Raw genomic sequence first — 65,887 nt, forward strand, 5'->3', positions numbered from 1 at the left:
CTCAACACACACACACACAGCGAGCAGCCCTACAAACGGGCGGCAGGGCCGACCCCACATCCCACACTCCCTCTGTGGACGAGGCCTCATTTCACACCGCTCCCACCCGCCCCTGCCCTCCCGACCACCCCAACCCCCCCCCCCAGCTCCCGGCTGGGCACCGCACGGAGGAGGAGCCCGCCCATATCCGCACACAGCCCGGCTCCTCCCCTCCCTCCCGTCCCGTCCCTGCCCTTAGCAACACGCCGCCGGGCTCCTGCCGCGGCCGGGTGCGGGGTGGGCCCTTCCGGTTCATGTCGGAGCTGGGCTCGGCGCGGAGGAAGCCGGGCGGCCATCTTGGCTCGTCAGGGAGCGGCGGAGGGGCGGGGGGCGGCTGGCAGCGAGTGCGGGAGGGAGGACGGCGAGGAGAAGCGGGCGGACGGGCGGGCAGACACCGATCCCAGCCCGTCGTTGGCCCGAGGGGTGTCGGCCTTTCCGGGATGCGAGGAGCGGCGTTGGCCCGGTGAAGCGGGGGCAAGGAGCGGGGAGCTCTCTCCCCCCCTCCCGGTGGGCGGCCCACGCTCGGCAGCCTTGGGGCCGGCGAGACGGGCCGAGCCGCTTCCCTTCCCTTCCCGGGCAGCCGCTCCGCCGTCCCCTTCCCCCGCCGTCCCCGCCCGATGAGGCGCCGCCGCTGAGCCCCCCGCCCGGTCCGGCTGAGCGTAGGATGAGCCCGCGGCGGGCGGAGGGCGAGAGGCCGCCCCGCTCCCTCGGGGGGATCTAACGCGGCCGCGGAGGCGGGGGGACACGGAGCGACGCCGCCCCCCGGCCCCTCGTCCTTCATGGTGGCTCCCTGCGACCGACGCCTCCCAGCAGAAGCGCGGCCCGGCCCGGCCCGGGGGTGGTGTGACAGTGCGTGTGCGAGCAGCGGGCAGCGCTGGTGCCCGAGAGAGGGAAAATGTCCACTCGGACTCCATTGCCCACGGTGAACGAGCGCGACACCGAGAACGTGAGTACCGAGGGCGGGGGGACGGCGCCCTGAGCTCTGCCGCCTCCTAACCGGGCTGCCTTATCCTCGTTCTCCTTTCCAGCCCGCTGAGCGCTCGGTGCCTCCCGGCGGACACAGCGGCCTGCTCGGCTGTGCTGCCGTATCGAGGGTTGCTCGGGTCCTTAACGCGGCGGGGAGGAGGAATCCCAGCCCGGAGCGAGCAGATGGCAAACACTGGGCGTCGGGAGGGGTGGGCGAGGTGACCTACATAATGGGCCTCGGCCCTGCTGGGTGTGCGGGGCTCTGCACGGCGCTCTTGGGCTCTGTCACCTGTGCCGATGGCATTAAACGGTCCGTTTTATTGCAGTCCCGATCCAGAGAGCCTGTTCCTTTGTAATTATTTTTTTCCTTAGGTATTATTGACATGATCGAGTTGAGCCACCGTATTAACGATTACACAGGCTAAAGGGGGGGGAAAAAAATACAGAAGTGGTACCGCATGAGCAGGCAGCCAAAAATGAAGCTGGATGGGAGCCTCCCTTTCTGCAAATAAGAGCTGTGTTTCTTCTGTGTGTGAAAACTTACTTGATCCCGGGGTAATCCTGGCTGAGCATTTTTTATTGCTGGGGGAAAACGCAGAGGCTGTGCAGATGGGAGTTGTCAGTCACTGTAGACTGAAATGAGTCGATGGGTGAACTTGGTATTGAGCTTTCTGTAAAGGCTCTCAGGGGCTCTATAGAGATGAGATGCTTCACTTGACAGAGGAGGGTTTTTGTGAGGGCTTGTGTATGTGTCCGACATAAAAGGTGGAAACTTTGGTTACGGATCAGGAAAAACTGTTGGATTGTTCAGCCCATAAATAGTCCAAGGAAGGTGATGGTTGCCCCATTGTTTCAAACAAGACCAGACAAAGCACTGGAAAACACGCTGCGTGGAACAATTACTGCATTACGAGGGATTTGGGTTTTATTGACATAATAGGCACTTCTAACTTGTGTGATCTTTATTTGTTTTAGCACCAGATGCAACCTGCAGGCTAAGGGCTGCGCTGAAACAAAAAGCCAACCAAGCAGATTTGGTTGTAAAATCTCACTGCGCTTCCTGCCTCGTGGAAGAAAATAATTAAAGTGCTATGTGGCTCTTCCTATGCCGTGGGGAGAGGTGATGCAGAAAAGACAAAAAGACAAAGTTTATTCAGATAATTGTTTTGTCTATAGGTAAACCTGACTGAGGCTTTTGAGATCCAGTGTATGCATGAAGGCCTTCCAGTAAATCCTTTTAGGTGCTGCTTAGATAAGGTCCTCCAGTGTGGTTAACTCCAACCCGGCTATGGATAGCTTAATAGTGGGAAGACTTAGCATGTGCTTGATGAAATGCATTATTCACAAGCTGAGTGTTTTAGCACTTGAAGTTGGGCTTTACATATCTTCCACTTAAGGCACCTTGTTCTCACTTCAGAATGTTGGTCTGACACTTCTCTTCAGTAATCTCCATAATTTAACATACAGGGGTTGTCTGGCTTGCAGATGGATCGCCTTAGGTTTTGATTAAGGTGTATCTTTCAGCTGCCATGCTTTGGCTGGTGACCACAGAAACACCTGTAGGTAGTGATGCTGGCAGGAAGCAATCAACCTGAGTAATCTCCAGATCCATTGCACTCATCCCACAGTACAGTGCTGCAGTAGAGAAGCCATCTCTGATGTTCTGACTGCTGGTGGTCTACAGCTTCACCAAAATGCCTTTTTGTTTTGCCTTTTTAACATGTCAGTCCAGGTTTAGTCTGGGTGAGTTACCCATTGGGCTGGAAATGGATACAAAATGCACTGTTTTATTTTTAAATGCAAAATGTAGCATTTTTGATGTGTCAACTAATAGTTCTTCCAGCCTGAAGCTGAATGCTGTTTTCACAGGTGAATGGAACCCTCGATTTTCTTCCACTGAAGAGAAGTTAGTTCAGATTCATGGGACTCTTTGAAGTTCAGATGGCTTAAGAAGTGCCAATGTGTTCAGCCAGCCTTTGGGGCATGGCGTGGACCCTCTGAATGCTGTTTGGAAGATTACCACTGCTGAGAATGCCTTGGCTGGTGTTGAATGTGGTTTAAGTGAGCCGATCATCCTTGATCCTTGCCTATACTTGCAGTTTTGAACATGGAGTTAGCCTCCAGAATGATGGTGCACGTAAATTATCGTTGTCTATACTTGCAGTTAACCACGTTCAGCACTTGGCAGTTCCTGTGAAATAGACAAGGTTTAATTGTCAGCACTTGATGTTTTTCTTTGAAGGCGGTGGATACCACTTCTTACCCAGGTGCTTTGTGTGTACTGCTCAAGTGGAAATGTTGTCACAGTGACTTTCCCCTCAAAGCCACTGGCAGCCATCAAGCTGTAACCGCCTCTGAGATTAAAGAATTTGGCCAGGAGTCACCTGGTGTTGAGAGGAAAGGCATTCCAGATGATCTGTGATCATAGGAACTTCACACTTGGGCAGTTGGGAGCTGGCTGCTTGCCTGCAAACGAGCCTGCTGCTCACCACAAAGGTGGAACGGCTCCTCGCTGGTGGTGGCAGTGACTGCTAGCTGCTTAGGGGGCACGAGTGAAGGAGGGGATCTCAGAATTGACTCCCCTTCTGCCATCTGCAGAACTGTGTCCTGAGTGTAAGAGAAGCAGCAGAAACCTTCATCCAAATCTGGGAGTAAAGGTCAGTACAGAATAAGGACCTTTAGGGACAGATGGATGAGCAAACATGTTTTATTAGTGATGAGGGGAGATGCGCGGAGGGGCAAAGAGAGTGGAAACAGTGAAAAAGGATGGAATAGAGAAGACACAGAGGGTTGTGCATATGGCAGGATGGAGGACAACCAGGGACAAAGAAATTAGAGCAGGAGGAGAGAGATCATGGAGAATAGGACAAATACTCATAAAAATCCCCAGGGAATGGCAAGATGTGAAGGAGGGAACTGTAGATAGAAAGAAGGAAATGCAGGTGGTATGGAAGGTTGGCTTAATTTTTTTTTAAGAGCATGAAATTGCAAAGTTTTAGACTAGCGAATTTAATTTGAAGCTCTGTGTTAGTTACACGGCTGTGTTTCTGAGGGGGAGAGATGGTAATGTCAGCGCTGCAGACCGTTCTGAATTCCAAATGTAAGTAATTTGAGTAAAAGCGAGACTAAAATATACTCTTATCTCCATGACTGTGCCTAATGTGAAAAATTTGCTATTGAAGAATGCCAGTGTGATGGCAACTGTGCTTGGACGAGCCTATACAAAAGGATTCTGTGCAGCAAAAGTGGCCCATTGAATTTTTCATTTAAAAAAGAGTTGGTGAAAGTTGAGAATAGATTCAAAACTTGAAGATGCTTTGGAGCTTAGTGCTACCTCTTGATTTATTATTACCAGTTAGCTATGAAATGCATTAAAGCATTTGCAGACAATAGACAGGCTGGCATTATTCTATATATATTATTTATCAGACTTCTCCTATGACGAATAGATCCATAATCAGAATGCTTTCCTCCGTGGTGTGTTGTTTTAAGGAGGGGATGAGGAGTGCAGCATGCCCATGGCCCACAGTTGTGGATTGTTATCTACAGGGATAGCTACGTTCTCTCCCTATTTTTCACCAGTATAAAAGTTCTGTTTTGAGTTAAATCAGGTGAAGAGTACCTGCCAATGAAGTATGTTTTATCAGTTCATCTGGGTTGTGTTTTTATTCTGTTTCTGCTTTATTTTTGTTATTTACAGCATGGTTTCTGTCCATTTCTTAGTGCCTGGAATACCTGATAGCCTGATACCGTGGTGGTTGTACTCAAAAAGATAATAATACCCAATTAGGCTGTGTAGTATTGCAGTCAAAAGGGGACAGTTGATGCTTCAGCCCTGCTAAACAACCTGTGCTGTATCATCTCATCGCTGTCAGTTCCACTGGTGTAATGCTGCTGCAGGAATCGGCCTTGGCTGCCTCTTCCTACCCATGGTTTGTGTTGGCGCTGATAATTACGGAGCTGTACAACAAGTCTGGTCGGCTCTGTGATCTGACTGAAATGAATCCTTTAAAACAGTGGGTTTATTCCCATTCTGTGTGGCTGCGAATACTGACAAAGGAGCAAAGGGAGCCATCCAGTTCAGATGGGAAAGGCTAGAAACACATCTTAGGATTTGGGTTCTGTTTGATTTAAGCCAGCCTAAAGGCTAAGAAGAAATAAGGTTGCTTTTTCTTTTTAACAAGTGGCTGCAGTGGTGCACCATTCAGATTGTTCTTGTTCTGCAAGCTCACGTTTTATTTGTCTTCTACCTCATTTTAGTAGCTCAGAAAAACAGAACATGGGACCTTATGGCAGAATTAGTTAGAAAATGAGACTTGCTGTGCCTGTGTTTTATTTATTAGTACATCTCAGTGTGGCTTATTAGATGAAGCAGTCTGTAGAACGGAACACGGCTATGGAAATTACTGAAAGAAAACTGAAAGAAAGAGCAGCTCTGGTTTTTAACATCCAGAACTTGGTAGGTTTCCTCTTATGATTTCTTACCAATTCACTCACCTGCCAGATGCCGTGTTTTAATTCTAGTTGAGGAACGTTCTGTTGATGTGAGCAGACGATCCCCAGTGACCACACATCACAGGTGACTTAAAGCCTAAGGAATTCTGAGAGTGGAGGCATTTGTCTCTCTAATCTCCATTTCATGTGATATTTAAATAGCATGCGTCTGCAACTTCCTCCTCCGCCAAGTATTGCTGCCTTGTTGATGGCAGCCAGATCAGAAATGGAGGTGGCTTTGGTTTTGGCTTGTGTCATATTGAGGTTGGCTCTGCTTAATGTGAAGATCAACCTCTGAAAATCATGGAGTGTGTATGGGAAGTAAAAGCCTGCTGTTATTAAGGCATAGGCCTGAAAGGTGCTGAGTACACCTGTGATAATGCAGCCTCCCCAGTGAAACCCTCAGGTTAGTAAGAATTCTTGGCCTGTAAAGCAGCAGCTCATTGAGCTCTGTGTGTACGTGTACGTATAAACAGAAATTAACTTTCAAATAAAACTCGTTCCTGCAGGGTTAAAGCCTCAACACAATCCTCTATCTGCAAGCTCAGTGTGGTCTTTGAAAACAGACTGCGAGGGTTTTTTTTTGTTTAGCGTGTAATTACTGACAATGATGATTCTGGAAACGACTTAGTTGGCAGTATTGTTGATGAAGGTTAGAATATGGTTGGCTCTTCAGCTTCTGTTCCCCAGGCTGATGTCAATAAATATATCCGTTTTAATCAGCAGTAAAGAAACTTTGGCTTGAAAGATATGGTAAATGTCAGATCTTGATAATGTGAAGCAACAAAAGAGCTTTTAAAAAGCTTTTCTGACCGGCCCCAGACTTATCGTTTTGATTGTATAAGCAGGATTTCTTCACCGCTGTTGTTCAGCGCTAATCATGGAATTACAAATTCTCTCTTTCATACATTGTATGGAGTATGACCCAAACAGTATCAAATGCATCAACACAGACTGTACTGGTGAGAGGTGAAGGACTCTAGGCTGGAACCTGCGTGTCTGAAGGGCAGCCTCTGTCCCTTGCCAAAGGCTGGAGTGTGGGCTGCCAGCTCTGTCCCACCCTCCTCTCTAGGGTGGTGGTGTCCAGCTCTGTCACATTCCTTTAGCACAGGCTGGCTATGGCCAAAATCTGCTACTGTCTGATAACTGAGTGTGAGCCCCTCATTAGCGATATTTGTGAAGTGTTGGGGGGTTCCCTCGTGCATCTGTGCCACCTGCCTGCGTGCTCCCCATGCTGGGAGGTGGTTGCTGTGCTGGGCTGTTTGCAGCCGCCTTGGTCTCTCTCTCTGCTGTTTTTTGCCCTCCTTTCTTCCTGTTCACTCACACACGTAGGAAGAAGTGACAATATGTGTCAAGAGGTAGACAAAGATTGTGTTTACCCTTAAGGTTCTCTTTAAACCTGTTGTTTGTCAGATGTGACCTAATTGAACTGGCCATTCATTTACCCCAAGTGTCATACCAGATAAATAAATGAGTACCACAGCAGGCCGAGAACTGTGTGGTGAGTCCTCCACCTTTTGACAGTAGAAGCATCCAAATTAGCATTTCCACTCCTTTACCAGCTACTCCGTATTTACAGAAGGTCTCTTTATTTCTCGCTGAGTCCTGACCCTCTCAGTTGTTCCACTCCATCCCAGCAGCTGCAATGGCTATGGCTCAGTGAATAAATCTGCTGTCATGGGTTGCTAACTGTAGTGCCACATTGGAAAGCTTTTGCCTTTGTAAGACAGCATTTAAAATTTCATGAGATGGAAGCCATGGCCGTTGTTCCTTAAGATTGATTATGTTGCAAGCTAATTTAAAAACTGCCTTTTAAAGATATGTGATGAGTTATGCTTACATACACACAGCACGGGGGGCCTGACAAAGTCCATTCCACTCCATGTCCTGCTTTGTGTGCTGGCCAGTGGTGCAAGGGAATTAAATACTTCGCTGCTATTATATAATACGGGAAAATAATGTGATATTTTATAATAATCAATGATTTGAAGATTGAGGACTGATTTATATGTAGATAATTGCGGCCAAGTGTTTGCCACGAAACCTCTTAGTCGTTACTAGAAACTGAGGTCTTTGTTTTGACTTGCCGGCAGAATTCCTTTGTAAGCAGTCACAGGATACCTTACTCTGCTTTTTCATGGGTATATCTGCACAATAAGACACTCCCTCTGTGAATATTTTTAGGGCCAACCTCTTTTCTCTTACACTGAGTAGTACTCAGCAGTCTGTGCGTTTCAATATGTATTAATGATAAATGTGAAGTGAAGTACAACATATCGGTAGGAAAAGTTGCAGGGGAGTTAGGCTTCAGATATATAACTTAAACTATTAGGGTGTTTTGAAAGCCTGTGATGTAAGTCCTGATATGTTTTCCTGTAAGTTACTGCTGTGAAAGATGTGGAGGGTGACAAATTCCCCCGTGTTAATATATTGTGTGACCAAGATGAAGAGATTTACTCTTAGTGTCTCAAATGTTTATTGTGTGCCGGAATGTTTAGGTTATTAACGATGCAAAGATTAGGTTTTAAATGTAACTTGTAGCTATAATTACAAACTCTGAATCTGCTGAGACTGTCACAGTTCTTGACAGAGTCTGACAGCTCTCCAAGAAGCTCTGTAACATCTCTGCATAGCATTTCATGCAATCATGATAACAGCTAAGGTAATAAACGTCCCCTTCCTTCAGGTCTCCACTTGCAGGACAGCAGGCTTCCCCGCACCATTATTTCTTCAGGGGGAGATAGGGACTGGTAGACTGCAGTGATGCTTTTTGCTGTATCAGAGTAGCTGCTGAGGAAGCTGCCTTGGGAATCAGCTTAGTCAAATGCTTTACAATCCAATGCCTGACGTGAACTGTTCCTGGACCATCTATGTTTGTTCTTTTTGCCTACACCATTTTGCTTTTCTTCCCATCTACTTACTGTGGGTTCTTGAAAATGATTTGAGTGGGAGCATCAGTTTTATCACTTCCTGACTTTGCACCTTTTAGTACTGTGTGCTCCCAAGTTCTCTTCCTCCTTCATTTCCATAATTAAATAGAAAGAATCCATGTTGAAACTGCAAACCTGTTTTCTGCAGTTTTTAGAAAGCTTGTCTTCTGTTCAGTATAATTCTGTATTTGACAGAAGAAGGAGTTGCTGATAGATTTACTGATGTGAGATGAAGTAAAGGTTGAAATTAGGTATTCCTGTAAATGGACAGATTTCTATGGAGCTGAACACGAGCTCTGTGCAAGTCAGTTGGGGAGAACTGAACTGCTTAGGAACACACAGCTTGATATTCCAAAAACACAACTGAAAAAGGTCATATTTGTGAAAAGAAATCATCAGAGTTAGGGTGGAAATGCGAACCTCCATACAAGGAGATTATGTTCAAGTTATCAACACTCCTCCAAATAAGTTCACAGCTGTTAATTTCCCCCTTTAAGTGCAAAGCTGGAAAGCATGAAGAAAATGATAGGACACAAGAAGTTGTTCCTCAACACAGGAAGCTCTTAAAATTATTAACTGAAGTGTTTTACTGAATTACATAGAACATGTATGTATCTGTCTTTTACCTAATACTGCTTATACAGAGTGGGAGAATGTGAGTAAATCAGGTATGAATAGTCTGTACACAAGTTCTCTGGTTTGAGGATACGTTGTACCTGATGCCCATGTCTGAACTGCACCTCAGGTAGGTCAGGTAGCTCAGGCAGTGTGTGTGTGCCTGTACCGTGTGCCCAGATGTGGAAATGCTGTCACTTCATTAGTTCTGCTTTACTTCCCTTTCTGAGGTACATCGGCTCAGTGTAGTGCCACATAAGTAGGGCAGCTGTATTCCTGGAGTGCTGTATGGGAAGTAGAAGCAAACCTTCTTCTAATGCATCCAAGAAATAGCCTCATGGGCTTGTACAGGACATCCCAGTCCCTGGTTGCAAGGGATGGCAGTTTAGGATGGTGTTAACATCTAGCATCAGCACTTGCTGCTTTTTTTTTTTTCTAACACTTGTGAGGAACCAGGAGTGAAAGTTGTGTGTGTTAAGGGACTGGGAAGCAGTAATTCATAGAGCTGGGGTTACTTTTGGCTGTTGCAATCTCTGTGTTTAGTTCAGCTACAGCAGCTGTTGGTGTGGTGTGGGTCAGCATGAACACCACCAAAGGTGTTGGAAAAATTGGAGTGCTCTGAAAAGAGCTACAAGAAACATTTCCTTGTCTTTAATGATTCCTACAGCAGCCCTCTAAGGGAGGCTGTATGTATCTTACTAAAGTAAATGGATTATGTGACCAGAGTAATTAAGTGCTGCACTGGAAGTAGAAATCTGGTAACAATGGCCAGGCCATAAAGAGAAGCCAAAGCCAGTTTGACACTAAACATTATATGCACCGCTATTATTGTTTTTCTTTTTTAATAGTACCTATTGCAATAAATCTCTGAGGGCTGATACGGCCTCCCTATCACTAGTACTTCTTAAATGAAACAAATGACTTTTTAAAAATAGTTTGATCACAGCTGTTGCACTCAGATTAACAAACCAAGGAACGTAAGGTGCCAGAGTATGTGGTCACAAGGTTACAGCAGGTTATTAAATAGTGCCTGAACTTGCCAAGTGCCCTGCAAGCATGGGTGTTTTATTTTTCATTTGTGCTTGTACTGTGGTTGTTAGCTCTTCAGTTATGTTCCCTCATCCCTTTGCTGCAGTGATTTCAGACTGAGTGTTGCTGTCTGCCAGGTTTTCGGCTGTCCCTGTTGGGTTTCAGCAAGAGTAGAAGAGCTACAACTAATGCAGGGAGGAGCTGGAGGGATGGGTAACTAGATGGGGCCGTTTGGGGCTGAAATAAACAGCATGGCAAGTGTTGGAAAGAGCAGAAGGGAATGCGGGATAAATAGAGGTAACTTTTTACTGTTGTACGTGATACAGACTTCAAGGATGGAGAAAGCTACTGCATTATTTGGGAAATAAACACCATGATGTTACAGAAAATGTACTTCAGTTATACAGAAAATGTCATTTTCCTTTAAGAAGCAGGACAGCATGCTTAGACCGCTTGAGAAGAAAATGTACTTCTAAATGCTTTATTGAACGTTCTTTCCTTGGAGGCTTTTGTATGTGCTGCTTTCTGTATTTATAATATGGTGAGCCTAATCCTTATTGTCGAGCTCCCAAAGGAGTATAAAATATATGAAACAAAGCTTATTCCATTCTGCCAATGGATGACAAGATAGATGTCTCCAATAGAAGCAGAGTAGATTTACCCATGGGGTATGTGTTTGAAGATCCCTTTTCTAAAGGTGGTGCTATGTAGAAAAGGCCACAAACAACGTGTTAAACTGATACCTGAGCACATTGCTGCAAGTCCTCATTGCCTGTTGGTGTAACAGATGTCTGATAGTTATGTTATTGTAAGTAAAGGTGTATTTGATACTGAGATGCTGAAACAGAGAGAATGACAGCATACTCTGCATACTCACTTGTGTGGGTTGGAACTGGATGGTCTTGAAGGTCCCTTCCAACCTGAACCATTCTATGGTTGTGTTCTGAAGGAACCTCGAAGTTCTGTTCTCTAAGTTGACCTGTATGCTTGAGTTTTTTTATTGCTCTTTGAAGAGAAGATTGAGCTTCTTTGTATTTGGGTTATAGCAAAGATTTCATTGAGGCTAATGCTTTAAATTCTTGATGAATGCCATTGCTTCAGCCAGAAGAATGAGCAAAGAGAGCAGAAAAACATAACTTTTCGAGAGGGGAGAATTAAGAATACCTTCTGCTTTTTGCCCTAAACCTCCTCTGGATGTCTCTAGACAGTGAGCACAATGTGGGAGTTCTGGGATGGCAGTAAATTTAGCCTGTTCTCTTCGGTGGAGCCGAGCCTTTGCTCCACATCTGCAGCCTACTGAGTGTATCTGAGTAATACTTTAATTGGTGGGCATGGTGTATAGACTGCAGGCATGAGCTGGGGACTAAGGGACATGAGGGGGATCTTCTCTTTTAGAAACAAGCTCTTTGCCAGGAGATGAAAAAGTACTATTAATTATTATTAATTATACCTATTAATATTTGAGGTTTCTATATATTAAGATTACTTCCACGGTTCTCCAGACTGTTTTGTAGGAACAGGCATCTCAGCACAAGAAGGAAAAAACCCTTTTGGAGAAGCATTTTTATTTTATCAGTAGTATTGAACCGTCTGAACATCGATGTTCTTTTTTCCTCATTTCTCATTTTTATGTGTGTGTGTTTTCATTGCAGCACACGTCCCATGGAGATGGACGGCAGGAAGTTTCCTCTCGAACTGGGCGCTCAGGAGCTCGTTGCAGGAATTCTATAGCTTCCTGTGCAGATGAGCAACCACACATTGGAAATTACAGACTCCTCAAAACGATTGGAAAGGGGAATTTTGCAAAAGTAAAGCTGGCAAGACACATCCTCACAGGCAGAGAGGTAAAGTGGCATGGGTGTGAGCAACAGTGAATTGCTGTCATTTGAATTATCTCTTAAAATAATATTATCCAAGTCTGTGAACTTTTTACTAGAGATATTGACACTGATGTAGGGGGAAAAACCTAAAAATAAAATATGTGCTTTTATTTCTATTGATCTTCAAATACCTTCTTAAATTTGTCTTTTCTACAAATCTGTGTGTGTGTGAATTAATGTTCGGGCTTGGTACCAGAATTCTTGTCTAAAGTCTCCATTCCTGGAAAACAGGCTAGATGTACAGTCATCAAATAAGCTTGCCGGGAAGAACTGCTTCTTGGTGTTGCTAACCAGAACAGCTCAGGGCAGTATTGGAAGTGGAGTCAGGGAAGGCGGTGAATCCACGTCATTGATTATGGCTATCTGCTCGGTCTGGGTAGCCAACACAGCATTTTCTGGTTAAAGCGATGTGTTTCTGAGTAGCTCTGCTGGTGTCTGCAGTTCTGGGCTGCCCTAGGAAGATGTTCCAGTTTGTTCTGTGGGTCTGCTGCGTGGTGCAGACAGACTTAACTCTCGTATCTCATCGTAGTGTCTAACTCAGCCTCGTAATTAGTTTCTGCATGCCGCTGTAACATAATTAATGACTTAAACATAATGATGGTTCTGGTTTGGAAAGTTATGTTGCTGTTTGCTCACTACAGCAAGGTGTATCTTGGTGCTGATCTTATTAATAGCAATGCTACATACTAAAAGAGAGTGAAACTCCTTGTTGTCTTATTCTTTCCAAACCTATGTAATTAATTAAATATTGATTAAAGCAAGAATTCTTAAAGAAATCTAAGTAGTTGACTGTAACACTCCAGGGGAATTTATTTTTCTGAGTTAATATGGAATCCAATCCAGTATTGCTGGGAAGAGCTGAGGAGGCATCATTTTGCAAGAGCTGCTGAGAGGGATTATTTGTTTTGGTTTGGTTTTCAAAGCTGTCAGTTCTGGTGGTCAGCAGTTGCCTTCTGGTGCTAAAGTTAGTATTCTTTTCTAGAAAAAGTCTTCAGTTAATTGCTTTCCCCTTAAATTTCCTTCTCTCTGTACTGGTTCTTAACACAGGAAATACGTGTACTTGGTTAGTATTTCTTTGCTATTATTGTAGATATGAGTGTTGGAGATAAGTATCATAGAGCCTATTTGGAGCCTTTGTGACACGCTGCTTTGCAAAAATGCACCTATGGTTTCTTTTAGTTGCACGCAGCTGTGTGCTGTTATTGTTTGAGATTTCAACAAATCATGGGATGCCATAAAATCTTTGGCCAAACTTGGAAAGATTTAGGTACTAAGTTTCTGCAGCTCTCATGAAATAGATGCCGTTCAGTCAATTCAAAGCTTAAATACTTCCAAGGCTGTGGCCATTGGTCCAGGTTACCTAAAGGAGTGCATTCCTTTGAAGGAAACAAGCTACTTTCACAAGAAGATCTTGAAGGTATTTTAAACAGTTTTTTCTTTTTGTAGGAGTGATGTGCAAAACTTTCTCTTCCTTACAGATAAACTGTAGTGCATTGGTAGTGGTTTCAGATTTTAGATGTACGTGGCCAGAATTGTTCCCAACATACTGGATAACAGTTTCCCCACTGCCATTAATTTTCCCTTGCCCTTACAGATGTTATGGGATCTGTCTTTAGATTACAGTTACCTTGTTCATAGCAGTTACATTAATGTTTGGTTTGGTCGTGATCTTCATTAGCACCTTGTACTTTGAATTTTGTTTTCATTGCTAATTCTCATCTCCAAGCTTTTTTTACATCTCTTCTCCATCATCTTTGACGCTGACTCTTAATTCCTTCAGCAAACTTAACACAGGAAGTCAAGCCATAATGATAAAGGCCACTGATGCAGGTATTAAACAGGATGGGTCACAGGTCTAATCCTTATAAAACTCTTATTTACTTCCAACCTAGAATGTCTTCACTGAGTTGTTTATCTAATTAATAGACCTGCACACATTCCAGTTTGTTTAGTACAGTAATTTGTTTGTCCTCCTAAGTGAGGCTTTGCAGTAACCAAGGTAGGCATACATGGTGTATTTCCATCAGGCTCAATTAGAGGTGGGGAGGTGTGTTGCATTTAACCCTTCTCTCCATTTCCGTGCTTTTTCCTTGCAAGTTTTGAGCTCAAGAACTTTTCCCTTAAAAAAACCTTCTCAATTTCTAAATCTGTGTTGCCATATTGCATTTGTGCTATAAGTCTCTGCTGCTACATCAGAAAGGTGATTCTTCAAACCACTCTTAGTCCTGGAATCATTTTCTTGGTATGGTCTAAGCCAGACAGCTCACATCTTCCTGAATTTGTGACTTCCTGCTTTACACACTCGTTCCTGCTGTCTGTCCTGTCTTTGTTCCTGTTCCTTTTTCCACCTTATATACTGAAACCTAAAATAAAGTACTTAGTTTTGGGAGTTGCTCTTAAACATGTTTTTGTCTCTCTCACATCCTTGCTGTATTTTAACCCTACTTGTCGTCTTCTTGTTACCTGTGTGGCTATTCCAGCTCCATTTTGCTTCACAGCTATTCCTTTTATATATCTCTGTACTGAATAACTCCTAAATCATGCAGTAGGTCTGCACTTTTCTGGTCATTTCTTGTGAGGTGGGTGTATTTGCTTAAGCATTCTTCTGGGCTATTTATTCATCTTACATCTGGAATCCTTCCCTAGAGTTTTCTTTTTTGAGATAACAGCTTTCGTATTTCCACCGGAAGCAAATCTAAGGACTTTTTCCATTTACATCTTGAGAATGGATCTGTGGAAGTATAGGATGAGAACCTACCCTTAAATCACGGGAAGGGAAAAATGAGCAGCCCTTTGTGGGAGATCAGAACACCAGCTTAACCCAGGGATTGAATTCTGCCAAGGAGTGAATGTCATTTTTTCCCTGTGGAGGTGAGGAGGGGGAGTTAGCTTCTCTGTACTAGAGCTTGTGTTTAGAAGTACTCCTTTGAGATTCACTGTCTAGGAGACTATAATCTGTAGTCTGTCTGCCCTTTTGAAATCAAGAATCTTCATTGTAAATCTGCTTTTGTTAAATCTTTGGCTTTAAGCCACTTATTTGCTGCTGTAAATTATCAGAGATTATTTCCTCTGACAAATTTTCCATACTTGCCAAAATTAATCTAAAAGATAAAACTACCTTTTGCTGTTTCCAAGGTGGTTGGAATGAGAGCCAAGAACATATGGACCCTTCTGTTTGGTAAGGGCAGGTTTCAGCTGATAGCCAGGAAGTTAAAGTTTCCTACTAGGACAGAATTCTTTCAGGATCCAAGTCTGACTCCAAGGAGTTCGTTGTCTTTTTTGCTCATCATTTGGAAAAAGAGTAGAACTGAAGAGTGAGAAAATAACCAGAATGCAGTCTGGTTGCTTTGCTTAATATTTCAGCTTTTTTTTACTGCCTTAAGTGCCTTGTTCAAGCCATGTAGGAGGGATGTTTTAATGCACGTTATCGTCTTCTATAGCGAAAGCAAAGACAGTTGTAATTCTGTTAATAATCTCACAGAATATCATGGCTGCTGCAACAACATAATGGTGTAGGTGAACTTTCATTCTTCCAGCCTTGGCCGTTGCACACAATGCTTGAAATTGTTCCAGACTTGCTTTGTGTAGAGAGCAAAGTCTCTGCTTCAGAAGGCAATTTGATGCTTCACTAACTATGCTTAGTAAAACCGGATTTTCTTTTTCAAGCTCATGAGAAATATTCTGGAGGGCAGCCTCCCTTTGTTTGTGGTTTGGGGACCTTATCAAGAAGCCTGAAGTTGCCCCGTTCTCTGAGCAGTTCAAGCTCTCATAGTCCATGTTGGCATCCTGTACTGCTAGTGTTCATGTGGATAGTTCTCTCAGTCCTGCCTTGAAGGCTGTAATTAGCGTGCTGAACAGTCCTATGAGTCTACCTGTCAGAACACTGAGGTGTGTACCATCCCTGTATCTCCAGGGCTGAATCTTTTTGCCAGTGTCAGACCTCTCGGTTTGATTGGAAACAACACACAGGGTGAGAGGTGAACTGTTTTTTGCTGAAACCCAGTGCTTTGTGGGTTAAAACAAGCTGAAGTCTTTAAGAGATTGATCAGTATAGCAGGGGTCAGAAAGCAAATGCAGCTTCTCCTGACTGGGATGTATTTAAGGAAACAGCTGTATTCAGTGGCATAGGTAGACTTGGGATGGCAGATGGGTTTCAGGTAACACCTTCTGCTGTTCAGAAAGGTGGTAGTCACTCTACATCCAGTCTGAATTAAAGAGATTCCAGAAAGTAAGTAGCTGTTACCTGCATGAGAAGAGTTCAACAGGCATAAAGGTAGAGATAAATATCTTTTTGTCTTCAGCTGCTAATATAAAAATACCTATTGCTTAATGTGCATGTCTTTTGTTTGTATTTTTAAAGTGATTTCTCAAGGTTTGTGATGGAATTTTGCTTTAGGAAACAGTGATCTGTAATTTTGGTAACATACCTTCAGAGATATTTCTCAAAGCAGAAATATTCTTAAATAGTTTCTTGGTGACATCTCGCAGTATCTTGCATCTAGAAGGGCTCAAAATAAATCGTGAATCTCAGTTTCAGAAAGCACCACATGTATCGTGCAATTCTGTGACACACCCAGGCTTTGAACGCTGTGATCACCTCTTCCCTCTCCATCATAATAACCACCCATGTGTTTTTGCACTTGAATGCAGGGAAACAAATCTGCTTTGGTGTAGGATTTTCTGTATCCCATATGTTGCCAATCCCAGGTTGATGAGATTACAAAGATGGCACAGAGTGATGCAGGGAAATAGGAGCTGTGGCATAGTGTCTACTACTTGAGCCAAAAATTCAAGGGGAACTGAGAGCCCTTTCTTTGTACCAGCAGAGTATTATAATCAGCTGACTTGCAGCATCTTGCCTCTGTGAGAGGCACCATCTCCTTGGCTTCTGCAGAGTTTCTTCTGGTATGTTTAGCCTATAATTTAGAAGGGAAAAATACCAATTGGCACGTAAATCTAGCAAGATTCCTCCTCCTTGTTTTAATGCAGTCTCTATCCAAATTGCATTGCACTAAGGCTCATCTCTGCCTATTCATTGTCTCAAATCTTCAGGCTCTGACTAGTTACCATGGTACTGAATTTCTCTTGGTTATTTTGTGAAGTTTTCATTTTGTTCTTTTTAACATTTCTATGCTGTATTTACCCAGAAGGTGAGAACGACAAAAAAAGGGATGAACTTTCCCAAATTGCTGCAGTACAGCCAATGGGTTTTTGATGACAAAGAAGTGGTTTTTCATTTAGTAGCCATCAGGGAGCCAACTGATACAAATATGCAATGAATTTCCAAAGGTGAACCTAGTTTTAGCAGAATTCGTGCTGTTATTTTCTATTTGCTCTGAAAGCTTTGCTTTTAGATGCATCTTCATAAATTGCCAATGCACAGTCAGTTCTGCATAATGTGTAGCGTGATTATGTTGTGTAAATATCATCTGTAGGCACCCTGCTCTCTATCAGGGTACTGTCTGGTATCAGAATTTCCACTGTAATGCATGTGATGATTTTAGTGTAAAGTCAAAGACTAAGTGACTTTCTCTTGTCTTAATAACATTAAAATACCAGTGTGGTTTTTTTTCTACTCTCCTGTTTATAGTTGGAAGTAGAAATAAATTATACATCGGTCATCAATTTCAAATGCTTTCAGCTTAAAATTGAATACAGATACATAATTTTCTAAAGAAACTCAAGTATTTTTGTGTTATTTTCAATTTGCTACTGGATTTGTCCATATAGTTGTAATGTGACAGTTGATCATACGGAAAACACTGATCCTGAACTCTCCCTTTAGGTTGCCATAAAGATAATTGACAAAACACAGCTGAATCCAACTAGTCTACAAAAGGTAAGTTTTCACATTTCATCTTTCCATTTGTATTGCAATTTGTTTCCTTTCACCACCTCCTACCATTAATCCTGAGTGCCCGTGCTGAAGAATGTGAAGCATTGTATACCTTGCACACATCTGACTACTGTATTTAATAGCTGGTTTTGTAACCGATACATTTTGAACAGTTGTTCAGAATGCATGTACTGTTTTACACATGACCTCTTACAGAGCTATGAACTTAGAAAATGGCGCTGTTAGCTGCTTCCTTTCCCACAAGTGAGAACGTCTGTGCTTTGGTGTCATGCTCCTGTGTCTCCTTCGTGCTGGTCATTTTGTTGAGCCTACAAATAGTGTGTTCTGTCCTGTCCTCCCCAGCTGGCCTTGAAAATACTGCCTCTGAAATGAAGGCCAGGCAGCGTCTATGCCTTCATAGTTTTCAGCTGAAAAGGTGCTACAGTTTTAAGGAATAGCTCAGAGAATGACTACTCTGGTTTCTTCCTTTTAGCCTAAAGTGTTTAATGTGCTGTTACAGTTGTATTGCCTTATCTATTTTAGTAAGTCGTGATAAATCCTACTCTTTCATCATGTGAGCCAATCTGCTTTGGAGTGCCTGCAGGAAGTACATTTAAATGTCACTTTACCTAGGACTTTTCTAACTCTGTCCTTTGGAGCACTGCACTCAAAGGCTTTTTATTTGAGTCCTTGCAATATCTCAGTTTAAAGGAGAGAATACCCAGAACTTACCTGCAGATAAAGTTAAAGTATGTAATAAGAGCAATCTACACGTTTGGGTTTTATGCCAATGCTAAAAGGATTGTGTGCTGAAATTGTTCTTCTGAAAATACAAAAGTTCATGCATTCTGTGGTTTGTTTGGGAGAGAAAGAACAGCCTGCAGGAGGAAGGCAGCATCCTCTTAGCAAGTAATGATGTCACTGCTCCCTACCGCCCCTGCAGATGGGATCAAAGTAGGTAATATGGTTGCAGTCTTCTCAGTGATGTTGTTATTAATTTGTGGCTGAGCAGGAAGGAAATGAAATGCAAATGAGATAACGTGACGATTTAAGTGAAGTGGATTTGTGCTGCAGATCTGTGCAAATTGGAATACCTGGAAAAAAATTAACTACTTGGAAGAGAAACAGAAGCTGCAATAAGAACAGGAGGGGGTCAGCGAGCGTGAGGAGAACGGTCAGAGAAATGCAGAGAGGCAGCATTTCTGGAAGGAAAAAGTAAGACTTACTCCTTCCAATAGTGTTACCTGGAGACTTATAAATCTGATGGGATTTGAAGACTGGGATTGCCTGTGTGTTGGCTTTTTTAACTGATCTCATTTTTTACATGAGCAGTGAAGTTTTAGCAAGGTATGTCCATGCTCTCCATTCAGAAGTGGAAAGTCATTTCCTTAACGTTGAGTGCTTACTTAGCACAGTAAGCACACAGTGCATTACTTATCGATTTTGCTTTGTCAAAGCTTTCCTGAAAGCTTTCGCCCACTCTGGCACTGTCAGCAGCGCCATAGTCTCAGTGCATTGGAAGCAAAACGTGTGCATGACCCATGGGTTCAGGGCAAGCTGAGATGGAAGTGCCTCTGGGCTGGCACTTGTAGAGGGAGTGATGAATTACAGAGGTTCGGTAGGGAGGGAAGGGCTTTGCTGAGAAGAGGTGGGGTGTGGAGCACAGGCCGCCGCCTGCGTGTCTGCTCATCCTCAGGTGGTGAAACAAGGGGATTAAGGCAGATTCCAGTTTTACATCATCCACACCCATCCTTCAGATGCAGGAGGGGCTGCCCTTGCTGGGGGTGCCTCACCCCCCGGAGCAGCAGTTCTCACTGTGGGTGTGTGTGGCTGCAGCTCTGAGTTTTCAGCAGTGCTGCTCTTCAGGGGAGCGAGCAGCTACTCCAGCTCTTGTCTCAGGAGCTAATTATGGCTCTGCCGCCTTTGCTTAGGAAAGAGGAAACTGTAGTCGGTACTTCCCTGCCCTAAAAGAAAAGGGAATTCTTAGAGCTTTTTTCCCATGCTATTGCTGTTAGTCATAGTCATTATTCTCCAAAAATGTACTCCTGTACCCAGTCCCTGAATATCGGTCTGTCGGTCTCATTGGAAACAAGTGTTGATGCTACAGTAGCTCACTTCCTTCTAGACCAAAGAAAAATGCTGTTTGCTTTAGAATTAGCAATGCCATTATATGCGAGATCTTTATTTTTACCAAGCCCACGTAATAGCTCCAAATCACTTCTCATTTTCCTCTTTTAGAACTTGGCTCCTCAGCCAAATGTTTCTGTTCAGACCTTTTTCCTAAAATCCTTTTAGAGCTTTTAAACTATAAGTTTTTATGTGCACTGTGTCCTTTCTGACCTTGGGTCTGTCTGTGTTTTGAAAAGCACAGGGGAGGTAGGAGAGCTTAAAATGCACAGAATTTTTGTTTCTTAATGTTTATTGTGTCTGTTTTCAAGTTGTTCTTCGTTTGGTGCAGGTTCGTGCTGCATAAAACCTTCCTGATTGAGGCTTCCAGTTATATAGGGGGTATGTTTCAAAGAGCAGTTATCAGGAGGAGCCTAACACATGGTTAAAGCTTGATGTGGCTAGGGAGAACATCTTGTGCAAAGCCTCCCTGCTTTGAGGGAAGGAGGTCAGGAAATGGGCTCTGCATCTAACTGGCGTACTGACTTGCTTTTTAGCAAGCTTTTTTTCAGTGTTTTTGAAGTCCTTTGTTACTGAAACTCGTGCAATAGCTAATGCAGGAACACTTGTAATCTGTCTTTCAGCTTATTCAAAGAGTTGGCTTAAAAACTGGTTCCCAATTTCCTCAATCCGTGTTGTTTTAGATGTATCAGCATAATAAAGTTCAAGTAAAATTGCTTCAAGATTGTTCCTCGGTATGTGTCTGTGTTTCCGTTGCTGATTTTCTTTTTGCTGTTTGTCCCCTGGCAGCATTAAATTCTTTCCCAGTATCTAACATAACTTACAGTCAGAGGACCAGACCACAACAAAGCTGAAAGCCATTTGTTTGGCAGACTTAGGATGTTTGTCTTTCCCTGGAAACATTTGTAGAGCTCCTGTTGACGGAAAATGAGCTATTCAACATGTTGGGAGTAGTTTTTAATCTCTGTATTAGAAATTAAACTGATAAGCAGTGTTTGCAGCTGATAGTCAGCCTTTATGGTCGCATTGTGACGCGTACCCGAAACTAAGAAAACCCTAATGTTACCCCTTCTGATGATATAACACCTTCTGGAACAGCCAATTATGGCTGTTAATGAATTGTGCCGTGGGCTTTAGAAAGGCTGGCAGTAATTAATACTGCATTTATCACATGTTGATGTATGTTGTATTGTGGGGGAATTAAATCTAGGAAAGGTTTCGGCACAATGTGAAAGCCATATCATGTTTTATGTTCTATTCCTCATAGAAGATCATACAATGTCAGTCTCTGTAGAGGTTGCTGTCCATGTCAAAATTCCAAACGTAACATTTAAACTGTTTATGGAACACAATCTGAAGTGCATTTATATAACTAAAATTATAAGAAAGCATCTGGTGTAGTTTGTATCCTATTCTTAACCATTTCTATCTTGAATTTTCCCTAAGACAAAAATAACCATTTTTCAAAAGCTCGTTTCCAGTCACCCACTTCTACAAATGGCTCATATGTAGAAGTTACTTTTTTGATAGGCTTCAGTTGGGTGAGTAAAGCAGAGAGTATTAGTCTTGTAGACGAATGATATATTTAGAATAGCTCTAAATGTAGCCTGGCTTTATCGCATTAGACTATCAAACTGCAGTGGAGGAAGTAGCCAGCTCCAGCCAAGTCAGCTTTCTTTATAAAAAGATTAGATTAATGAGTGTGTTTGTTTACATGATGACGCTGTGAATGTTAGTCTCATCTTTATTTTTCTGTGTTGCCTATTGTGACCCAATAGATTTTGTGTTGTCGTCTAGCAGAGTGTCAGGCACCGACCTGGATAATGATTATATGATAACTAAAACCACTTGAAAACAGTTCTGTTGTATTTTGGTGCTCAGTTAGCAAACTATTCACAGCTGTGGCTGTAGAATTGAGGGCAAAGCTTTTGGGGCAGTTTGATGAAGATTGCTACCAAAAGGGCAGCCTTGACAAGAGTCGTCAGAAAGCAGAAAAAGGTTAAGAGTGCTCTCCGGTCCAATAGTTTGTTGTATGAAAAAGACACAAAGATGGAAGGATTTTGTTTTATTTTTTTGGTTCTTTGGTTGTTCTTTGTTTTGTTTGTTTTGCCTTTATTTATTTAGTATCTATTGAGTAACTACACAAATTTCTTGAGTCCTTAGTAATAAATGTAGACATATCTAATATCTTCCTTTCACATGAAATGTAACCCTGAAGGTGAATCTTAATAGCATCACTTTCTGCTTTCTCACTGTTAGCAGCGATGCTGTTACCTCTTGCTTTAGAAAATGCTTTCTTTTTCTCCCTTGTCTGCACTCCCATGGAGTCTGTACTTTCTGCTTTGTTCTCTTTACATTAGGTTCAGTGTGATCTGCTATGTTACTAGTGTTCCTGTAGATGCTGGTGTAGATTTATAATAAAGCCACTCAGTTACTCCCTCATTTTGAAGCGTGCTGTTAGAAAATAATCAAGGCTTAAGAATGTCAGACATCTGGAGTCCTGGGCTGGCATGATGGGAACTATAGAGGGAGAGCTGTTATGCGCATGGCTACTGTGTAACATGCTGCCTAAAAAAGGTCATTCTTTGTAGGTTTTATTTGTTGCTGTTTGTTTTAACAGTGGCTGTAGAGAATTGAAGGAATCTGAATACAGCAGTATTTGCACTTGGAGGTTTTTTGTAATGTTTTTTTATCTTTATAGTCTTCTCTGGGAGAAGAAATGGGACTTATTTATCCCTATTATTTCATCTACTATTAACAAGCATCTTTAAAACATTTTATATTGCAATAACAACACCTGTGGCATTCTTAATATTGCACTGTGTTTATTGTGCCTCTTAAAATTGGTTTTTGCAGAAGAGAATTTTCAAAGGTGAAAATAATTAACAGCTGATCAGCAATAAGTTTGGCTTTCATTTGGTATGTGTTAAATGCAGTTGCATGTCCCACCTCAGGAGGACAGAGAGTACTCTGACTGATAGGCAGAGTTGATCTCTGTGGGAGTAACTACTCAAGCAAGGCCCCCTTCACATGACTATTGATGTCAGGGTTTGGGGAAAGAAGCCTTGCAGAACCAGTATGTGGTCTGTGAACACAACACTGTTGATCTAAATCCATGCTGCAGCCCAAAAGAGGCAGTTGTACTCCTCTGGCATCCATCCTGCCCCCATCCCTTCTGCTAGAATGGATGTGCTGGTGTAGATAAGGGAGCTGCAGCAGAAGGCTTATGGAGTTTTGGAGGGAGTTCTGGTTTTGACAAGATTTTCCTGTAAATTTCCTGTAAAATTCATGCTTTGACCATATACATCAATTCAGATTAACTTGCATGAAGGCAGGCAGCAGGCCTGTGCATGGTGGTGAGGGTGGCAGTAGGCTGATGCCTTTGAGGTTTTACCCTCAGATAGTGATATCTTCTCTGTACCAGGGATTATTTGGTCAGGAAAAGACCACTGGAGTTTTGCCCCATGAACTGGCTGTCACAGTCTGTGCACTGGGTCAGCAGTCTGGGAGGCTGGATGTCTGGCAATGACAGAAGCTGTGCTACCAAGGCCTGAACTACATGTTCCTGTGCCTTAGGCATCTTGAAGGAGTGCTCTTGAAGGCCCAAGGAGGAGCCTCGCATGACTGTTTATATATGCATAGAACTTGCTCATTGAACAGCATGGTTTCTGTTATATGAGCAGTTGATTTTTCACCTCCAAGTTCCTGTCATACACCACAGCATTTCTGTAGCATCCTGTGGAAGGCAGACCTTTAACAAAGCGCTGAAGAATCTGTACCAGTAGTGTAATATAGTATTCTTCAAATGGTTCTCAGCATGAGGTTTGTAGAACTTTCAAACCAAGCTTTTTCTGTGAGGATATGAAAGCATACGAGATGTGTAGTGGCCTGCGAGGAGCTTTGTAGGCTCAGAGTGGTTTTTGGGCCCCAAAGTGTGAGAACCACAAAGCTGAGATCACCAGTTTCCTGAGCTACCTGTGGTACTTTGAGGATGTTTTCATGTTTTGGGGGGGATTTGTAGCTGGCCTATAAGAAGGAGGCACTCAGCTTTTCCCCACAGTAAGTGGTTAATTTAATGACCTTTGTTGAAATGCTAATAGTAATGTTTACTCTTAAAATTAGGTAAGTATTTCACATTGTTCAGGCTTTGGGAAGAACAGTTGCTGCCTTTTACTTTCATTAACATTTCATATTTTATGTTTATTTCAGCTCTTTAGAGAAGTAAGAATAATGAAGATCTTAAATCATCCAAATATAGGTACCTTGTTTATTTTGTGTAATATATACGTTTAAAAGAAGGACCTGCACAAGGGGGTTGATGCACTGTTAAGGAGCAGTAAAAAAAAATATACACTGCCGTAACTGTTTAACAAAACAAAAAATGTTGACCCTTTTGCATGAAACTGGTATTTACATAGCTTAGAAGTCCACATCTTTTGAGTAAAATAGTGATTTTTACTGAATTTAATTTCTCATCAAAATAATTCTATACCAAAATAAGAAACGGGTCAAGAAATTGTTCAGGATTGTAAGGCTTTAGTTGAAACATCTCTGTTATAGTATTGTTATCAATCAGTTTGCTGACTTACTTGTCAACATGTATTCCAGGACAGTGTGTAATAATGGCTATTGCTGACACTCAAATTTGAGGAAGTTGTGCATAAGTTACTTGCTTTTTCCTCATAGCCAACAGTCTTGTTTCATGATGAAATGTTGATCCTTGGAGTTGAGCAAATATTTATATTTTCCATTTTGGGATACTGGAGAGAAAAAGCTTCTCTAGAGTAATATTCTGATACTGTCAAGCAGCAAGCAAATTAATGTTTTCCAACTGAATTCTCTATGGAATTAAATTAATACTTCTGCAACCACCTAATTGATTAATAAGTTGCTTTCTTTTCCAGTGAAATTATTTGAAGTCATTGAAACTGAAAAGACATTGTATTTGGTAATGGAATATGCCAGCGGGGGTAAGTAATTTTGTTATTAGAGCCAAGAAGCAAACAAATTGCCAAGAGGCAGAAAGCACTTTTTTGTTTAATGCTTTGATTTTACTTTTAGCAAATAATTATGTCATGGTAGGATGCAATTTTAAGCAGTCTTTAGTATCAAGAACTTGCTCAGTCTTCATATCTTGAAAACCTTCATTCTGAGTTTACAAGAATTTAGTAACATTAGCTTTGTTTTACAACTTAAATTTAATCGGAATCTTTGAATCTTTCTTCAGCCTTTGATTGCTCTTGTCAATAACAAATGTCAGCCTTTTATTGCCTCCAGCTCCCCAGGAGTAATGTCTTGTTTTGTATAAGATACTTAGTAAAAACATGGATGGGACATATCAAAAGTACAAGTATGGCAACTTCAGGCTTTTTTAGATGTTGGTGGTGTCTGACATATCTTCATCACAGACATTCTGCTGGCAGATATTACTATACTTACATATATACTTATATATATTATATATATATATGTCCATTTCAGGAGGGAAGTTTTGGAAAAACTTAAATGTTTAATCCTGATTGCAGAGGGGTAAAAACATTTGTACCATGCAGTGTCAGATATTTTCAGCAAAGCCTGAATTAAGGTATTTGGGCTTAAGTTACTCCTGGCTGGCTAAAACCTGATAGCCTGGTAAATGTGACCCTTTAGCATCAGCATCTGGGAATCACAAATAGTTGAGCCTTTTATTCAGCTTTGAGAGGGAATTAGAATGTTTTCTCATGTAAGTTTCAACATTGAATTCTGTTAGATTATGTGAAGGTTAGCTAATTATTATAAAACATGTAAAGGATCCCCAGATTGCCCCTGTTGTTTTCCAGCAACTCCATGAATATTCAGCCAATTTCTGTCTAAACAGAAACAAGCATTGTAAAACACTTCTGTGATATTGGCCAGTACACATTCGTGAAGGCATCTCTGCAGTTCGATGGTGCTACACTTAAAAGCAAAGTCCTATTGCCATCTAGTGATTGGCTTCCACAAGGTAGAAGGGCCAACAGTTCTCTGAAGTAGTGAGATCTGTTCTGAAAGGCTGTGAGCAGTGCTCTCTGCACATGTGGTGGTTTTCAAAGCAGGCATGGCCACTTATCTGAGTGACAAGGATCAATTTTATGTTTTTAAGAGACTGATCTCACGTGAGCTGTGTGAGCCCTGGTTGGAGGATGAGGGGAATTTATTCCAGTAACTGCAGTATTTTGCATAAATTGACTATAATTCCTGGTCTGGCATCATTTTACCTAAATTATGAAAGCATTCAGCCTTGCTGCTTCAAATTTTATGAAGAAACAGCTGTGAAATGTACCGGAGAGAATTTTCAGACTTGGCTGTTAAGTAGGAATGCTATGAGGGAAGCAAGGATATTCTGTAGAAAATCCCCACATTCCCTCAGAATACTCAGTTATTGCTTTTTCTAGTTGTTTTTTATTATTATTATTTCAGTTTGCTGAAGTTATTTGAAAACAAATGTGTAGTTACTCAGCAATTTCCTTGCGAAGTGGCTATCTGCAGAACAGTGGGTTCTTGCTCAGTAGAAAATATTTAGGTATTTGATTCGATTCTAAAATGAATATTAATCTTGCATATTGATGAAGAATCTTAAGTTGTGTGCTAATCTGTGCTGATGGGAGTTCTATTATTTTTTGGTATTTGTAAGTTCTCAGTAAAGATTTGTGCTTTCACCAACAAACACTCCAGTGTTCCATGGGCCTGCAGGCTGTGCCTTGAGCTCAAATATAGCCTGTACTCCATGGGCCTGCAGGCTGTGCCTTGAGCTCAAACAGCCTGTACTGACATGCTACAAAACGGCAAGATTGGCTTAAAACCAACGAAAAACCAAGTTTTTAAAAAAAGCACAGATTTTATTTTGTGCTGCTTTTGTAATCTCCTTTAGACATCTACAGCCATACAACACTGGGCTTGTACATTCAGAGGTAACATTGCTGTCTTACCGACCTCATGCTTGTGTGATGGGTCATCTCGGCGTCCTGCTAGCTTCATTATTACAGCTTTCATGGGAATGCCTCCTTCAGGCCTAGGTTAAGTCTAAGATTTCTGTTTTGATTAAAATACTTCATATACCTGTGCAAAGAAAAATCACGATGCTGGTATAACAGCATTTATAGGTATCATCAGACACTTTAATATATGAAGCTTTTTTTTGCAGTGCAAAAGGTACCCTCGTGAGAAAGTCTGTGAAGTGTTACAAGTCACCTCTATTTGCAAAATAGGAGTATTGCCATTTGTTTTCTGTCACAAACAATTGGAAGGAAATGGTTTTATCTATATCCAGTTTTTCATTAAGCCTTATTGTTCTCTTGTGTAAGAGAAGATGTTTGTGTTCTCTTTTGCCTTGTTCCCTTGGGCTAACCCATAATCTTAACCTCGAGTTCAACTTGTAATACAGTCATTCCGGTGAAGCTGCTGTGGGTAACTGCTAGAAAGGAATCTCTGCATTCTGAGTTGGCATTAATGTGTCTCATTATTAAATTATAGGGGAGGTGTTTGACTATCTGGTTGCACATGGAAGAATGAAGGAAAAGGAAGCAAGAGCTAAATTTAGACAGGTATGTATAACATTCCTATACATCAGCTTATTCCACCTTGTTTTTAATGCTGAAATGGATGAAACAGCTGTCCTTTGTGTTTGACTCCTAGCTGTGTTCACTGGGATGTGTGGATTTGCAGCACTCAGTGAGAGGAAACTTGGGTTACGACAGTGTTTTGGAGGGGTTAGCAGTCCATTCAGCAGTGCTGGCTTCCTTTGTGTTCATGCCAGGGTGTCCGGGAGTGCCAGAACACAGTGACTGCTTGGTGGACTCTGTTCCAAAATTCATTTCCTTTGGGTTGATTTCATATATCCTTACTTCAGCTGGTCTGCAACCTTTTGGAGGTTGTTCAAGTACAACACATAGCAAACCAGGTCAGGAGCAAACATGGGCAGTGCCTGGAGCAGGCACCCACCCACACTCAAAAGATGCAGTTTAACAGTTGTTCTAAAACATCACTGAAGAATAATGTCGAGGCTTGTTAGTTTATAATTTTCTTTATAATGGGTAAACAGAACTTGTGAAAATGTTGGAATGTCATTGATCATTAGGAAGTCATTTCTGTTCCACAGTAAAACAATATTGAACCTAAGTATTTTTGCATAACTTAAGATCCAGATCCTCTTGGAGCATCTGGTGTTTCATTTGCAGATCTCACTGGCCTAATATATTCTCTTTTCTGCCCTTGTGCTGAAACTTTGTAAGTGCTTATGTGATTAACATCATATTGGGTAACTTAGATGATGTTGTGAGAATTAAGAAAGAAGTCTCATGTTTATTTTTGCAGAAGATTAAAAGAAACGAGTAACAAAAAAGGCAGCTTCAGTCTTCAGGAGATGTGATTTGTGTTTGCTAGACTGATAGAGAGCTTCAGCATAAGGAAAATTTTTCTACCTCTGTAATAAAACCTTGTCTTTATATTTAATATTCCATCAGGTAGAGCACTTTCCTTTGTTACTAAGAATTTCTTATGTTCTTCTTTGCTGTGCATTGGAATATGTGTGATCAATTGCGCTGCGTTGTGGAGCAGTCATTTCTACCTTCGCTGTCTTTAAATCCCAGACCATTACCTTTCTCTTTGTAATGTCACCTGAAGTTCTTCAGAATATCTTCAAAGAATTTGCTGTTCTTTCTCACATGTGAATGCTGAGAACTGATTCTCTGATCTTCGTGCCACCTTTCTTCTAGCAGGAATTGTGTGGAAATGAATCTTGCAGTAATTCCATTGCACATTTACCTTTTTTAATCTCTCTTAAGGATTCAACTCTCCTTTATGTGAGAACTTGTGGAAACACATCAGATGTATGTTACGGAATAATGTGGGTAGTAGAGGATACAGGCAACTTCAAAATAAAATAATAAAAGCCCCACCTTCTTCAAAAACAAATTCAAAGGAAAAGAACTTAAAAGATAAAACTGCTGAGCTGAATGTTTGACCCATCAAGTGCTTTACTTCAGATTCCCTGTTTATTTCTGCAAATCAGTAGGATAAATGCTGTTCATAAAGGTACATGGGTGGCTGCAGTTCATTCTAGTGCAATATGTTTTAAGTCTCTTTCTGTAAGTCTGGTTTCCTTTCAGAAACCTGGAGTGGGCAGCTGCCTCTGTCTTTCCTCAATAGCACTTTACTGGTTGCTGAATTCAGCCAATTGTAGAGGATCTCGATCTCAAAGATAGGTCGTTGAGAGGAACAAAAGCTTGAGTGTCTGGGGAAAAAAGAACCATAGTAATACCCTAAGGATAGAAGCTATAGTGTGAGCTCATCACACTTTGCTGGAGAAAAGAGCATGCAGATGGGACAGAAGTCAGAAAACTTTGATCAGAGCTTGACATTTATCCAACACCAGGACTTTGACTGCAGGACAGTGAGGGGAAACAGGATCTCACTGGGTTTATGGGTCATAAAACCATTCATTTTTACCTTACTGAAGTCTCACAATAGCCTCATATAGCTTTTAGCCGTTGCTGGAGGGAGAATGTTCTGTGTAGGACTTTTATCTGATTCAGTGCAGCTGTCCTAATGTTAGATGGATTTAGGACATAATAGGGATATTTATTTTTTAAATTCACTAACTAGTTTAACAGAAAGGGGCCTCTTTAAACTGCAGAAACAGTTGTGCCATGGTATTGAGCTTAATACTTACAATAGATTATATTATATCTTATTTCAGATTCTGTTTCTTCTTTCAGTAGATGTAATTTAGGCATAAAACATTTGTGTCTTATCAGAAGAAGCATTTTAGCTTCTCCCTCTAACAGACAAAGAGCAGGATTTGGTAATTCTCCTGTCTTTATTTGTTTAAAAATATATTTATATACAGATACATCTTTTGTCCATTTTGTTATGCATACTCGGGCATTTTAACAGGGGAAAAAAAGCCAAGACAGAGATCAAGTTATTCCAGTCATGCTTGAAAAGGAACACATGAGAAGGTACAAACACTAAAAATACAGCTATGCTCTGCAGTTCTCCATTTCAGTTTCCTTTTGTGCAGCCGTATATGAGAAATTCAAATCCAGAATGTTTTGCATTCTTAATATCACCTAGTTTTAATTTCCCTATTACAGACTTCCAGACAGTTCTGGTTCAGTCTCACCATCCTTAGTCCGTATGGAAATCTACCTGTCTGGTTAAGAACTGATGCAGAAATGGGGAGTCAGGTCAAGAGGAAGGTGAATGAGTGTTCTCCTCCCACCGACAAAGTAGAAAACGAATATGTATTACTTCCCTCTCTTCCTCTACTCTGTCAGATTAGATCTGGCTTCCTTCAGTCTTCCCACTCTTTCCTGTAGAAGCAATTCATTGAGTCTTGTTAGTGGTATATATTAGGACAAGTCTTAGAAAATGAAAAATCCACCAAGTCCTTGTTACTGCTGGATATTCCAGTTAAGAAACAAAATGCTCATTTTGGCACTGTGGAAGAGACCTGGGGAGGTTGTTTATCTGTCCTTTGTTTGTTCTGTTCGTTCAATCAGCTAATCCTTACAAAGAATAGTTTGTCTCCTTAGAGGTAACGTGTTCCATCTTGTTCTTTAAATCCTGTGATTAGACAGATTTCTTTCAAATTCCTCCAGAGAAATGCATAGAAGTGCTCCTGTTGTTACAGCTAGAAGTCTTCTGTTCCTTACTCTGTTCTCCCAACCTACCAAGCATCAGCAAGTTTCTCACACTAATAGGATGGGAATGAGGGGGCAACAAAGGAGCATGTGGCAGAATATGATAGGCACGAAGCTCAACCCAGTGAAGCTGTACTTTGTGTTCTTCATTCAGTTTTGACTGCTGTTAATCTTTCTTACATGTATTGCATTATTTCCCTTCCTTTTGCATTTGAGTTGCTTCTGCAGTCTGTGTTATCCAGTTGCAATGCAGAATAGTTCAAAAGTATCCCTGGAGAAAACAGCTGATTGATAATCTGTTAAACTTCCTGCTCTTAGAGTAAAAGCAGTTCAGAAGCGAGCAGTATAGTGCTTTCTGCAGTGCTGAATAAAGCATGAGGTGTTTGTGGTGCTGGCAGGTTTGGGAGCACCTGGGGAAGGGGAGCTTGTAACTGGTGCAAGAGAATGGTAGTGGGGAAGAGAGGGAGAACCTTGTGATGGTGAAAGTGGTGGCATGGGAGAACTTGCCTGCTTTTTGTGGCTGGCAGAAGCTGAACTGGGAGTCTGAAAGAGGGAATCAGTGCATAAAGGAACAAAAACTGAATGGAAGTGTAGGAAACAGAAGTATTTCAACTTTTCATTGAACACTTGGCTTCTGTGATTGCATTTTGCACATACACATGATTCAGTAATACAGGGGCACAAAGATTAAGACAATATTACTGAAGTTTCAAATGCAAAATGGCTGGTAGGACACTTCTTTGACCTTGCAAGAACCTTGATTTCACCTGTTCTAAATACTGAGAGCACAACATTGCTTCCTACAGATGCAGGAGGATTGTTATACTAAGCTGGGTTCCTTTCTAATGAGTTACTTTTGGTAGCATTAATGTCATCTCATCTTTCTGTACTGGCAATGTTAATCTTCAACACAGGATGGAAATGCATGTACTTAAATGTAGTTATTACAGTAATTATTTTTACATGCAATTAACATATTTTAAATTACAATATCTGCCTCAATTCTGAACATGCGTGCATTACATTAAACTGTATTTTGACAGCATTTGTGATCGTGTAACAATATGACCTTATCCAGCTTTTCTCTGTACGTAAAGTTCTGTGCTTGTAGCTCTAAAGCAATATACTAGGACAGCTGTGTAAGTAGCTTATATAGTTAGTTACATAAAGCAGGAAAAACTAAAGATATTTGGAAAATATGATGGAAGAAATTACTCTGTATTACTCTGCATTTAGTTTTTGTATTGTTTGCTGCTCTCCTACAGTATACAAAATACAGCATGCACAGCCCTTGTCAGTGCATAGTTGAAATTTAGCCAGACAAGCTTTTCCTCAGTAATTTCTCCAGTAGCCATGTCATTTCTTTGCCTTTCCTCTCTATGATCTGGCATGAAAAGTCACCTTTGGACAGGGACTGGAAAACTTCAGTCTAGAGGGAAAGCTTTTATAGCTGTATACGGTATTGGAATGGAAATACTTCAGTAACCTTTCTGTAAGACATTGCTTCTACTGTTCTATAATTAGTCATACAGGAGAAAACAAAATCCTCTTTCAAATGTAGTATAGAAATCAAATAGATTAAACAACAAATACCTAAATAACCTAAGTTATTTAGCAGCTTTCCTGTAAATATGTTGGAGTAGTTGCATATATAGCTCTGAATTGATAAGTACCTGTCTGCATTAGTAATAAATGTTGAACTTTTTGATTAAAACTGTTTCTTTAAGATACCACTTATATAATTGGGCTTGTTTTCTATCCAGATAGTATCTGCAGTGCAGTACTGCCATCAAAAGCATATTGTTCATAGAGATCTCAAGGTGAGTGGGAAAAAGCGTGTGTGTCTGCAACTACCTTATCTGTGGGTGTGATCTTTGTTGTACCTATAAAATGTAACATATACATATAGTATATGTAAAATATACTATACTTTGGGACATGGGGTTTCTTTTGCTTCCATTATAGCAGATTTTGGTAAATATTTACAGTATACCAAACTATTTCAAATAAAAGGAAGAGGATTATGCTTCTCAATACTGAAATCTAATGGCTTCTGAAAGAAAGCTTTTTAACCTCTGCTCAGATTTAAATCTGTTAGAGGTCAGTATTAGCTGCGAGGTCTTAAAAATAAAGAAAAAGCAAGCAAACAAACCACTCCACAAACCTAGTTTACTAGAGGTGTGACAAGTTTTGATCGTGAACAGAATGAATGATCAGTCGTGATGACAAAACTGAAGTATGTGGGGTTTTTCATCTCTTGACACAAATTGGTAATTGTAGAATCACAGCTTGACTTAGGTTGAAGACCTCTTAACGCCAACCCCCTCCAGTGTGCTGGCTGACCCCCACCTGAGCAGGGCCCCATCCAACTGGCACAGTTTCTCTGGGCAACCTGTTCCTGTGCCTCACCACCCTCTGAGTAAAAAATGTTCTCCTGACATCAAATCTAAATCTCCCCTCTTTAAAGCCGTACTGCCTTGACTTATCCCTTCCTGAAACTGTGCCTCTTGAATTAATACATTGCTACATAACATGGTAAATATATCATGGCTTTCTAATTCAGAAGCACAACAAAATGCACCAATCCAAACTTGAACAATATTTTAAAGGTTGTGTGTACTATCAAACTTCTACAGGAATGATGTGTAAATAAGGAGTAGTGAGAGAATTCTTGTTTTAATCTTCATAGATTAAAAATGTTAGCTACGGTACTTCCATGGAGAAAACAGATGGTAATAGCACAGTTTTCAGTTATCGCAACAGCTGCCATAGACTAAAGCCATTGTACAGACTATTTTAAAACGGAATATATGAACAGTAAGAAGTATATCAAAAGACCTTGCAAGGAAGGGGAATGTTCACAAATGTTCCAGCTTTTTGCATTTTAAGAATGAGTTAAAATGGGCATTAGCCTCTTAAATCTGGTATTTTAAGTTTATTTTACAAACCTTTATTTCTCTTTCAGGCTGAAAATCTTTTGCTAGATGCAGATATGAACATTAAAATTGCAGACTTTGGGTTTAGTAATGAATTTACAGTTGGAAATAAACTGGACACATTTTGTGGAAGCCCACCTTATGCTGCTCCAGAACTTTTTCAAGGGAAAAAATATGATGGACCTGAAGTAGATGTTTGGAGTTTAGGTGTTATTCTTTATACCCTCGTGAGTGGATCTCTTCCTTTTGATGGACAGAACTTAAAGGTGAGCTTTGTGCAGGAATGTTGGCCTTCAGGGGGCACATTACTAATGTTTTAGTTATGCGCTGCTTTCAACTTACTGTCTCTTTTTCTGTTACCAAGGAACTCAGAGAAAGAGTACTAAGGGGAAAATACAGGATTCCTTTCTACATGTCTACAGACTGTGAAAACCTCCTCAAACGTTTCCTGGTGCTAAACCCAACAAAAAGAGGCACTCTAGAGGTAATGACAAAAAAATAACTGTCCTAGTAAGCTCGTCGTTATATTTTGCAAGCTTTATTTTTGAGCTGGTCAATAACTTACTGTCGTGCTGTTCATGAATAGTTTATTTGGAATGGGTTCCAGGGGAATTCAGTAGAGGGCACAGCTTTTTTTTTAAAGCTTCATTTGCAGGGATTACAATACAGCCAATTCTGCATTACTTCCAAAATGAACGAGATTTCACACTGCGCACATCCTACAAACTTTTCCTAATAGCAGGCATTTTGTTTCCTGTGCTAATGGATGATTAACAAAAGTGATGTGTGAGTATTCACTACTAGGTTATGGTGTGGTTGCCTTCTGCTTGCTTTTGTGCCACTGTGGAGAAGAAAGAGCACAAAATAATGCTGGCTTCCATAGACTTCTGTAGTCAGTTGTGACTCATCAGAGGTGACCTGGTGCTCCTTGTCTTTGTACTGGGCTTTTACTTTTCAGCTGTGTGCTAGAATACTGCTGATTGGGCAGTAGTTCACTCTGATGTGCATAGTTAATTCCTGTCACTGGAGCAAAGCAAAACTGAATATGTGCTGGGGCCTATTCTGAAAAAGAAAAATGAGAGCAAGCATTAGTATTTGATAGATGGAGGAGTCATTCTTTCCACAGCTTTCTTTGCTGCTAAGCGTATTGTAGTAACAAAAACCTTTCTTTATAGCAAATTATGAAGGACAGGTGGATCAATGCGGGGCATGAGGAGGATGAACTTAAACCTTTTGTTGAACCAGAACTAGATATCTCGGACCAGAAAAGAATAGGTAATCGAGTATTTTTCAGAATCTGTTACTGTTATTTATTATGGTTTTTTTTTCTGCACCACACTACATTTCCTTCCCATTTGGATGAAGTAGCAAACCTTTTAATTTGATGTTTTATTAGGCTTTTTTGTTCTCATAGTTTGCTATTTTGTTTCTTTCTTTAAATAATTATTTCTTCCTCTTCTTTCTCAAGTTGAATGCTCAAGCAGTGTAAACATCAAAATGTTTGTTGCTTACAGTGTGTGTTTGTTTTTAGATATTATGGTAGGAATGGGATATTCTCAAGAAGAAATTCAAGAATCCCTTAGTAAAATGAAGTATGATGAAATCACAGCTACATACTTATTGCTAGGAAGGAAATCATCAGAGGTAAGGGTCACTCTTCCAAATGCAAAGAACCAAATGCATCAGTATCAGTAGAAAGATTAGAAGCAAAAATTAAATGAGTAACTACAGGCACTGCATTCCTGCATGCAGGAGGTCTAGTACACTTTACATCAATTTTTTCTAATCATCAGTGTCAGCTTTCAGTCCGAGTAATGCTGTATGTGATCTCAGCATGATCTGATTCTGTTAACTAGTGTCTGTAGGATACCAAGAACTCTCCTGCTTGATCAGCAGTTACTCCCCTTAAGGACTGTATGCCTGTTACTATCCTGTCTAAGAGCTCAAGTGCAGAAGTGCTTGCAGTAAATATTTTAAGTGAATTGAGGAATAGCACCTATCAGTCTAAAAATGTTCTCACATTGCAGAGTACTTTCCCATGTGATGCCAAGTGAGCGAGGCATCATTGAACTGCTTTCAGTTCCTCTGCTGAAGGAGTTAATCTGGTGACTTCTGCTGAAAAGTTCAAATCTCCTTCTTTAAATCTTATGGTCTGAGGGGACGGAGAGTGTTGGAAGTATTGAGGTGGATTTTCATTGTCCTTTCAGAGGCTTCAGATTCTGCTGAGCTTCACCTAAGGCAGTTGCACAAGAACTTAGTAGATGTTGGGACTTGCATAGTTAGGCATTGGTACCTGTGCTTCTAAGCAACTTCTTGCTGTCACAAAATGTCTTGCATACTAGAGGCATTTTGGTGGACGTTTGTTTTGTCTGCACCTGTTGTTTTAATATTTTCATTTCTGTTGCAGTTGGATGCAAGTGATTCAAGCTCCAGCAGCAATCTTTCACTTGCTAAAGTTCGGCCAAGTAGTGATCTTAATAATAGCACTGGACAATCTCCTCATCACAAAGTTCAGAGAAGCATATCTTCTAGCCAGAAACAGCGGCGCTACAGCGATCATGGTGAGCAGTTCTCATTTGCAGTGTTGTGGCATATAATGACTCCTAGTTGTTTGGCTTCTGAGTTTGTCTCCATTCCCCAAAGATAGATAATGTACAGCATTCCTTCCCACATGGTTGTATGCCTGTTCAGTTTTTGTCTTCTTTTGACACTAGTAGGTCAGCTTGTGTCTAAAACTTGTAGAAACATCAATTTGCCAATATTTCTTGTTTCCTGAGGACAGCATCACTTGATTGTGCAGTAAAAATTAGATTTATAATGACCAGTGAGTCAGACAGACTCTCAGGTGTGCCAACACAGTTTTCCGTACTTCCCAGTTGCTCCTGGCATACCTGGGAGGTTAGTGGCAATCTGAAGCAGTTTCTTGGCTCTTCAGGCTGAACGTAGCCTGCAGGCTGTTAGTACTGCTGGCAGCACGGGGTTATGTCTCCAGGTATGTGTCTCAAAAATCCAGTACAGTGTGTGTTGGGGTAATGCCTGTGAAGGTCTCCTGTGATTTGAATGAGTCAGTTAATTGTTCAGTGGCCTTAGATGACTCTCTAAGGTATCAGTTTTTTTTCCTTCTGATCTAAACCAGCGTTATCAGTACTTAAACACCAAGACTCCATTAGGTTCTTAATTCTTACATTGAAATCAAATAGTAACTTCACCTAATAAATTCAAGTAACTGTTTGTTGTGACCTTCCCTGTCTTTAGCAAGCTGAATTGAAGAGTGTTACATATCTTTGAATTGTTATAGAAGGGAAGATGTTACTGGAGGTGATTTAAGCATCAAATGTGCCAGATTTGTTTAAAAAAAAAAAAAAAAAAAAGTGGGTGGGTGAAGCTTTCTTCATATTCTCCTCCAAAAAGGAAAAAAGCAAAGGTGATGACACAAGTGTTTAAAAAGCAAGAGTTTGTTGCTCTCAATATTTTATTGTCTTTTAAAGTATGCGTATTTAAATGATTAAAGAATGACCTTTTTGCAACTCTGATTCTCAGTGTTCATTATTTCAATTTTCATGAGTGTGAATGCATTTCCATTGTAGGGGAAAACAGCAACTGTACCTCAGAGAAGAAAAATCATTTATCTGTTTCTTTTGTTTGCTTTTTAAGCTGGACCATCCATCCCCCCAGTAGTGGCGTATCCCAAAAGAAGCCAAACTAGTACTACTGACAGCGACCTAAAAGAGGAAGGAATTCAATCAAGAAAATCTAGCAGTAGTGCTGTTGCAGGAAGAGGAATTGCACCAGCTAGTCCAATGCTTGGAAATGCCAGCAATCCAAATAAGGCTGATATTCCTGAGCGTAAGAAAAGTTCGGCTGTCCCTAGTGTAAGTAGAAGCACTTATTTATCAAATCCACAAAGTGTTTTTGAGAGAGAGTACTAATGTAGCAATTTATTAGTGATGTTGATTTTACTTTTCATGTAAAGTAAATGTAGGTATCTCATATTCATGGCTTTTTCTTCCTTGCATCTGTCAGCTGTTCAGTTATTTGTTCCTGAAATAGCTAGTAGGTATTAGTAATCAGCACTAATAGCTGTTAGTGAAAAAGGAAGGAAATAAATTGAAGGCCATCTCCTGAAACTTAGTATGAAATATTACTTCTGCTATCCTCACCTGTTCTTTTGTGACCTTTTGTACAGAAGAACGAAATCAGTCTGTATTTCTGCATTTTATAGTTATATGTATGCTGAAGGAGCCTGGTCATCTTTGTTCCCAAGTATGCGCTTAAGGAAAATTGCTGCTCTCTTATAGCAAATAACCAAGTGTGGTGTTGGAGTTAGGACTCCAACCTCTGCTTCTGAAGTTGAAAAAGCATGGGACTATTGCAAACTAGTTCTGCAGACTGAGGGAGCATGCATCAGTAAGCTTCAGGCTTATTAGGGAAGTACCCAGTTAATAACAAAGACCTGCTACAGAGGATGCATAGCATCTGTAACAGCAGTTAACAATTAATTATTCACAGCTTTGGGTTTTTTCTCATAAGGCTGCCCCAGAAACCTTGATATAGCTTTTAGAAAAGTGGAAGGAGAGAAGGGATGGCATATTTAGGACCAAAAAAATATAGTAAAACCCACCACCAAAACAAATTGGTGAATAGGTTGGTTCATTGTTGTTAGTCAGAAGCTGATTCTGTGAAAATTTTTCATCAGTCCTCGGCTTGCTGTCTCCTAATGTGAAAATTACCCATCTAAACAGTGGGCGCAAAACTTACTGTGCGAAGAGAGGCGGACTCTGTACCACAAATGCATCCTTTGTACTGTGGATGGGACCTTAAGCTCAGAAGTCTCAAAATGTACTTTGCATCACCTGAAAAGAAGGCGCCCAATGCCATGAGGATGAACTTAGCTCAGTTCTGTCTCATCATTCCATCAGAGTGTGATGCTGTTGACACTGATTTCAGATGTCCTGTACCAATCACCTGTGCAATTTAGTTGTGTCCAGAGAACAGCAATATAAAGCTTAAGTGAACAAAAAAGCATAGCTGGTGAGCTCCCTAAATCAAAGCATTAAAGGCTGTACACCAAGAAGGGTAATGACTCCCATACCAAGGACTGCATTCTTGCTGAAACTGAAATGTGAAAGCTTAAAATGCTGTGATTTCCTATCAGGACCTTTGTAATCTGAGCACTTTTTTTAGATTCCTGTAATTTCAGTTATGAAAACCAAAACTTAAAATACCCATTCTGAAACTTCAGAGTGCATTTCTTTAAGGTTTGATCCAGTACAGATGACTTCTGTGACTTTCCACATGTGCAACGTCATGTAACATTAAAACGTATGGTGATGTCTTCTCAAGTGAAACAAACATTTAATGTTCCAAGGGAGCAGGTAGATAGAAGGAAGCTATCCGTTATTGTGCACAATTCCCAGCAGAAGACATCAGCTATTTTAGGTGCTTTCTTTAATATCTTCAGGAATGCAGAAGCAACAATATGCAGATACTAAAGTGCAATAATTGAATGTACCATAGCTTGGCAGGGGCCACACAAAGTGATTTGTGCACTGTTTCCTTGTGAACATATAAATGGAGCTTCATGGTAGATGCACAGCCTTCATTTCTGGGTAGTTTAATGAAGAAAGGGGGAGTTTCTTCCCACATTTGTGGGAACTTTACAAAGTTTAAGAATCAATATTTTACTACTAATAATAATGGATGAGGGTCACATAAGAAATAACGTAAAAGGAAAGAACCAGCAATAGGAGGAGGACTTCTGATGATTGGCATGTGCCTATCACTAAAGAATACCTGGTGAAGAACACTTCAAAACCCAGGAGACAACTACATGTGTTTGATGACTTTAACTACTAGTCCTTCCTGCTCATCTGAAATACTTTTTGTCTTCTTAGTACGTTTCCATGCCAGGTGATTGCATGGTTCACTCCTACGTTTTTATTTGTACCTTCACACAGACGTCTAACAAGTCACTTGTCTTTTAAGTTGACAAGATGACTTCATTGTTAAATCTGCCACTAAGAAGTTGTGCTGTTTGAGACTCACTGACTGTATGAGCCCGTATTTTTGCCTTACGGCAGCAGAAGCTGTTTGCATAGAAAGCACTGGAGGCGCATTTGCTCGTTGAGAATATTTTATTTAACAGTTTTATTTCAGGTTTGGAAACAAGAAAAGGTTTGGCTGTTCTCCTTTTGTGCTCAAACTACCTTTTCCTTAGTTTCTTTTTTCACCATTCTTCCCGTGATGCTCTACTGTGACCAGTTCATGACATGTTTTCTTAATGCTATTTTAAAAGTCCGCTGAATTTCCCTTGCCTATCATAGCTGTAATTCTTCAAAGAACTCCAAAAGGTTAGTTGAGCATGAAGTCCCCTGCCTGACTCTTGGTGGCCATCCTTACTCAACATGTGCTGATCCAGGTGCTGACTAGTCATTCCTTTAAGCTAGCCTCCAAGATATTCCCCAGCAGTGATATTTAAAGTTAATAGTGTATTTTGCTTCCTGCTTTACCCCTTGATCCTTTTCTTTAAAGAAACATTTTAAAGGTTTTTTTTTTTCCCATTTTCCAACTGTATGCAGTTTGTGTTCTGTTCTGTTCTTGGGGTGGGGAAATACTATAAGGCTTGCCAGCTTGTACTTCCTCTACAACCTGGGGTGCATGTTTTCTGGACCACCATGCTTTTCCTAAAGTAATTGCATCTAACATTGTATAATTCTGTTATCTGTGAATTACCCAGCTTCTCAGTCGTTCCTGGAAAATTGACCGCCAACTTGGGCATATCTCCACCCTCTTTCTCTGTAAAGACAGAGGCAAAGTAATTCTATTTCTTTTCTCCCCTCTAAGATAAGGTCTGTAGCTTAAGTTTCCCTGGTTCTCCTGTCCTCAATGTATTATGCTTGTATTTATATGTGTATTTTTTAAAACGTCTTACTAAAATTCTCTATTTGTCTCTTTAATTTGACTTGCTCTTCCCTGTTTTTCAAAACTTGTCTAGTGTTCTCTAGTATTTTAATATTTGAAAGTCCATGTTTACCTTCCCACTGAATTTTTCCATGCCTGTTTCTTAAGTCTTTGCTTTTTCAATCTTGTCTAAGGATGTGATTTTTAACTTAAAGGGAAATTGTGCATTATACAAGTGGTAAAGTACCTCAAAAATAGGCTGCAACGTAGTACTCTCTCTAGTAGAGCAATTATATACATGCTGGAGATTTGGATTTCAGAACGCTGGTGATTTAAATGGTATATTAATTTTGAGACATCAACATGATTTACAACAGCTGTTTTTTTTTATTGCATTATTCTTCAAAAATACTTGGATATGTTTGGCTATTAACTAGTTAACTTCCCAAATTATTGTGTTATAACTGTGTAGAAGTAGCATTACATAGAACAGTCTTCAAGTATACGTAACCTTAATCCCAGAAAAGTCTTTTTGTGGGGAATAACAAGCCTGTGTTTTTTAATTGTAGAATAATACTGCCCCTGGAGCAATGACACGGCGCAACACATATGTCTGTAGTGAGAGAACCACTGCTGATAGGCATTCAGTGATACAAAATGGCAAGGAGAACAGGTATATGAAATGTCTTCCTATGGTGTACGTCCCTTGTCTTCACATTTCCCCCCAAAAATGTAGTGCCTAATTTAAAAATCAGTAATACTGTTGTGTTATTCATGAAGAAAGGTGAGTACAGATCTTTGGTTGTGGAATACCTGTGTAAGTATTTTTTTTCCATATGCTTAATACTATGTCTTTATATAGAGAATGATCATGATGTCTGGTTAAATACATTTCATGTTTGTGCAGCTCTCATCTTGAATTGGTGGTCAACACCTGTGGTCAAATAACATCAGCTTGCAGAAGAGGCTTACTTACTTGCAAACCATAAAAGTCTATCTCTCCTGAACCATTCTGTTTTTGTATTCCATTCTAAACTGTACTTGCAGGTGTGATTGTTTGGAATATCTTTTTCCTCTGTAAAATTTTAGGGAGATAAGCAATTTTCTCTAAGCAAAGATGAAAACAGTGGCAGGCAATTGTCTTGGACTGATAATGTTCAGTACTGATATCCTTATAGTCCCATAGCTTCCCAGTATTTACAGAATTCATCTTCAAAAAGACAAGCACAGGCATCTCCATACTCTGAGTGAAAACAGACAAAGGACAGGTTTACCATTACTTTACAGGAAGCCTAACTGGAATAAGCAGTGGAATTGGGGTCGCCTAACTCGCGTGTTAGCACCACAATTACATCTAGTGCTATCCTGTCCTTTGTTCTGATGACTGTAGAGAGTTGCAGGAAAAAGTATCTGTGAACATAGACTGTAGAGTAACACTTGTGAAGAATACTACTAAATTTCCTGGCTGGCAGAAGTGTTTTAAGTTCCAGCCAACTGTTCTTCACAGAATTTTGCTAATCTTGAAAGGTGGTAACAATTCTGTAGTTGATTGTTGCCAGGAGAGCAGTTTTTGTTGATTGCTTGTAATCAACAGAAATGCTTAAGCCTGGAGGAATGTATACCTTTTTCCTTACTCTTACCAGTTTTTCCCTACCCCAGTTTTAGGACACATTATAAAACATAGGAAGAAAACACTTTTTTTTCTTCCTCTAGCTCATGCTGAGGTTGGTGAAAGATTTGCTGTTTTTGCACAGAATATCTCCCTTTCCTTTTGAAAGCGTATTAGGAAGAGTGGTCAAGTTGTGAAGTTAAGTGGAAAATTTGTCTGTCACGGTGTGTTTGATCTATGTAGCCTAGGGTAAAGAACATGACTTTGACCCTGTCTCTTCGTCCTAGCTTTCTGCAAACCAAAAGTGATAAGGAAAAAGTCAAGTGTAAGTTTCATGAGAGCCAAAAGTCTAGCTGGCCAACTGGGCCTACAGTCAGCTGTCATGTGAAGTACAGCCCAGCTGTTTGGTACTGTCTCTTAGTGTGTCTGTCTCATCTGTTAGTTCCTGTTAACATCACCAAGTTTGTTTAGATTAAAGTTCACCATCCTTCATTTCATTTGAAATGTTTTTTACTTTCCCAACTCACTTTGAAAATGAATCTTTCTCTCCAGGATAGCTATAATTAGATGTGTTTACTTGATTTGTTGGTTTGTTAATAACACTTTTATTCATCTTTAAACTGGTATCTTTACAATATTTTGTCAAAAAAATTCTTAATTATGATTCTTGAGTTATTTACCAGGAATGCTTGCAACTCAGGTAACCTGTTAATTTAAGAGTGACTTTATACTTTTGACAAGTTGTCTATTGGAGATGCATTTTTCCCCCAGCTTTGACTTTCTCAGCAGATTCTTTCTGATTTGTCATGTAATGGTTTTAAGTTCAGAGTTGACATTGTATATCTGACATCTCTTTAATTCTGTTTTCTATCCATATTTGGTCATCCTTATGTATCTTACCTTCTACTGTAAAAGCAATGTATGGTTTAAAAACATCATTTGCCTCTCCTGCAAACTTTACCTCTGTTTGGATCGTTTGGTGTGTCTGAACATTTATGTTTTGACTGTTGGGAATAAGGTCATTATAGGTTTTATCACGTATTTTTGCTTACTACCTCCTTGACTCCTTATATAGGGTCAAACAAGATAAGAGAATGAAAGTGAACTCCTGATTGTTTTAGAACTGGAGACTTCTTCTTGTCTGAAATGCTTTGGTGTTAAACTGCACATTAATTTTGATACAGTTTCTGAGTTTTTGTGGAGATCTACAGAACTAAGTCTGATAGTGTGTTGCTATAACTGGGCAAAGGCTTGGCTGATTGCATGAAAAGCAGACCTTTAATGCAGGTTAAACAAGCATGGTTCTTTGATGAGACTGGCTCTTCAGAATGAATTCTGCCTTTCTTCAGGTGTGTTTTTGTATAATCTCTAATATTATTGTTCTGTCAGCTTGTCAGAAGTTAACTTTAGATGGTAATATTTTTTTCCCTCTGAAGCACTATCTGAAGCAGACCCTAAGCTTTGTAAAAATCCATGGTTTTGTTTAAGAAATGAAACTCTTTCTGTGCTTCTGAAATGTCTGTTTGTGGAGTGAAGGCTGGAGAAGTTCCTTCAAATGATTTGTTACAGATTGGATTTTGGATTTTCTGTAGCAAGCCAGATACTGATTGTGACCTGGTGAAAACTTGAGAGACTTGCTTTGAAGTGCAAGATGCATTTAAATTCTCTGTTCAGTTGTTCTGTTTTTATCTTACATGTTGAATCCTTAGAAGGCACTGCTTTGAAAGCATGGTAGCTTTCAAGAATCAATAGTCAGACAGTGGATTTCATGTTCAAGAAAGCCGTCTCGAAGACCTCACACCAGATTGATAGAAGAGTTTTCAAATCTCGCATCCCTCCTTCCACACATTGTGTGGCTGACACAGGCATTCTGATGGAGATGACTCTGGCTCTCCTCCAAAGCTTAAGCATTAATTAATGCACTTGGGGACTCATGAAACACTTTTCATAATGATAGGCAATTGCTTTAAATCATTTGTATTACAAATGATTTACAACAGCCTCAGATTTTAATAAGCCTTGGCACTAATTGATGAATTTTAGCTTGCTGTTTCTATGTTCCCAGGCTGGTAATCCAGGGAAGTTAATTTCCAGCTTAGCTTCAGTTGAAGAACTCCCACGATTTAGTATTTGCTCTGGTACCTTATTGATAGCTTCAGTTACCACATCTTTGGAGGCAGATGACTAAAATTATAAGGCTAAATAAAACTCAAGTCTCATGTTGCAGAACTAGATTCTTCTTTATCGTTTACAGCAGACTAGGAGGAAAGTAGCTAGAATGGTGCAATGCTTCAGTGCTTAGTGACCACAGTTGGGAATTACTTCAATTTTGTGTACTGTTTTGGGATGAATGCTCATTTCCTCAGAATTTCTTAATGTTCTGGTATAATGTAAACGCTGGACTGTTTTGCAAAGTTGGTTTTAGCAGACCGTAGTTGGCATCTTACAGGATTCAGCTGTGCGAAGAGAGGTGTGGCTCAGGTGAAGTTCCTCTTGTGTTTTAACTTTTCCAGACTCAACAAAACAGAGTAAATTTTGCTGTTTTAGCAAGGAGTTCTGATGTCTGAATTCTAAGGTATTTTTCAGTAGTACTTTCAGAGCTAAGCCCAAGAAATGGGTTATCTCATACTTGTAGCTGAATTTAGTGTTATCCTCTCCAAAGCCAGACATACCAGAATCCGATAGTGGGACATGAATTTCAGTATATAAAGCAGTGAAGTTACTTGGAAATGAGCATGCAGTGTCATGAAACTGTCACTGACAATTACTGAGTTCATAACCCAAGTGTAATTTTGGAATTGCAATTGACGTACTCCAAAAGCAAATCTAAGCTATATGATTTATGGCACAGTAGCCCTGAAGGTCCAATATGTAATGTGCCTCTCAGATTTCTCCCATTCCTGTCGTTACTGGATAATACAAAAACTGAGAAGAATGTTTTGGCCCAAAGGAAGATTCAATCTTTATATTTCAACATACTGTGTGGCTAACACTGGCCAGCACTGTAGTCTCCTTCAAATCCTGAATGGTTACTTGGAGAACTTGAGGCTCATAGCCAGTAGTCACTCCTTTTCTTTCAGAGAACACCAAGCATTACTCATTTCTTCCTATATGTACCAGCTGATGAATAAGTAGCTTTTTGGTTTGGACATCTGTGGACTTGTCAAATGTCATGATACTATTTTTCTTTTGTCCATGAAGTTCCCTCAGTCATTAGGTGTAGGTCAAGATTTGAATGTGTGTCCAACTTGCATTGATTTCTGTAAATGTGGATTATTTCTGGAAACAGGTATTTCATTGCAGTGTGGGAGGGTGTCACCACTACCTAATGCTACTGGTAAGAACTATTACTTAATAGAGATGTCAAGTGCTCTGTATAATAAGGATGTGATTTAAGAGGAACGTAGGACAGTTGTCTACATAGAAGAGGGCTATTAGAGTTCATGTTCTTTTCACCGATTGGTTAATAGAAAGAAAAGTTTGCTTTTTTCTATGCAGTAGTTTGTTGTTGGTCCATCATTGCTCTTCTTTCTGCCTCTGCCTGAACCCAAACCCCCTCACAGCCTGACAGAAATGTTCGCTTACGCAGCTAGCCCTGCTTCAGTTTGTACTACATCCTTCTCCAGTGTTCGGCTGCGACATCAGAAGTCGATGTCCATGTCAGCCTCTGTGCACACGAAGATGATGTTGCCTCCAATAGACAATGGCGCAGATAACTTCAGGCCTATGTAAGAACCTGAAATCATTGTGAAACTAACTTATACCCACTGCTTCTTAACTTTGTGCTGTGGAATTTTAGTCCTAGAGTGTTCTAGTATATATTGCCCACAAGATGTGTGTTTCCTTATTTTTAGTCTTGTTTACATTTGTCTTGTGGTGTGTCAGGCTGTCTGTGACATAATCCTGCAATAATAAATGTTAATTATTTTAGTGGTAGGCATATTGGACATTCCCTATTGTCAGAGTTTGTAGGATGGTGTAATCTGTACCCAGAAGGACTTTACTGCTTGGAGCCGTTCACTTGTAGAGAATTTCCTATAGGACTTTTTAAAATAATTGAGGTTTTTTGAAGATGTACAGAATATGAAGGGAGCGATACTGACGTTATCTATTGCTTCTTTTTCCTGGAAGGGAACTGTACTCATCTATTCCTTTATCAGTCTTCTCAGTGAAACACTGAATGCCTGGTTTATCTGGTCTTCTCCAGGATACACGTGTTGCGTTTTTCTGCCTATGTGGGTTTCTGTTTCAGCAGCCTTTTAATCCTAACTTATGAATTTTGATTCCATACAGTGCTGTAATAGTGCTGATATTTCCAACCCTGGCCTATTATAGAAGTGTCTGCTTATGCTTTACCGTAGAACGTAGTGTGTTGTGTTTCCTGCAGAAGCCATCCTGCTCCTGTAAAGAAGTCCTAGCGTGTGTTTTTTTGTTTCCTGCTCTAGCGCTATTCCCGATCAAAGAACGCCTGTCGCTTCAACTCACAGCATAAGCAGTGCAACCACACCTGACCGTATTCGTTTCCCCAGAGGAACGGCCAGTCGGAGCACCTTCCACGGCCAGCTCCGCGAGCGACGTACCGCTACCTACAACGGGCCCCCGGCCTCCCCCAGCCTGTCCCACGAGGCAACGCCGCTCTCTCAGACTCGAACCAGGGGTTCCACTAACCTGTTCAGCAAACTAACTTCAAAACTCACAAGAAGGTACGTCTTTTGAAATGGTGATGCTATACGGAATGTTTTCTTATTGTCTGAGAGTAGAAACATGTAGTAGTTAATTGCATAGGAGGCTTTGTCTGAAGTTGCTGGTCAATAATTTAACTATGAAACACACCTGATGATGAATTATTTTTTCATAGTTCTTTCCAGTACAGAAAGCCGTTTGTTTTTAGCAATTGAATCAACTGGGAATAAAAACAGACGCAGCTCGATCTGTGCTGATTATTCTGGGCTCACTGTTTTCATGTCTGCAGCACCAGTGCTGCAGAGCTGAAACATTGCAGCTCAGTTCAGAAGCTGCCCACTGTGCATGATCTGTCAATAGAAGGCATAAGTCTTTAAATATCCATAAATATCAGTCCGTATTTATATGTATTTAATGCAGTGTTAGGAGCTCAGGGTGTTTGTCTCTTTGACTGTTTCCACATAGGCAGGTGGAAGGGTAGAGGCAGAAGAGAACAGTTGATTTTGGCAGCAGTGCTGGCACAGGTCTTCCTGAAGTAATGGCAGTACTAGTGTAGGCAGTAGTCTGGTCAGGCCTAAAAGACTGAATCCTGTTTCAGCACATGCAGATTCCGGTGTTGGTATGAAGATGTGCTGGTGTAGCCAAAGCCTGGCTTAAGCAGGTGCTTGTTCCTGTACTGTTTTTGTTCTAATTGGACTCCTACTTTCAAACATGTGTAGGACTGAAATTAGCTCCCACAAATGCTAGAAATGGAGTAGGAGGGAAGAAAATATCATGTGGGGTTTTTTTAAGCACTTAAAACCAATGGGTTCATGTATTACCTACTTCAGACCATTCAGGTACACACAGCTTGTGTTTGCAAGAAGTGAGAATTTCTTTACTTTTGTTTTAAGCTAAACTCAGTGCTTTTGTACCCTCCTCATCTCATGAAAGTTTGTAGAGTACATCATTTTAATCTTGGCACACTTGCTTTTATTTTAGGCCTGTGACAAATGGCATCGAACCATTTCCTTTCTGTATGTTCTGGGGCTGTACATGCCCTCTCCCCAGTATCTTCTTCGTAGTCTCCTACGCAAAGCATTGTTAAGCCAAACTCCAGTTTTTCACAGCTTTCTGATTTAAGTAGTTCTTCCCCAAGTGCTTTACGCAATAATTGAAATTCCATCTGCACTTGATTAAATAACAAACAGTTTTAACACAATGGCTGTGCTACAGATGGGTTGTTACACATGCACTTGGAGGACCTCTTGCAGTTGGTGCTCTGTTATACTAGGTACAAACTACTAGGAAGTAGATGGTGCCATCAAAGAACATGGTTATGTTTCTTCTCATTAAATAGAAATAAGTACATTGAAGTGTGCTATTTTATTCTTGTTTCCCCTGTAGCTGCTTATGTCCTGGTCCAGGCACTAGTTACACATTTTGTCACTGTTAGCCAAGTAATTGAGGCAGTTTTTAGCTCAATATGGGTGACAGTGTTATGAAGGAAGGAGGAAACCTAACTCTAAGGGTACTCAGGGTCTACTAATAGTTGGAGCTACATTTATTGCTTTCTATTTAAACTCCTTTTAAATAAAAAAAATCCTTTTACGTGACCTTCCATGTTTTTGGTTTTCAAGTGTTTTGAAACTAGTGTATATGCCCATAACTGGTGTAGTAACTCACAGTAACTGCTGGCAGTGTATTTCACAGGAACAAATCAGTTTGGAAATATTAATGCTTTAATAAAAAAAACCAAAAGTTCTTTAGACCTTAAGTCATGTGCCAAGTGTCAGAATGTACTGAAGTGTAATTTCATTGTGCATTTAAATGAGGTCTGTTGCATGTTTCACTCTAAATGGATTTTTTCAATTTACTTCGTACAAAACTTTGTTAATTATTATTTTGGCTTAATTTCTTTTAGAAACATGTCATTCAGGTTTATCAAAAGGTAGGATTTATTTATATTTAAAAAAGTGGCTCCTGCAATTAACAACAGATTTGGCTTTCTAGCCTTGGTTTTCTGAAAACTAAACTTTCTGCTGAGAACTAAATACTGTCTTTCTTTAGAGGAAAGCATAAATCAGTGCATTAACTCGTGATGACATCTAAGAGTCTGCAGCACATGAATAACAAGATGCTAAGCATGCCTTGTGAATCCTTCTTTCTTTGATAGAGTTGGTAGCACCACAAAGTAATTCTGTTCTATGTACTAATACACTTAGCATGCTTATGTTTGAAAAATGAGGTGTTTGATAACAGTGATAAAAGTTTCAAAATGTAAGGTTTACAAGCAAATAAAGGTAAGTGATGGTAAATTGACGTTCTCTGCTCTGTGGTATTTAAATTAAGATGTCATTGTGATGTGTTGTTGGTAGCTGGTACTGAATGTGGCTGTGAATCTAGCAGCTTATTTTGTGTGGAAGATTGAAAGAGGGTGAAATGTTTTTGGTTTTAAAATGGGATGCCTTAGCTGAAGTGAATTGCAGCTGAGCTGCAAACAGAACACTTGAGTTACAAATAAACCATAACATCTACGTTAATTTTTTACCTAAAGGAAAAGCTGAAAAGCATTACTCGTGTTTCAAGTCCAGAGGACTGAATTTAAGCTTACAATCTGGGAATCCTCTATGCATTTTAAATCCATTATGAGTTGCTAAAGTTGGTAATACAATTTTGATCGACTTACAGGTTTTTCCAGTAGAATTTTGTAATACTCACCGTTATACTTAGGAGTTCCTTAAAGAATGTTTCTTCCTTTCCCAACAGTTGACTGAAAATATCATCTGTTTTAACTTTCAAACTACAGGGCTGTGCATGTTTCTGCAGTTTGAAATGAGACCATTTCAAGGAAGTGCTTAGAACAGGGAGACCTCAGCTACATTAACAGCTACTTAAGTTTGGGCTTATTCTCTATGTCATCTAAACGAGTAAATTCCATTCCACTTCAATAATTATCAGGGCATTTCCAAACATGACTGTGTTTAGAACTGATGCTGATTGGATTGGCTAACGTTGTCACGGCTTTCTTGAGAAGAGGAACATGCACAGACTGGTAGCTACGGAAAGGAACCGTCCAGCATGGTATACAAATGAGACTAAGCAGAGGCAATAGTTCTCACTCGCCATGCGTAACGAGCGATGGAGCACATACCACTTTATAAAAGGAGCTTTTGTCTCTGTAGTCACATTCATTCTTAAACAAAGGATTGTGATCTGTGTAACCTCCACAACTGAATGCATGTAAGCTTGGTATTCAGTTGCTCAGAACTAAAATGAAAAGTTCCAGTGGAAGTTCAGATTGAAGCTAGAAGGCCAGCCGTCATCTTTGAGACTTTAAAAAAGTAACTTTAATGATTCTTTTTAAAGTACCTTTGACCGCTGGCCAAGAATTTTAGACAGTAGTAAAAGTAACTGCTGCAGATTTCATTGAATATGTCTTTTGAGTAAGAGATCTGCAGAGTCTTACACCACCTACACAGGACCACACTGTGCTTTTTAAATTCCGTTGTACATGTGCATCGTATTCCTCAGCACCTGATGCTGTATGTAGGTACAGAATTAAATTCAAAACATTGTATTCTTGGCAGTTTCTTTTTGCTTCATACGCTGTAAGTTTTACCTAAACTCACTTTCTTTGGTGCTGGAAGAATTACTGTAACCCATATGTTTATAGTACTGCAGCGTTACCTCTTAGGAATCCTAGAATAGGTTGGGTTGGAAGAGTTCTTAAAGGGCAGCTAGTTCCACCCTTCTGAACAAAAGCAGATTCTTAGCCATTCATATATATATATATATATGTATATACATATATATATATTACTTCTAATATTGTGCCTGGTACATGGACCTACTTATATATGTGTGTGTATATATCTTACGCCAGGCACTGTGCTTGCAAATCTGTGTAGCATGGAAAATTAACTTTTTTTCCGACAGCAGAAATCTCGTTCTATAATCTGGATTTGAATGCAGCATCTGTTCTTCATTTCCACAAATTGCTGTTGTTTTACTCTTGCCCTCTTTGCTGTTTTTCAATATCTTTTTAGACAATTTTCTGTTGAGCTGGATTTTTAACCAATAGCGTACAAAGATGTAAAGAACAGAAAGCGGTGTTAGTACAGATAGATGGAAACAACCTTACTTTAGAAATCAATTCACAAACTGCATAGCAGGAAAGAAAAGGAGATTGTGTGTAGGCACTGCCTGACAAATGAGAGCCCAGATTTTTTATACATTTGTTCCATTCTAAAGACCAAGGATCATCTTGGACCATAAAATTAACTTCTATAAAAATACAAGCAAAAGCGTAAGATTGAAAACACGAAGCACCAATTTGTGGTTCCTACAGAAGTGGTGTTTGTGTTAGTATTGAGGAGGCCTAAGGGCTGCATCTGAACTGCGGAGCTACTAAAACAATACTGGCAGTACTGTAAGTTAATGTTCCCAATGCGTGAGTGCTGTGCTGTAGAACTCAACTTCCTTTGACGAAGGAAAGGGCATCTGGAGAGATTGGCACAGCTGTCCCCATCTTGGCTTGGTGTTTCATATTTGAGAGCTTTAAGACACTGAGTACAGTTCCTGGTGCTGAATGGATGGATGCTGGAGCACAGGAAAACTTAATAACGTGAGGATTTCCAAACAGGTTTCAGAGAAGTAGAGTTTGTCATTTCCAGGTGGTGTGTATTTTGTTATTTAATATATAAAGCTCAGGTAGTCCTCAGTGGAGCAGTGTCTTCATACTTGGTTGCTTTCCTCAGTAAAACAAGCCTGTCGCACCTCTCTCCCATATCTGGAAGGAGTAGCTTTGTTCTGCTGCTATAAGGGTTCTCTCCCTTGCAGCGTTTTCCCATTTCAGTCTTAGAATATTGTTGTAAAGGTTGGGTTTGTGAATGTCGTCTACCTTCTCTAATACTCACCATAGTAGAGTAGTAGCACTTGATCTTAATCTGCCTTGAAGTCCATCAGTGCTATTGATGTCTTAAGCATGTGTGAGTTTCAGAAATGTGACATAAGTGTGGGCTGCAGTCAGTCTACTAAAGAACATTGGAAGGGCTGTCTGTAGCCTTTGGGTCAGCTGCCCTCCTGTGTGACTGAACAAGTGGAAATTTCTCCCCTTAAGAAGGTTGAATGCTAATATTTGAATATAAAACTAAGACAAAAATAGCTACCAATAAAGCACGCTTTGAAGTGCTGGAATTGATTGAGGACTTGCTAGTTGTTCTCATAGTCTTCATCATCATCTTTGTTACAGCTTTTTATTAGTCCATTAGTCTCCTGCTAGAGATCCCATCTTACCATGTGCTGTGCAGGACCTTGTTGTATAGGGTTGTTGCTGGGTGTTCTGTCAGCAGTCAGCAACGTAGCTTTAAACAGTGCAAAAGGATAGAAAGCTTAACTTTCTTTGGATATAGAAGATGTGACAGTGAGAATTAATAGCACAGCATGGGAGATCTTGGATTTACCTCTAAACTTTGGTTAAAATGTATACGTATGTTGATCTTTTGGTTTAGATGGCTAGGTGTTTAAATATCCAGTTCTTCAGATGGGGTGTGTGTGCAGACCAAGTCTGGACTAGTTCATAAACGTTATTTTTTTCAAATGTACACTTTTATTCCCAGATCACTTAAAACAAGCAAGCAACCAAAAAGCTAAAAATAATGAGAACTTATTTATTAAATGATAATTTTAATATATTTTGTTATTTTCATTTGACATTTTCTACAGTGGACATTCAACTTCAATGAATTCTACAATGTAAATATATAAGCACACCATGCCAAAAATAGCTAAGGGTCTTTTAAAAGCTGTAGTTAACAGACTTGGGTAAGATGTTACGTTCTGAACTTGGTCTAACCTAGAAAGTTCATTACATCTTTGTTGCTTTGTATTTTAACACGACTTTGCTATGATTGCAGTGTCTTTTAGCAACTACTCAGATATTGTATATTGTAGTGTAAGATTTGTCTTCTCTTTCCCACTTCCTTTTGCTTCTGCATTCTTTTCAATGAGGCTCCCGACTGAATATGAGAGGAACGGGAGATTTGAGGGCTCAAGGTGAGGGTAAAATTTTTGTTTGAAATGTTATTTAGGTGAGTTTGAACCTTTCTTCCCTTGATTATGTGGCACAGTGGCTTCAGGCAGCAGCTTTTGTTTTGTTTAAGGCTGTGAAACTAAACAAAGAAGCGTTTCTGTCTGCAGATCAGCTACTAAAGCACTGACTGGCTTGTTTCTAAACTTCCATCTTTCCTGTTGCCTTCTCCCTCGTGTGTTTTTTTGCATCTTAGTATTTATGATTTGCTGTTGTCTCGTAGATCTGTAGGTAAGTGGTGTCCAGTGAGACTGCACATGTGTGGGATAACCACTGAAGGATGTTAAGTTGTGCTTTTGTCTCCAAAATCACAAATGTTTTCCATATTAAACTCTTCCTCAAATCCTTGTGTTAAAAGTACTAGAAACCATCGGCTTTGTGTTCATTCTGCCAACCATTTTCAAGTAGAAAAGGCTTTCTAAAGTCGGCACTGAATAAAAGTTGATGTTACTCCCCCTATCCTTTTTGCCAGCTCCTGCAGCTTCATTAAATTAAAACCTTACAGTTACAACATACATCAGCAATCAAAGAGTATGTAGCATCTGAGAAATCATGCAGCTGGATTTGACAGCATAATCCTTTTATTCTTGCAGTTACTGGGAGTCATTATAATAGAATATAAAATTACGAGACAGGTTATCTTTGCAATAGGTTTTTTGTGACCTTGCCATTGCTTTTTATGTAACTTTTTCATAATTGCCTGCTTAATGGTGGGAGAAGGAAGAAAGCGTTGTGTAAGCAGAAATTCACTGCCAAATATCTCAGAGAAGAGCTTAATTTAATTGTAAACTGAACTTTGAAGTTCAACGCGAGACCTAAACTGTGTGGTTTAGGGTTAGCAAGGTTATGTGTTTTCAGAAAATATTAAAGCATCGTGGCCAGTATATTAAAGTCTCTTGCCCTGGGGACAAGTTTGAAGATAGGACTGACAGCACGCAGTCTTTCCAAAAGAAAACCTGCCCCATTTTTTTCTTAAAGGTTTAAATGTAGCTCCTTATGCTTTAGCTCTGTGACTGCTGATTTTATGGAAGTAGAGGCATCATTATGAACTAGAAATTTCTGGATCGTTTTTTACTGTCCTGTATAACCTTATTTCTCCTTACCAAGTGAAAAGCTTTAAAGAAACAAAAAGAAAACCTTGCAGATTTGGGAAATGGAAAGTACTAAGGCATATTTTTTGCTGTCTTTTAGAACTGTGGCAGTAATAGGAACCCTCTTGCCCTGGTTGCTTTACTAACCATGTCAGTACTTCCAGCTCTCCTTCCTGCATTTTGGTCTCCAGGACATGAATAGATTCTAGCTGCAAAGGACTTCACCACATTACTTGATTGGTATTAACCAAATTACTGACCAGCTTAAAGTCAGAATATTTCCTCCCTGTTGAAGGTATCCCCAGTATCCTACAATACAGTGGTTCTTTTGTGCACGTCTCATAGAGTGAAACCTGTCCAGCCCAGAACTGGGTGGCAGGTGGCCCAAGAGTAGGGCTTGGAGCAACACTTAAAACTGAATCCTAGCTGATGTGTGTGGTTTTTCCTCAGTGAGGTGACTTCCCTCACGCTCCCAACTCCAGTGACCTCCAGTTGTTTCTCCCATCAAGCCTCACCTTTGTTTCAGCCCCGAACGCTGACGCTTTATCTTTACTGTGTGTCTGTACGGCAGTGAGGGAGATGGGGTGCTGCCAGGGCCCATAGACATTGCTCTTGTAGTGTGTGTTGCCCGTGAGTTTGCTTTGCTAACACCTGTCCCATGGAAGTATCTCACCCTTCTGACTGATGAATTGCTCTCTTCCAGCCGCAATGTAGCCGTGGATCAGAAGGATGAGAACAAGGAAGCCAAGCCTCGCTCACTGCGTTTCACATGGAGCATGAAAACCACCAGCTCCATGGATCCCAATGACATGATGAGGGAGATCCGGAAGGTCCTGGATGCCAATAATTGTGACTATGAACAAAGAGAGCGTTTCTTGCTTTTCTGTGTCCATGGAGATGGGCACGCGGAAAACCTCGTGCAGTGGGAAATGGAGGTGTGTGACCTGCCAAGACTGTCCCTGAACGGAGTTCGCTTTAAGCGGATATCGGGAACATCCATAGCTTTTAAAAACATTGCTTCCAAAATTGCCAATGAGTTAAAGCTGTAACAAGAAACAATAGTTAAGTTGTAAATTAGTTAGCAATTTCAAGTGTTTTGAGAATTCCGATGGAAATGTATAGAATAACATTTAGGCAATAACTTCTGCATCCTTCTGAATAGTGATATTAAAGAAAACAAAGCTGCTGAGCTGGGAGGGAGAGTTGGACTTTTTTATAAGTGCACTACAGCATTAAAGTTGCCTACTATGTAAAATATTACCCCTTCTGCTTTATTTCCATTGCTCCTAAGTCTTTGACAACAAATTGAAACACAGAATATATTCATTTAAATATGCCTCCTGTTTGTGTGGACGTGTGAATGTACAGTATGTGTGTATAATATATAAAGTATTATATGTAAACAATTCATTTACCACATGGAGCTGTACCAGTACCTCTTTTTGGGCTAATTTTGGTGCTAAAAATTGAAATGGCCAAGGAGGAAACACTTGAGTTCAATATTTAAAATAACTGAAGAGATAACCAGTAAACGCAGGTTTACAATTCACTGCTGTGTTAAGGAACAAAAGGGTGTGAAGGGTTTGGATTTACGGTTGTGAACATTATTAGTCCTGTTTTCTAAGTAGAGCTCATGAAATTATTAAAAATTCACTTTTACCCAGTAAGTCTTGCATTATGTTTTGCCCACCTATTTATTATTTAAGTCCGAATCAGATTTTAATAATGTAGTTGATTTGTGCATTAAAATTTGAGTAAATGCTTCCATTCTTCTGCTGAGCTACTAAAACTGTATCTTTATCCCTCTGGCTTACGAGTTTTGATTGCAGCTCTGAGTACTTTTCTGTTGCTCCACAGTCCCCCTGCAGAGCAGTGCTGTGTGCTGAGTGCTGACCTGTGGCTTCTTAGAGTTCTCCCCCTTGCACTAGGCCAGCCTGATCACAGCACAACAGGACTCTCAAACAGCAGCCACGTTCTGATGCACATCACCATACATGAGCCTGTGCTGCTCCAAAGTATTGCTGCGGGCACAGCAGTGCTTTCCTTTGTTTTCTGAAACCCAAAAGTGGGAGTCAGATTTGGCTGCTGATGTCCCCTGTTGTAACATCCAGCTTGCTTAACTACAGCCATGGGCAGTGGCAGCTAAACCTTTCCTTGCAGCTCTCTTGCAGCATGCTCCCGCTTGGCTCTGGGCACCTTGCTGCTGGCTTCATGCCGGCTGTGTCTCTAGATCCTGCTGAGGAAGGAGTCCGCTGTTCTCTTATGTGTGGAACCTGCCCTGACGGACACTGATGGCTGCTAGTTTCTGTAGGACACCGAGCTGCTGTCGGATGGTCCCTGCTTCTTAAAGCACTGCTGTGCTGAGCTGGATTTGGGCTGGCAGAGCGGAACCAGGAGCTTCCTACAAGCGTTGTTTCCTGCTGAATACTCAGTTCATTTCACAGAGGACTTCTGTAGATAAAACGCTGCGTTATCTACTTGACTTTTTGTGTGAATGTTTGATGGTTATATTTCAGTGGAGCACTTCAGCATGTACTTCACGCGTGCTTTAGACTGGAGCCTCAATTGGCATTGAAATCTGCAGTGAGCTAATGGCTGTTCATAGTGCGCAGTTCGGGTCTGACACCAGGTGAGAACCCGTGGTGTTGTGCAAGTTAGTCCTTGTGACCCGCGGTCTGTGAAGGCAGCAGACATCCCCTCCATTCCTTCCCCTGAGCATCGATATTGACTCTGCTAGTTTTAAAGGACGATCGTAGTTGTTCAATGTAGTGAATATTCCTGGATTTGCATTTTATTCTCTGTATATTCTGTGTCATGCCATGGCTTTGGGACTCTCGGGGTTCAGTTGGCTTTCAGTGCTCTGCCCGTGCTGCTCAGTATGGTTTTACCCTCAAGAAGTCCACTCTGTAATAGCAATAAAACCTTTCAGGGCAGTCATTGCACCTTCTCAGGTGAGCAGTCACCTTCTCCTTTCACTTCCCACACTTCCAGCACTCCTCCAAATGTGTTCTTTTTTCTCTCCACCTGGCAGTGCACTTCATTGTCTGAACTGAAACGCTGTTCTGATAAAATGATGTAAATCTGTATTCGATGGAAGTTCCAAAAGGTTTCATATTAAATGTTTTCTGAAAGACTCTGTTCCTACTTCACCTCTTAAGTACCTCATTCTTTCTAAAGAGCGCACCCTTTGGATATTTAACGCTTGTATTTAAGTACTGAGGTGTTTGCAGAGGGTTCTGTCTGAGTTTGTCTGTCTTCAAGGTATTTGGAGAAGAAAAGAATGATGATCATTAACAGATTTTCAGCAGCTTCCTTCCTGAATGCCCTGTGAAATGACCAAGCTGCAAGAACATACCCTCATCTCCTTCCCACCCCGCATGCCTCCAGTGCAGGGCTCCAAAGGAAACTGCTTCCTTCAGATCCGCAACCAGACACCAACCTCTGCCTTTCTTTCTTGCTCTGCCTTGAGGTCCGTTGGTGCTGCTCCTGATCCAGCTTCACAGAGCTATGGCTGTGTTCTCTGCATTGCAATCAACCAGAGGTGATGGTGAGCATCTCAGCATCCTCAGCTGTACTCTGTCATGTGGCTGGAGTCCTGGGACGTGTGGTCTGAGTGCAGTGGTGGAGGGTGTTTGTCACAGGCTCGTGACTGAAGTTGTGCAGTGCTAAAATCCATCTCATCCAGCTCTGAAGATGCCTTTGGTTGCTGGGTCTGGTTAAGAACAATGTCTTCAGAGTTACAGGGGAGGTTGGCTGCGTTGAATCAAAGGGTTCTGGTTTTTAATAGACACATTCAAGGAAGGGGCAGAACTAACAACAGAACTCTGGATTCAGTTACAGTTGGTCTCAGATTCTGCCTGTGGCCACACGGGGTCGCCATCGGGCCGCGCTGTTGGTGCGGGGCCGCTGTCAGGTCGGCCTGAAGCCTCCTATGTGCGAACAAACAGCAATTAGGGCCCTTCCTCTTGCACTGGGCTCACAGGGCCTGTAGGTCCGGCTTGCAGAGGACACGTGTGCTCACAGCCCGTGTGTTACACCAGCTCGTTCCTGCAGGGAAGTGCTACAGCTCACAGCGGGAGCCGAGCCGTGGTGCTGGCAGCGCTCCTTAAAAGGCCATTAGAAAGCACAGGGCTGCGCTTGGGTGAAGGCTGCTAAAATACGGCTGGGTTCTGCTCTGTGCACCCGATGGCTCTGCTGGCTTTGCATGTTGAAGGCAGAGGGAAGAAAGAAATGAGAGCTGAGCTGAGGGGGACACGTACACATAAGGCTCTGGATCACCGAGCTGCTGCTTTGCAATCAGTGGTTCTGCTGGCTGCGTGCACAGCTGTAAGGTGTCCTTGTACCTTCATGTGCTGCTCAGACCAATGTCCTGCCTGCAGATGTGTGGGTTGTTACCTCTCATGCAGTGTTGGCTGGGGGTGGAGAAATGGAGGTTTGTGCTGCTAAATTCAGTGGTGATACAGCAGCCCTGGCAGAAGACAAGGACAGATGACGCCAACTTCTGGCCTCAGAAAGGGGCTGATAGGGAATCGTAGAATCCTTTGAGATGGAAGAGACCCCCCAAAGTCCATCTGGTCCAGGGACACCCACAGCTCCCACTTCTCAGCATCCACTTTGGTGTGTTGGGGTCAAGGCTTGTGTCCTTCTTTACCCATATTTCTGGGGCACACAGCAAAGGAGGAGCTGGAACACGGCCGTGTGATGCCTTGATGCCATCGGGGATGCACAGGCCTGCCAGCAATCCCACTCAGCAGCTGCGGTGAGGATGCTGCCGAACCATTGCTGCTGTCTCTTCCTATCTCAGCTGGTTTCATTTCTCCTTCCTGGCCCGAGGCCATGATGGCTTGGGGCCAGCATATTTCCTAGCCGTGGTTTCTTGTCTGGCTGCTGGACTGACTTCTCCTTTTGCTGGCTGTTCGCTGTTCCATGTGGCCATGCTTTGGAAGGACCTTCTGTGCTGGCCAGGCCAGGGACTGTGTAAAAGAGGAAGGGCAGGTCTTGGCTGCGCACACTTGACTGGTGATGCTTGTGCAAGTTTGTCACAAGGCAGGAAGAGTCAGACTTTCCTAAGTCTGAAGTTGGAGCTCTTCCTGGATGTCTGGATGAGCGTGGGTTGGCTGATGGGGGGACAACAAGAGCTCTGTGTTGGTAGGTGTGAGCAGAGTCGTTTGAGAAGATCCCACATTTCCTTCTCAGCAAAGTAAAGCAGCAGCTTCTCATGACGTGGTGTGAGCTTGGCTCACATTGCTTCTCTTCTGGAGAATGGAAAAGATGTGTCTTGTGTGTGTGCTGGGGAGGAGGGCAAGGAAAAGAGACCCGGGACTATTGTGTGTGAAGCTGGGAGACGTGTCCTGGAGTCCCCCTGGCTGGATGATGTGACCATCCCACCAGCACTGCAGGAGGAAACACGGAGCTTTCTCGTGAATCCCTTTCCCAGCAGCGAGCCAGGAAAAACAGAGCGTTGGTTCTTGCTTGGACTGTCACACGCTTGAATTCAAGCAATGTTTTCTCCTTTGGCAGGGAAGGAGCAAAGCCACCCTCTGCTTTGGAAGCCGTCTCTGCTTCCCTTCCTGCCTCTCCCTGAGGATTCCAGGGCTGCCAGCTGGGTCTCAGGGCAGCAAACAGCTCTGTGTGCTCCATGGCCATGTTCCTTTGGGTAGCTCCCCATGTGTGACACAGTGCACAGGGAGTCCCCAGAGCTCAAGAAGCCTCTGGACAGTGCTCACAGACACATTTGGGGTGGCTCCTTGTGCAGCCAGGAGTTGGATTTCATCCCTGTGGGTCCCTTCCATCTCAGGATATTCTGTGGCTGTGGGATCTGAGGAAGGAGCACTTGTTACCAGGAAGCACGGCTCTCGTGGATGCCTTTTGAAGGCGCTGGGCAGGGCTGAAGTGCAGAGTTCCTGCAGCAGGGATGCAGCGGAAACCTGGAGGAAAAGCAGCCTTGGAGATAACAGCAGCAGTGACAATCAGAAGAGGTGGGATGGAGCTCAGCTCAAAGACAGCCCATAGACATCTGCTTCCGTGGATAAAGTCGTGCATTGCAGTGCTGAGCCTTTGCCCCTCCCTGCATTGGGGGAGCTGGGAGGAAGGGAGGGAGGGATGGAGGTGGCCGCTGTGCTGCAGGTCTGAGCCGCAGGCAGAGCACCTCCAGGCGGTGGGTTGGAGGTTTGGATCCACCACTGTGGGCTCTGCTGTGGGCACCCCTGCTTTGCTTCAGAGCCACATCCTTCACTAAAGCACGAGCATCCCCACACGCAGCCGAGCTCCTGATGTGCTGCCAAGGCGTTCTGCCAGGCTCTGCTTCCATCGTGTGCGAGCACCAGGGCAGCCTGCAGAGTAAACAATATCCTTTAATAGGAACACCGGGCAGCTGCTAATAGTGCAGGCAGAAAGGAGCATTCCCCATTCAGAGCCTGCACGGGGGAAGCAGGAAGGCAGAAGGGGAACCGAAATGCCCTGATTTGGAAGTAAGTCTCCAGTAGAAAGGCAGCTGTCCCACGTGCCATGGCCAAGGGGAGATATTTTTATTCAGTGGGAAATATTCCATATCTGCTCAGTGCAGAGGCTCCAGCTCCTGCCCCTCACTGAGTGTGACCATGACCTGTAGCAGGCACAGGAGCTGCTCCCAGCTCCTCATGGCCTCTGTGTGGGGCTGGGCTGGGGCTGCAGCCCTCTCCCCATTGCCCTGTTCAAGCCTTACCTGCTCTCTGCAGCCCACCCATTGCCTGTGGCCTAAATTGCTCCCTGCACCCATCGGGGCCAGGAAGGGAGATGCTGAAGTGTGAACAGGCATCCAGGCAGCGAAAACAGTGAAGCTGGTGGGCATGGATCCTGTTTCCATGAGAACAAGGGAAAGAAGAAGATGAGGAGCCTGGTTCCAGCTGTTCATTTCCTACTGCGCTGTCACCCACTGCTGGGTTCTCTCCTTGGCTCATCTCAGCTTTTTCCCCCCTTTCTTTATGCAGGCTGTTCTCAATGGAATCCAGCTGCTTGTCTCGCTGCAAACACTCCTGCAAGCTCCAGGCAGTCGCTGCCCAAAGAAATTAAGGTTGGTAAAGCCCACTAAGATCATCTGGTCCAACCCATCAGCACCATGCCCACTCCATGTGTCCCTCAGTGCCATGTCTTTCACTTCGGTGCTGCCAGCCCGTGGGCCAAAGCAAAGGCCAGTGCTGTAGGTTGATGTACACTTCAGTGCAATCCCTACCCCAGTTGGAGCTGACCTTTGAGAGACCAGGGGTCTCCAGCTGGGGGGAGTGAGTAGACCACCACATCAGGCTGTTCACCTCCCGTACTGAGCCTTATAGAGATTTCTCAGTCCCTGGGAGATGTTCTGCAGGCAGTTCTTGATGTTTCTGAAGGGCAGGGAAAGGAAAGGTTGAGCTCCCTCGGGATCTTTGCACTTTATTTTTACTTCTGTTTTTGTTTCTTTAATCTTGAGGAAGGAATGGACAACAAGGGGCATAAAGGGAATAAAAAATAGGGGATGAGGAGGTTGCATGCAGCAGCGTTTCCCCTCCCCAGGGCCCAGCAGGTATTTCCTAGCGTCCAGCCAGCAGGCACAAAGTGTTTTATCCCACTTGTGCTGTTACGAACGAACCTTCTTAACAACTATTCCCTTACGTGACCAAATAGCTCTTGGTTTTATAAATGCATTGCATTGCTTCTCTGTATCTATAACATAAAATCCCTTTAAGTAAATTAATGTGTGTTTTCTGTGATCCCTCCTCAGGGTTAGTGTTAATTGAATGTGAGGGATGGGAGCTGAAAGGCCCATCAGCAGGGTGCTTAGATGAATGTAGGTGATGGTTCTCTGGAGGAGCTGTTTGTGGTGGAGGCTTCAATGCGGAGCTAAATGGTAAGAAAACCAATGGCAAACAGAATGGAGACAGCAGGGAGAGAGAAGGAGAGTGCACAGGTACAGCGGGACACAAGGGCTGGGTGTGCTGGGCTCATTGTGAACACGAGTCATTGCTGTTTTTAACACTGATTATGTAAAAGTATTTGGAGAAGGCGTGCAGCCCATCTGCTGCCCTGTGCCCCTCGGGGGCTCCAGCTGACCGCCCGCTCGCTGTCCTCTCATTGCCACTGCCCCCAGGGCTCAATTCCTTGTCAGTAAAGGGGGCTGCACCTTCTGTCTGCCTTTAAAAATGCAAAGAGCGGTGCACAGCTGGGAGAGCTTTGCTTGGGGATATGGCCCTGCTGCAGCTTCGCAGCCTGTCATCACCCCATGGCACTGCTTTGCAAGCAGCAGTGTTTGTCCCTATGATGCTCTGCTCCCCAGTACTGCCACCACAGGTATCACACGCCTGCAGGAGTCGTGGAGAACATGGAACCAGAGAATCACCATTAAATTTTGTGTAGCTCCTCTGCAATGAGCTGCTAGAGCAGCAGAGCCCCTTGCATGGCAGTGCTGCCCCTGGCTCCCTGCTCTGGCTGAGCGGGGCAGGAGCTGCTGCAGTCCATGGCAGGCAGCTCCCCCGTGCTCAGCTGCACACTCTCCATCCTGCTGACCAGTCCTTCAGCAAACCACAGGGTTCATTGCAAAAACAAACAAATAAGGGCATGCACCAAAAAAAGACCAAACCAAACCACACATAGCTCGCAGCTCGCCGTTGGTCACAGCCCAAAGGCAGAGGGATGGAAGCAGGGTGCTCGGAAGCGAGATGCTCGGTGATGCTCTGCTTTAAAAAGAAGGCTTATAAAAACAAAACGAAGGCCGCTCTCACTCTCCCGTGGCGAGGAGCAGACTGTCTGGGGCCGTGGGTGTTTGTGCCCATTTCAATCCTCTTCCCGTGCAGGTTCCCACGCTATCTCTGCAGTCAGCTTTACCCAGACAAGTCCCAACTCGGAGCCAGTTGCACAGCAGCGATCCGACCCGACGCCGTCCCTCTGTGAGGCTGTCCTGTTGTGTCCTGCTGTCCATCCCACATCACAGGAGGGCTCAGCTGGCCGTGCCAGCAGCCCCAGCCACCCTTTGCCATAGCTTGGGGATCTCTGAGTGCACTCAGGATGCTCAGAACAGGACAACAAACAGGGATTTTGGGGTAGGTTATGTGTGTTCATCTCCCAGGGTCTCACACATTCCTGAGTAATCCAGGCAAGTTTTGCTATGCTGAAACCTTTTGCCTCTATATTTAAAGAAACCAGCCTGAGTGAGTCCTTGCTGCCTATTTACCTATCAGACCCGCAACAGATGCATCTTCCCAATCAATGAGGGTTGAAAGACCCTCATTCCCATCAGTCTCACCTTGGTTTGGTCTGTGGGTACCCTCCTCCACTGTGGGGCTTAGCTCTCCCTTCCCTTGGCTGAATAACAGCCTGCTAAACCCTGGGGTGACCGAGATACCCACATGGAGGGTGGATGGCTGGGTTACAGCAATCAATAGCAACTGGGATTTTGTAGGAAAGGGGAAGGCAGAGCAGCCGGAGGAACGCAGAGAAGCCACAGGAGCCTCCCAGCTGCTGCTTGGGCATAAAGCAAAGCAAGATGAAAAGGCTGTGATGCCATCTCTATTCCCAGCAGTGTGCCCTGCCCACCACACCACCACATTTTTGTGTGGGTGGAACAAAATCACTCCAACGCTCCCACTCCAGCTATTCTGTGTTGTGTAAAATATGGGAACACTCATCCAAGTGTTGGATGCAGGCTGAGCACCAATGGCCCACCTGCAATGTGGGTGTCAGAGCCATTGAGCAATAGCACCCTCCTTTTCCTTCTGAGCAAAACAGAAAGCTGGAGGCAAGCACTGCCCTGGTCTGGGCTGTAAATAGGGCACAGCTGAGCATTGCAGCCTCATGCAGCCTACAGGTGAAGGCACCTGTCCCCAGGCCTTGTTTTTGGGCTGTGGGATGCTGGGGCCTCTTGCAGCTTGTGGCCCTATTCCACACTCAGCTGCTGCACCAGGGAGGCTGTGACGGGGCTGGGAGCTTCCTGCCCCATAGCACCATGCTCAGAGCAAACATCCCATTGCCATCCCCCAAGTGGCCTTAAGCCTGCAAGTGGATAAAACACCGTGAATAATTTCCCAGTAAATGGCATGAAAACGATAAAAGGAGCATTTATGGGCTGCCTGCTGCCAGTAAGTGTAACGTGAGAAGCAAACAGCTTCCCAGGGAGCTCAGCTCCTAGGCAAGGAGCTGGGAAGGCAGCAGGCAGCTGCAGAGGCTCATAGGGGGAGGCAGGAGCATCTGGATGTAGAAGGGGATTAAAAGGAAGAAATTCCCCTTGAAAACACCATAAAAGCTGTGCGTGTTGAGACTGGAGAGCACGTCAGGTTGTGCAACAGGGCAACACAAGCAGCTCTGCGTTACAGCCAGCAGCCCCCCATCTGCTCTCACTTGTGCTGGGCTGACAGGTGCCTCTGCCAGCACATTTAACTGCAGCTCCCTGCACCAAGCAACTCAGCCACTGCTGCCTGTCCCTTGCTTCCTCCCTCCAGGATGAGGCCATTGCCTCCCTAACACAGGGCACAATGAGGTGCAGCGAGATCCTTGGCACTGCTCCCTCATGGCATCAGGACAAGGGGGTGGAAGGTTTAATTCTCTCTCTAGCATAGATTTTTAGCAAGCACCAGCCACAGCAGGACACCTTGTCCAGCTTTCCACCATGTCAGGTTTGGGCCCATTTGCTTGCTGCAAGCTCAAACAAAAGCACGGTCTTGTTCCTCTTAGCAGTGACAGGAGGAAACGCAGCTGAGGTGGTGGGTGGGAAAGAAAAATCAATTAAAATAAGCAGTATTTTCTGGTTGGATGCAGGCATTAAGAACTAGTTTGCCATTCCAGGGTCTGTCAGCTCGCTATGGGTCCTGCCTCACACCACTGAAACCAGGTGAACAGATCCAGCTCTGATAGGAAAAGGGCATAAGAGAAACAAGATACAGAGACACAGCCTTATTAGGGCAGCCAACAGAGCTAAAACAGAGAAGGTTTCAGGCACCTCCTTACATTGGATAATTGCTGACTGCAGTAACAACAACATCTCAAAGAGATGCATCACTAAATTAGCACTCCCTGATTACAAGATGCAGCACCAGCTGTTTGCATGGTGGCTGGAACAACGACACGAAGCACAGCAAGGCAGATCTGAAGGGTACACAACTATCAGCTCCTTGTGGCACCATTTCCCCCCCCCACATCTCACAAGCCTCCTCTTCCCCATCCACCTAAACCTGAATAATGTACAGAGCTGCATTTAGAAGTCTCATCTAAGACGTTCCCACAAGCCTTCAGCTTATCCCAATTGCAGCCATCACATGAACTCAGTGACAGCATGCAATCACAGCCTTGGAAATATCACAGCTTTACAAAAGAAAGCTTCAGTTATCTACACGAGGCTATATAAAGCTGCACAGGCTGCGCATCAACCTTTCATCACATTCCCTCTATAAAACCCAGATTTTAGCTGTGGGTTGAGCTGCTGAGCAGGTGTTAGCTGCTTTCCAGGTCACACGAGCTGCAAAAGGTGTATTGGTACTAATGGTTCAGCACTGCTTGCTTCTGGAAAATAAAAGGGGCTCTTGCAGATTAACAAGGGGAATCTTACCCACAGCAAGCATACGTGAGCAAATTACCATCATCCTGGATCTTGATGCAACACTATAAGCTCACACCCTCAGAACAGCCTGAGTTTACAAGCCAGACAAGGAAAAAAAAGTGGGTACGTTCTATTTGACCCTGTTGTTCAGTTTTAGGTTCATAGGGCAACCAGAGCACTGAGCACCAACAACAAACTGAGCAAAGCAGCAGTTATGACACTGTCCTGTAACTCACTTGTATCCCCACCTCTTCCCCAGATAAAACCAAAGAGCTTAGTTGGAAGCATCATTTTAGTCTAAGCTCTGCCCCACTCTACCCCCAAAGGAGCCAATTAATTAATTGCTTACTCCAACTCTCAACACATCCACAGGCACAAGGACGTGATCTTTTCCCAACTAACCAGCATAGTACAGGTATAACTCGGAGCTGAAGTCTGACCTCAGCTTTGCCCTACAGCACAAGGAGGACACAGCTGTGAAC

The 65,887-nt window shown here is 42.1% G+C and overlaps 1 protein-coding gene across 8 annotated transcripts; it reads left to right on the forward strand.

The window, feature by feature from the left end:
* Positions 1-870: 870 nt before the first annotated feature.
* On the forward strand, positions 871-57,000 carry MARK3 (microtubule affinity regulating kinase 3). 8 transcript variants are annotated; one of them, XM_015865485.2, is made up of 18 exons: positions 871-985; positions 11,726-11,917; positions 17,739-17,792; positions 24,126-24,174; positions 24,821-24,886; positions 27,408-27,478; positions 32,341-32,397; positions 33,543-33,779; positions 33,878-33,997; positions 34,689-34,788; positions 35,045-35,157; positions 35,921-36,074; positions 37,168-37,385; positions 40,983-41,086; positions 46,468-46,725; positions 48,609-48,635; positions 52,697-52,741; positions 54,570-55,666. In XM_015865485.2, exons 1-18 carry the CDS (start codon positions 935-937, stop codon positions 54,913-54,915), a joined length of 2,262 nt encoding a protein of 753 aa, XP_015720971.1. In that variant the 5' UTR covers positions 871-934; the 3' UTR covers positions 54,916-55,666. The 8 variants fall into 8 exon arrangements, with proteins under 8 accessions (XP_015720971.1, XP_015720972.1, XP_015720973.1 ...); XM_015865486.2 differs by lacking the exon at positions 48,609-48,635; XM_015865487.2 differs by lacking the exons at positions 48,609-48,635; positions 52,697-52,741.
* Positions 57,001-65,887: the final 8,887 nt, after the last annotated feature.

The sequence above is a fragment of the Coturnix japonica genome, chromosome 5 (genome assembly GCF_001577835.2).
Source record: "Coturnix japonica isolate 7356 chromosome 5, Coturnix japonica 2.1, whole genome shotgun sequence".
Taxonomy (NCBI): Eukaryota; Metazoa; Chordata; class Aves; order Galliformes; family Phasianidae; genus Coturnix; species Coturnix japonica.

Bases quoted from the DNA above. Each gene is read 5' to 3' on its own strand.
- MARK3 (XM_015865485.2), top strand. From the start codon at position 935: ATGTCCACTCGGACTCCATTGCCCACGGTGAACGAGCGCGACACCGAG. The intron at 37,386-40,982 runs GTAAGTAGAAGC...TTTTAATTGTAG, and splicing joins AAAGTTCGGCTGTCCCTAGT to AATAATACTGCCCCTGGAGC. The intron at 48,636-52,696 runs GTAGGATTTATT...CTTTTCAATGAG, and splicing joins TCATTCAGGTTTATCAAAAG to GCTCCCGACTGAATATGAGA.